Genomic DNA, 56788 nt, shown 5'->3' on the forward strand with positions numbered 1-56788 from the left:
GCAGTTTTAATGTCTGTCTTTAGATGACTGAAGAAAGTTTTGGTTATGTTAGTTTTTCTGCAATCCTGTAAACATCAATATTAGGCAGAATCTACCCTGGGCTGTTTCTGTAAAGCTTCAGGCAGTTCCACTAATATGCAAGTATTGATTAATGTGTTGGTTTGGGTTTTGGAAGTTCATCTTGGCATTTAATGTAAAAACCTGTAGCTTCTTTTTATCTAATTCTAAGTGTCACCGTTTAAGGCTGGGCCGGCACTTAAAACGGGCGGCAGACGCTCTCTGTTAACATATATATATACATATACGTATATACAGATACTAGCTTATGATGCATGTTTCTATGCATAAAGGTTCACTGAATTCATTTAGTTCATATTTGTGGGTTTTCACATCCAGCGTGTGTGTCCAAAAGCCCTTGGAGGACTTTACAGCGGACATAAAAAGCTTCCTGGAGATGTTCGCTTTTAGGGCAATGACATACAGTTCACTGCAAAATGTCTCTTTGTTTAGAGCCTTTTGCCCTCTGACAAGGGATCCTGGAACCGGCATGAAAGGCTCGTTAACTGATTGCAATTTGTCTGTTGGTAAAAAAGTCACGCTTAATTCTCTGAAGTTAACATAGTATTTTCTCCTGCAGTAGTAATAGTGGTTTGCAACTGAAGTGAATTTGTTTACTGAAAACATTGTAGTTGAAATGTGCAATTGCACCTGTCTTGTATACTTTAAAACCACTTAGTTTTAAAGGTTTGAGATCTCTTTTATTTCATCTGTTTATATAAGTGGTATTGCATCTATTTTTGTATGTGGCAAAGCAGAACTTGTTTTGTTCTGTGAAGTTTTATTTGCGTAGCAAATCTTGGTTTGCTCATGCTGGGAGGCAATGCTCTAGCTAAAATGGGGCGGTTGTACTGGTACACAAGATTAAATATTCAGTCCAGAAATGTATAAACATTCTTCTTATCAAACCAGTGCACAGTAGGTCAGAAGTTTAAATCGGTGCAGTGCATGTGATTTAATTTTTCTTCCTTTACTGTTCCCCTTTGTAGACTCTGTCTTATCAGGAGCATCCTTCTTTTCCACTCCTCGTTCATTTTGGGTTTTAGCACAAGCCACTGTATCTTTGCCTTATCTTGGCTCTAGTTGTTGCTAGATATAAGTCATCTTTTAGTTTAAATGTGTCTGCTTATTTTATTTATTGATAGAGGAAGCTTGTGAGATACTAAGAGATGGCCTATGATGGGTGTGGTGGCAAAACAATTGAGACAGGCCATTCCCAGGCTCCACTGCCTCTAACTTGAGACTTCTGTCTCCGTCATTTTCCTTCCTCTGGCTGGAGCCCGCTTGCTCGTTGCTCTACTTTTAGGGCATTTTTCTTGCTTATTTTGTTTTCATAGCCTCATCTCTCACCACTTGGGGTTATCTGAGGTAATGTGGGTGTATCCACAGCAAATGCTACCTTTTGTGCAGTTTGTGCAAAATTAACGTGTTTATAGTAGTTTAGGGATTTACATTTGCTCTTTAACATATTTATTGAGAAATAAATGTCTGAATTCCTTCAGTAAAAACATTAAGCCCACACCCTTGTTTAAGCACATAATTAATCTCTTCACTTGTTTTCTTAAGTTGCTTGGAGCAAGAACACCTTTGTATTCCCTGCACAGCCAAATAGTGTTACTTAGCATGAATGTTACTTAGCATTGCTCTCCTTTGCCGCTAGCACAAAGCTAGTTCTTATGGAGCCTTGGGATCTGTGTGAATCGGCTCAACTAGCTCCAGAAGGAGTTAAGTCAGCTCTGGGAAAGGCATTCTGTCTCCTCTCCTGTGAAAAGTCAGTGAGAGGAACGGGTGAAGACTGACAGCCTAGGAAAGCTGGCACAAACCACAGGTGTTGGGTCCTAGCACAGAGGGTGTAGTTGAGATTTGATTCCCCCTTCTTTTATTTTAAGTAACCTATGGGTTCCTTGCAAGGAAAAGACTTGTCTCATGCTCAAGACATGGACAGAGCTGAAGTAGACCACTGTCGGCTGAAGTAAAACAGACGCAAACCGGCTTAAATGATTGAATTCTCTGTCCCCAGAGTACTTGTGGTAGGTCCTGCTAAATATCCCTAAAGACAGTCATCTGGTTATGCTGCCTACAAGGTAGCACATTTTATGATAAGCCCTGTGAGAAAGTACAGTAGTGATTCTTAAGTGCAGTTTCACATTCTGATTTATAGAGAGGCTGATGACTTGAAATCTGGTCAACTCTTTGTGCTAAAACTCAATGGAAAGCTGTCAGCTGCAAAGGATGTCACAGTCAGCAGGCAGGGATCTTGAATTAAATTACATAACCTGCCAGCTCAACCCTAAACCACGACATTCAGTGTATTAAAACAGGCGAGAAGATTATTCTAGGCTTTTGAAAAGAAGCAAAGGCCCGTCTTTGAAATCCAAATGAGCATACAGGAAAAAGGGATTAGTACAGGGGAAACACTGGGATAAAATGCTTTGCTGTATGCATGTTAGGAGGGCTGGTTTGTCTCTGCGTGGGGCAAACCGCCTGGTGGACCAGGCGATGCCGAATGCTTAAACCTTTCTAGAATCAGTTTGATAAAGTTTCTCTTGCACTGGGAAAGTATCTCGGAGGAGCTTCAGAATTACTTATGAAATGTTGGAATGAGACTGGGCAGTGTATTGGCTTTTGCTTTTGGCTGCCACGTTCCTAGGATAACCTGGAATTTATATGTTCAGCCTTAAGCGTCTGTTTTGCCTGATGGTCTACCTGAGAATGTAGAGTGTGAGAATGGAGACAGATTCTGTTAATTTTCCTGTGGCCTTTCAGATTGCTTTTGAACTGTTGAAACACCTACGTTTCCAGAGCTGAATGCAAGTAATTCACATGTGTACATTTATTCATGTTCTTCAAAGGTGGCCGTTAAGATTGCATTTCTCCAGCTGGTTCTCACATGGAGAAATCCAGTCATCAATGGCATTGCTGTGGTAGGAGAGGCAGACCTGCATGTTTCAGCAAGTTCACAGCTGTTTGCTTCTCTGGGCAGGTATTCAGAATAGTGAGTACATGCCTGGGCAGCCCTCCGGAGACCTTCTGCTGGGAGTTCCGGGATAAGGAGAAGAACTATCACAAATACGGCCCTGTGACACCGGTGCAGTTCTACAATGAGCATGTGAAGCCTTACTTCAACATGGAGGACAAGGTTGGGGGTGCTGAAAGGCAGTAGCTTCCTAAGACCTTTTCTTTGCTGCTAAGCCACTTATTTCCACTGTTGCAAGTGTACTGTCCACCCCTGTAACTGCACCGTATGGGATGGGTACTGCTCCCACAAGTTGAAGATGGCCCTATGTTTGTCCTCCCCATTCTCCTGTTTGTGCTCTACCCTTCAATTAGCTGTGATCTCACATTGCACTTCCCTGATGATTTTGTAATAAAATATGTAATGATCTAACCAGCCATAAAATGCCATAAGACAGCCATTAGAGAGCACGAATAACACACAAAGCTGCTCTGCCACAGGTATGAGGTGAACTTACGAAACAAAAACAAACAAACAAAACCTTAAAAAACCTGGTATTTCAGCCAAGTGGCTTGTTTGCTAGTGGGACAGACAGCTAGCTGGGACAAAAGCAATTATCTGCAAACTATCTCAATTCACTTCTCAAAGATTTCAGTTAAGTTGCACCTTAATTTGACATCTTGGTTTTTGGCAGATCTGTCTAGTGAATGATCCTCGACCTCAGAATCCATACTACAGGCTGTATACAGTGGAGTACCTGGGCAACATGGTAGGAGGGAGGAGAACGCTCTATAACAACCAGCCTGTTGATGTCTTGAAAAAATTAGCTGCAGCATCTATTAAGGATGGAGAGGTTGGTTTGGTTTCTTTTCATGGATGGCATGCCGCAACTCTTGTAATGTAAAACTCACTGGGATATGGCCTAGACTTGACTCATCTTTCTATTTGTAGGCTGTGTGGTTTGGCTGTGATGTTGCGAAGCACTTCTATGGCAAGTTGGGAATCAATGACATGAATATGTAAGTAGAGAATCAAAACAGAATACCATTTGGGATGCTTGGCTAGAACATAAACAGTGCTTTGGCTGCTTTAGAAACTAACTTGCCCATACTTTGGATTATATACCAAAAAAATGTATTTAATTCGGCAGCAGTAGAAATTTTTTTCACTTGTTAGCTAAAATCTGAATTCTTTAAAGACACTACAAGTGATTGCTAAATTTTGAGTCACTTGGATTGTCTAGTATCTGGTGAGAGAAACTACTAAAGGGATCAGTCTTTGCACTTATTCTGACACTAAAAATAGTTGAACTTGTATGCCTCTGCACTGGCTCTTGGGACAGATCAGTCTACTGATTCTGTTTTACTAGTGAGGATCCTCCCTGCATCCTTTTTGATACTGCTTATGTGGCTTTCTAATAGATTTAATCATGAGCTGGTGTTTGGTGTCTCCGTCAAGAACATGAACAAAGCAGAACGATTAATCTTTGGAGAATCAATGATGACCCATGCCATGGTCCTGACGGCTGTCACTGAGAAGGTAGAGTTTCCTTTCAGAAGTTCTGATGCTTGCACAGATGTATTTGAATATTCTGGCAGCTTGTTTGTGTTCTGGGCATGTTCACAGTGTGTAAGCTGTTCTGCTAGAGCTCAGCATGTGTGCCTCAACACCCTGGTGCACAAGGCCTAAGTTGTCTATTCTCCCTGTGTTGTTTGTGTCTGTTCAGAACTATAAATATTTAACAAGGAGGGAAGAATTTTAGACAAGTCAAGGACTTCTTTCTTTCTGCCCGCAGACTTTTATTGGAGAAAGGGAAAATAAAGTCAGCTTCTATTTTTAAGATACCAGAAAACCTATGTTAACTGATTTTTAAATACAGATTCTGATCTATCTTGCTGAGCAAGTATTTCTTACCCATTGCATGGGTTAGTCCAAGTTACCTTTTACAGCATGAAGCTCCTTCTGTTAAAATGCCAGTAGGAGGAATCTTGCAACAGTCAATCTCCTGCAGCTCACTGGCATGTGACCTGTCTGACCTACTCATAATTAGGGGAGGAAAATGGTGTCCAAAATAGCTGTGTGGCAGACAGTAGGCTGAGATGAATCCACAACTGAATCTGCTCCTGGCAGTATAACAAAGCACATATGAAGTAAAAGGAACCATGTGAAAATTTACAACTCGGGGTTATCTGCAATGTTGATGTTTTCCACTTATTTCCAGAAGTTGTCATTATTAAAGTTTCTTTGAAGTGCTCTCTTCCTGTCCAACATGACCTTGGCTTGAGAAATAACAGCTTGCATATAACTGGAAAAGTTTGTTTGAGCTCTGGGGTTTGAGGACTTGAGATGGGACTGCTGAGTCACAAGAATTTGAATTACTTTTTACAACTTTTTACAATTTTTCCTGTTGTGTTCCGAACTCTTGATGCTTCTATTTTGCGTATCAGATTGCACGAACACATCTTTAAAAAATTTTCATTGTTTTTCAGTTAGATATATAAAATGATACTTTTCTAATATTTAAAACCTATATATCTATTCATGACTGAAGTGTGTATGTTTGTACTGATTGTAGCCAGTTACTGGCTGCACTTCATTGGCACCTATAGTCTATGGTCTATATTTTTAAATTCATTCTTTTGCATGCCTAAATGTATAGTGGCATAAAATGTGGTCAAATGTGACCTGATTTCTTAATGAAAAGGATGTGTATAAGATCAGTACATGATGGGTGGTATCTGTAAAATTTAAAGATCATTTAAAAGAAATTATCCTAGAACAAGTTCAGCATTTAGAGGCTTTTCCACATTCAAAATGGACTAAGTTGTTTTGGCTTTCTGTTCAAACATGTCTTATATTAAACCTTAACTTAATCTAAAGGAGCTTTGATAAACTGAGTTGTAAAATGTAATACTTTGGATTTACCTACTTTATAAACAGGCTTTGAAGATTTAAAAAAAATCCTATTACAATTTTACAACATAAATTGATGTGGATTAAATGCACCTTTTGGTTAAAAACTTAAATGTACGTAAATGTGTTTATCCCAGTTTCTGTCTGATAGCATCAAGAGTTGCCTTATCCTTAGTCTGGTAGCTCTTGAGTGTCTCGTTTTAAGGACTGTGCTATATTTTTTTAAGTGAGAAGAGAAACAATACAACAATATTCCACTGAATATTAAAAATGGATTTATGGGGTGTTTTGCAGGCTAGCTTTTGTATTTAAAAAAATATTTTAGTAGTGAAAGAATAACTATTCTTTGGTTCCTCAAGGAACTGTGTCCTCATGAGGGGCTGCTTGAAGGAAGCAACAGTTCACTTTGTGGCACAGCAAGCCTATGAAGTTGTTTTCGGTCCTTTTATGTGCTTGGTGGATTTCAACCAGGCTTCAGATACACACAATGCAGGCTAGAATACTGCATGCTTCTGAATGTGAAGTCAAATGTACTTCATGCTCGTCAGAAGCCTTGTATATCTTTCAAAGCACCTGACTTGGACCTGCATCCTTCAGCTAGATTCTTCAAGTGTTTTGTACTTGCTCTTACTAATACTGCTCTAAATTATTACAGTTGCTTCATTGCCCTTGTTCCTTTCCTCCGATTGTTAGTTCAAGCAAGTTGTGCATTTTGCATTTCAGAAGGCCCTCATGCCCTGATAGGTCATAGGGAAGGCTGCTTAAATTCTGTCAATTAAGTCCTAACTTGAATTTAGTTAAATTTAAGTTTTCTGGTTAAAACAAGTATTTATTGCAGGTTCTTTTCTTGACCACATTTCCTCATATTTTATGTAAGCGGGTAGACAAGTATTTTAGAAAATTACATTTCTTCAACCATTAGCAAGAAACCATTGTCTGAAACTCGCCAATGCCTGTAGACTTTTGGGAGTGGAGCTCTGCGGTTTGCTGGTGCTGGATTTAGACTTGGAAGGATTGGCTGCTGTAAACTTGCATGGTCCTTCCCTACTGAATAGCCATCCACTTGTTTTGTCACAGGATGGGCAAGAAGAGGCATTTGAAAAATGGAGAGTGGAAAACTCCTGGGGTGAAGACCGTGGTAATAAAGGTAAAGTAATTTATAGTCATGGGAACAGAAAGCTAAACTTAGTGTTTGGAAATAAGGAGGTAGAAGGGGGGAAAGGGGATGTGCTGTGTGTTCTTCTCCAGGACATGCATGAAACAAGCATGCAAACAGCATGGGGATCACTGAGTTATGGCACTGTGTTCCTGGAAGACAAACATTCTTCACTTAAATGTGATTTACATCTAAGTAAATCAAATGTAAACATTGAACGGAGAAGCAGGAAATGTCACTGAATAAATGTGACACTGTGGTTGCAGGTTCAACTATAGAGGCAATTGCATTTTTGGGAGGTGGCCATAAGTGATTGATGCTGACACTTCTTGACAGACAGGGCATCTTGGTCCCAAGGGCAGGAAGACAAAGTTGACAGAAGGACCTATGTTGGAGGCTAGGACTGGAACTCTGAATATAGCTCGATGGTATGGGGCATATATTGTCTTTACTGGATTGGCAAAAGCTGTAGTGTAATGAAGCTGTTTATTTTGTCTGTGGAAGGTATGGGAAGCTACTGGTAGACTTTAGATGAAGTTCATATTTTATCAAAGTTTAAATACTTCATTATAACTTTTTAAAGGTTGATTAGTTTATTGTTGTAATGCTGCTTATTTTCTGAAGCATTGTATATGAGTTTGCTGTTGATCACAAGTAAATTGCCAGCCATTATCCCTGCCAAAAAAAACCCCAGCAGCTGTAAGAGTTTGACAGGTGTGGCAGGGAGAGCAGAACCTTTGCTATTCTGTTGCTCATAATCCTTTGCTGCAGAACACAAGTCTGAAAAATCTGGTAGTTTTAGTCTGAAAATATGGTAGTACTTCTGTTCTGAGATACCAAGAATTCCTGTGGGCATGTAAATCGATCTTTTAATAAAGGGACATGCTTAATAAAGAAGAAATGCTTTGCAGTATCAAATAAGATAGGATCACTTCCAAGAGCTGCACTATATAGAAGTGCTTTCTTCTAGTATGAAAGGAGAAATAAGACTTTGCTGCAATACTTTTAAATGTACTGAAGTTTTTGGTAACAGAGATAAGCTTGAATCTGTACGCTACAGCTATTTCATCTTTGGCACCTCACGCTGGCTGTGGCTGATATTACTTAAATAATCTTCTGAGTCATGTGTGAAACCTAAGTGGTTTATATTTTCTTTTAAAGCACTGTTTATCAATCACTGCAAGCTCTTACTTACTGATTTTGTAGATGGGAAATGAGGATGTGGCTGGTTCCAGCTTGAGCTGTGAACAGCTTCAGTGTAAACTTTTCTATCTGCAACACCTGCCTGTAAAAAAGAAAAAGAACAACTTTAAAAATAGTAATTCTGGTTGCCTTTCTGAAGCCATGCAACATCCTTGCAGTGTTCCTCTCTGGTACGACAAACACTAGCAACAAGAAAATCCACAGTTAAGGTGCATTTCTGCTCCTGCCAAGTTTTCTGCATGAACTTGCTTTCCTGTTGATGACTGTCTCAGCCTGCACTATTCTTCCTTTAGAAAGGATCTATAAGGGCTGTAGGGCTGTAGCAGGGTGGATGGGCCAGCCTGGCATGGCCAGCGGGCAGGCAGTGTGGACAGAACAGTGAGTCACAGCTGAGTGGTGGTTTAGGAAATTGCTTCCAGTTGTTTCCCTGCTTAGCCTGGGAATGACCGGAGGGTGTGTCTCTGCCCGGTTTGGGGGGGCCAGCTCTGACCTCCCTGGCCCAAGGTGAGCAGGGCTGATGGTGTGAGAGCATTCCTACTTTGCTCTGCCAAGGCTTGCACTCAGTCAGCTTTTCCTAAATGGAATGGAGGGGGAACTCCATGATTTTTTTTGTCATCTCCTATCTAAGACAGGCTGGATGTGGACTCAGCCATGGTATAAGCTTGCTGATAAGCATGCCGAGCCAGACTTCAGTGTGTCCCAGGGCATAACACAATAGTCATTGCGGACTACATTTTTCTGTTACACATTAATCCCAACTGTGCTCACAAGATTTGGTATGGCTGAAATTTCCCAGGATATCTGGGTTTTCTTCTGGGAATGGACTATTTCTGGAAAACTGTTTTAGGATGTTGCCTTTATGAATAAGGTTTTGATATCTTATACATGAACAGCTAACTAAAATTTAGAATATTCTTGGAACAGTGTCTTACCTTAGGTTCTGGCCCCTTGGTATTGCAGTAGGGTCTGTTCTGAGTTAGCTGTATACATTCACAGCAAAGTATTACCACAAGCATCTTTAGTCTTGACAAAACAATGAAATTATGTTGATATTCAGCCTTCAAGGCTCATCAAAGTGACAGTAGTAAAACGTACTTTGGAATTTTGGATTAAGGAAAGAAGCCAAATCAATACTAAAAAGAAGTAACATCAAAACTTTTTTGTCTCCAAATACAAACTAATAACTACTTTGTTAAGCACCTGTATGTATAAAGAGAATGTAAAATATAAAAATGCCTGGTTAGTTGTGCTTTTTTTTGTCAGAACACTTTTTGAGACACTCCAGATACTTGGTTTGTGATGTTAGATGCTATTAGTGTTAGAGGAATGCTTCCAGGAAGGAAGTGCCTTACTCAGCTTGCTTTACAACTGCTCAGCGTGGACTTAGGTTAGTACTGCAAACATTCTGAAATCAATAGGTGTCTGTCAGCAACTTTGATTGTGCTAGCCGTATATGCTTCTTGGCCAAGGTTCAGAGTTGTTCTTTGTTAGAACTGGAGAAAGACTGGGCTCGATTTCAGGATATTGGCTGTTACTCCCAAACCACAGTGCAGTAGACTGAAGCCTGACACTGCAAGTAAAAGTTGTACCCATTGAGCTGTGACTGAACCGCGGCAGTTCTGTGCTAGTGTTATGGGGCTGGAGCATCAGTGAATGCTCCAACAGAGCTGCAGAGGCTGTGATTGATACGTGTGGAGAGCTGCATGCATTTTTGGCTTTCTGCACTTTAAGCTTGGAATCCAAAGTAAAAAAAAAACAAAACCTACAGCAACTAGAAAAGTATAGTGCCTCAGGCTTTAAGGTAGAAATAACACTAAATTAACCCAGTTACCTAGTCGTCTTTGAGTATTACTTTGAACTTGTTTGGCAGCTTTGTAAGCTTAATTTGCTACTGGGTTTGCAGTAACAGTTTATTGCCCTTAGACATTATCTCTTCTCCAAATATGGATTCACTTTTCAAGAATGAGTTCTAGAGCCATTTAAGAGGAGCTCGTTGTTCCTTTGAAATATAATAGGACCCCAGAATGACTTGAATAAACCCTGCCTGTACCTTGTATGCATGTATGGTGTGTATGCCATCTACATGAACTTTTCTGGGTGACTCACTGTCATTTATCTGTTTTGTACTGGTAGAGACCATGGTCTCTGGAAAGTCTTGCTCACTGTCTATGTTTTGTTTTGGTTAGGGAGTTGCCTGGAAAAGTGCCTTTACAGAAAATCCCATCAGAACTAGAAGCTTGACTCTATTTCAGACAATTTTTTCAGGGAGGTAAATCCCTGAATGATTTTCTTAGGTATGACCAAAAAACCCGCTGTTGAGCTGAAGGCAATTGGACATATCTGTCAGAGCTCATTCTCAAACATTAGAAGAGGTATCTTGACAGGGTTTCCTCCCCTTCTTCCTGCCCTGCTCTTTCACTCTTCAGTGTCCAGTACTAGCTGGTGTAGGAGGTTTGTAGTCTGTCCTAGCTCTCTTGCTATGCAGTGAGTCAGGCAGTGATTTTTTTTTTTAATCTTATCTGCCTTGTTTAGGAACTGGGAAGCTGTGCTTAGATAAGTCCAGTCCAGAGAACCAGAATCCACATCAGTAAGGAGGCAGCCAAGAATGATGTTAAACTTGGCATATCCCAGTTGAGGCCCAGTTGGGTGTGGGGGATACAAGTAAGCCCAGACTCCATTATTTCTTGGACAGGGTGATAAAGGGTACAGCCTGCAACAAAACACCAGAGACTGGACTTTTGAGTCATTAAAAACCAAGCAAACAAATGACTTATCGTTGGTAGGAAATGGAAGGTTTTTTTCACATAGGGTGCCTCTTGCTTTGCTCTGAGGTGCCAGGTAGCACCTCTTTCTGCAGACTTGCATGGTGCAGGACAGGAAAGACTGTGACTCCTGGTTTGGGTATCATGGGATGAAGTTTGTTACACGCTCACACTCCGCAGAGTGGGCAGAACTGAATTCTTGTGGTAGTGCTTGTCCTGGAGAAAGGGAAGCTCTGGGAACAGCCTAGGATTGCCTTTCCTAAATATTTAGTAATTACATTCATATCTTCTGTAAAAGTGTTTCTTGGAATCCTGTCTGTTTTTTCTCAAGGAATGAACACAGCTGCTGACAAACACTGCTTGTTTTTTGAGGTAAAAAGAGTTGCTTCCCAGTCAAGTATTTCCCTTCTGTGTTTTACTGGCACTTTGTCAGCCGTACAGGCAAGTTTAATTATTCTGCTTACTCTTTTGTTCTGGGGAGACAGTACATTATTACCTAACTTTGAACCCAGCTTATCCCATTAGATGTCTTTTTTAAAAGCAAGCAAGAGGGGAACACTAAATCACATTATCACATCCATTTGATTGGGGTCCATCTGCTTGTTTTGGCATGAAAAGAGCTTTCTTGTGATACATCTCCAGCCAGAAGTCAGCTCCCTTTTGACTTTTTTTAATCTCTTGTACTGGCTGTTGCATGCATACTCTTCTGTGTGATGACATTTTAAGGATTTAACTGTAGCCGTTTAGCATCTGTATTCGTATATGTGTATATCATCCCATAAGTACACTATGACAGAAAGGCTCTGTTAATTTGTTCTCCCTGTGGAGGAGTTACAGCACAAGCACGAAGTGGCTTGTACTGGGTCCTCTGGGAACTTTTCAAGGGCTTTATTTTCAGGTGCCCAAATCCTAGCTTATGCAATAACTTGCAGACCATTCATCCTCAGCTGCCCTCTCCCTGGCCAGCAGCTTGTCAGTTTTAAAATGCTGCATGTTCAGGTTTTCCTTTGGGTATATTAGAGAAATGTGGACTAGCCCCATATGGAGGAATACGCTTTTGTAGTTAGGTGTTGTGTTCTGTTACAAGAAGATGATGCTGTTCCAAGTTCTCTTTTGTATTCTGCCCTTAACATACAAATGGTTGGAGTAGAAGCAATAGGCTAATTGCCTGAGGTAAAGCTCTGTTGTGTACCTTACCCAGACATGCAGTAAACTTTTCTGTTTCTTTTTCACTTCTGCCTGTTACCTGGATGGAATGCAGAGCTCAGGGTTGCCTTAGGCAGGCTCTTAGGTGTATGTACTGCTGCGTATAAAGTATGTGTCTCCTTTTAATGAAGAAATTGATAATGGCTTTCATTGTGACACTGGGCACAGGCCTTCTCAAAAAGCGACCTTACTTATTTGCGTGTTCTGAAGTTCTGCTTGATGCTTCCTTCTTGTTCAGACACTGCGATCCTAATCAGCACTGTCAAGCTTTGAGATACAGGATGTCAGAAGCAGAGTTCATTATCCTCTCAGGGTGCAATTACTTGTTGGCTCTTGGGAGTGAGAGGTTTTTGTGTGTCCCAAGAACTCATATCCTGAAGAGAAAATAATCAAGGCAGCTCCCTTTGGCAGTGTTTCCAAAATGGCTTCTAGCTTGGATTACAATTGATAGGGTTTTTAATTTATGGGAATTATCTGATCTCTTGCTTTAGAAACCAGATGGTGTAGATAGATGCATTTATTGTCCATATTCTTTGGACATTTTCTTTCATTTGATTGTGTGATGATACTGTATAAGGACATGAGGAACTTTATTACATAAAGCCTTCTCATCTGTCTTCTAAATGCTTTTTTTCTACCAGCCACTCTTATTTTCAGTTCACCTTGAATAGTTTGTTTCCAGTGATAGCTTTCTGCTAAAACCTGTGATACTCTAAATGTGGCATCTTTTTCCCCCAGTTCAAAGGCTGTTCACTGAAATTCTCAGCAAGAACTACGTTAAGGGAGAAAACTAAGATTTAGTTGAGCAAGAATGTGATTTGGATGGCTTTGAGGAAAGCAGATGGCCTCCTCTTAATGCAAGAACTAAAACAGTGAAGTTTTCTTAAGCCAGAGGTGGTATGGATATTCACCTGGAAAACTTCCCTTTTCTTAATAAATTCCTGAAACTTCTAAAGCCAGAGACTGGGATACCTTTACATTCTGCCTTAAATGCCTTTTTTTTAGGCATTGTAATTCTCTTGAGTATTCTCAATGCTTATTTTAACAGAGGAAGCATAAATGCTGAATATTGTGGGTCTTGTCTTTCCTAGCAGGCTTTTTGCTTGGTCTTTCAGTGTACAGGAAGTACATCTGGTTAGCCTGTATGTTAATTTCTTTGTGATTTTTTTTCATTTGTCTTGAGAGATACGAAGTATGACTAGGTCTTCCTTGTAATGCATCATTCATAGCTGAAACTTGTATCTGTGACTGCTTCACTGTATTGGTAATAGTTCTCTGTTGTAATGAACTGTTTTCATCTCCAGGTTACCTGATCATGACTGATGACTGGTTTTCTGAGTACGTGTATGAAGTTGTGGTGGATAAGAAGCATGTACCAGAAGACATCTTGGCAGTGATGCAGCAGGATCCAATTGTTTTGCCAGCTTGGGACCCTATGGGGGCTTTAGCCAAGTGAACTACAGAATATTTGCCTCTTAATGGTCAACCAGAAGTAGATGCAATAGAGAATTCCAGTGGTTGGAAGCCATAGCCAAATGATAATGTGACCAAGCACTCAGCATGGTCCATATTCTTGAAATGTAAGTTAAGGATCTTTGGGAAATAGTGCTTTACTGACTTGGTTGAATAAAGCTCTCAGACAGGCTACTCTGCAAAACTAAAAAGGGAAAAGGGAAAAAAAACTCATAATGAAAATGTATTACAAGTGCTGTCAATGGCAGTTTGATTTTACCTTAAATTTTTAATAAAAATCAGCCTAGTAACTTAGAAATATTTTGATCAGTGTTTTCCCTAGAGATGGTGGCCATAAAAGGCCCTTTAGAATTAACAGCTAGGTGCTTGTTAGAACAAATACATCGAGATACTTATAAATTAACCATCCATGGTTTGACTTGTACCATAAAAGAATGCCCAAAATGTTTTATATATTTACATTTTTGGTTTTGCTGAAGTTTTGGAGGGGACATAAGAATTGAAACTGCTAAAAATTACCTTTAGAAAATTTTCTCTTCCAGCAGAACTTGGGAGGGGGTGGGGGGGACAACTGTTTCCTTGAGGGTTTCTGGTTTCACTTGTTTTTATTCTTCCATTATTGAGCTAGGATTGGATAACCCATATCAAGGCCCAGTGCTATGTCTGTGTGCACAGAAGCGCTATTTTTCAGTTATATTGCGAGAACAACTGTAAGTATGTTCACAGGTGGAGTTTGTCATGCTCAACAGAAAAAACCCTGATGTTTTAATTGCTGCATTTTATTTGGATGTTTTAAAAAAAAACAAGATGGTGCTATGAAGCTTTTGAATAAACACTTTCTAAAGTGACTGTTACAGTTCTGTTTTCTTTTTTTAAATGAGCCCCATGTAACTAATGAAATGGTAAGATATTACTAAGCTACAAACAAATCGAAGTGAGCCAGAATGTGAACGTATCAGGAAAACGTGCTGCTTTATGTTCTCAGTAGTGAAAGATGCTCCTCTCACTGGTCAAAGATAAACACAAACATAGTATCTCATGTACTACAGGCACTCAGTTTGAGCACAGTACTAATCCTTTGATTTAAATCATGCCAAAATAGCGGGCTGTCTTTGTGCGTACCCTGACAGTTTTCCTGTTCGATACTGGGTTTACTCACAGGCCAATAAGAGGGTAAGTAAGGGTAAAGAACCACACTGAAACACAACTGTCAGCTGCCATGGGTAGCAAATAGATGTTGCTTAAGTCAAGTGCAAGAAAAAAAGGATGTTTGGTATGGCAATGGTACTCTACAATTTTTTTTACTTCCATTTGGACAACAGAGGCAGAAAGTTATTAAACGATTACGAAAGTGTATCTTATGCTGGTTATACAAATGTGTGTGTATATGTATGTACATGTATTAAAAATGCCAAGATGAATCATGTCTGCATGTTGCCTGCTAAACTAAATCCAGATTAGGGTTTGTGTCGGAGTCATCAAAGATTATTTAACCTGCTGTGATTAACATTTCCTGAAGTGGGCAGGAGTGCTGGTTAGATAAGAGAATTGGTGTGGAACAGCAGCAGGAGGTTATGGTTACTGTCCTCGAGTGATGGGTTTTAAGAGTCTGTGCCCTTTGCAGTATTTTCTGCAGAGGTAACAAAGCTCTTCTGGAGATGTACAGACTGTCTCTTGACAGTACAGTGATACAATCATTTGATTCCTTTTTAGTAAAATTCAGCTCATGTTATCCTGGGCTTATGTCAAAAGGTTTTCTGTCATCTCGAGACCTATGAGGTTACAGGAGCAAATGGCTATTGCTCTCAGCTTGCCTTTTCTAGTAGCTACAGTCACGAGCGATAACATTAAGCTATAGCTTTGCAGTACATTTTCCTAATCTAGAAGACTCCACGTTCAATGCTCAGACTTTGTTCTGCGTCTCGGGACCTTTCTTGCTTTCTACAGTGTTGACTGGCAGAAGTGTGCACCACGTGCAGTTACCTTTGTAACTTTTGGCATATACCTTTGGGCATACCTTTTAATTATGAGGATATTGTTGAACAGTTGATTTGCCAAATATATTTAATTATCAGGTTATTGCCAAATATCTTGCCACCATTTCTGATTTATAATCTTTGCTCAGCAAAATGTGATCTCTATCAAACCATACAAATGTATATTGTATAAGGAACAGTGCCAGCCAGCAGGAACTGGGTATGCAAATAGAGCATGCAGAAGAAGTGTGAGCTAAGTCTGAGTGGTGTGGAAAGAAGAATATAAAAATGTCATAGTTGATCATATACTCTTGTAGAAAAAAATAATGTAATATTGGGGTGTATAAACAGAGAAATAGCCTCCAATATGTAAAGTTCCCCAGCTCTGCCTAAGACTGGTGGGGAGTGAGCTGGAGTGCAGTATCTAGTTTAGGGTACTGCACCTCAGGGAAGATGCAGACCAAAACGAGTGTAGAGAAGAGTGGTAAGAATTCATCAGAGGACTTGAACTGTGACTAGTAAAAGGCTGGAAGAACCATGGTTGAGAGAGAAGGGGAGACATGGTCTTTTAGTTCATAAATGGATGGTTTAAAGAAGGGAATTTACTTCCCACTACTCATGATAAATTGATCAAAAAAGTCATGGGCTTCCACTGTGTCAAGATTTAATGAGACTAGGAAAAGCTTTCTGGTGATAAAAATAGCAAAGAACTGGAACAGATTGCCTGAGGATGCGTGCTGCTTCCATCGCTAGAGAGTTTTAAGAACAGGTTACAGAAAAACGTGTCAGAAATGGCATTGGTAGAGTTGATCCTTCTTACGGCAAAGGGAGGGACCAGATGATCTTTTGAGGTCCCTTCTGGCTTTATGGGTCTGTGGTGCACAGTCTCTGCCTCACGCTGTGTTACTTGCATCAAGGCGAGTAAACAGTCTTGTACTTGATGCTGAACCCTGGTGGCTCTGAAACAAAGCCAGATCTCTTAGGAAGCTGTATTATGCACAATATTTTGATTGTGACTAATGCATGTGTTGTTTTGGATGCTTTTTTCCTTCCAAAAGGTCAGTATTTTAGTCTTTCAAAATCTTTCTGCTTATGACATTATACCAGTTCGTCTATTTCCTTTATGCTATCTATGTGAGGGGGATAGCAGCCAGAGAGATTTAACTTTTTCTCTGGAGTTTAACTGACTAACATTTTTGTTGCCTATGGCAGCCCTGATGAGGATTGAGTTTGACAAATTAAAAACAGTTTCCAAGCCAGTTTTTGTTAATTTGAGTATTTAAAAGTATTGTCCAGTGTGTGCTTATCTCCGCTGCTCTTGCCCAGATATTTCCCTGTGCAGCTTATACAATAGCATGGTCTTTTCCTTTCCTTCAAATAAGCACAGAAAATCCACACGGCTAAAACACGTTATAAGAAACAAAGCCAATTTGGCAGAAACAGTTTTGCCTTTATGCCCAGGAATTTTATGAGTTCTTTGTAAGAAGGAATGGGAAAGAGGAGGGGAAATACATATGCCGAAGCAAGAGCTGTATTTCTTCTACTTCGAGGACTGTAAGGGCAGTTGAACGAACTGTTCTAAGGTTCATGCTAATGACGCTCTCTTATTCAAGGCTGGCATAATATTAAGTAGGATATTCTCCGTTTTGGTACCTGTGTGATAACAGCCCAGAAAAACCAGTCCTGTGCCTTTGCTATGGATCAATAGCTGCGTGCTCTCGCTAGGCAGCTGTCTTTGTTATCCACAAACCAGACCGTCGCATCTTACAGGCAAGTGGGCTTGTTTTCAAACAGTAGTTTGAAATGTGAATAAAATCAGTATGTATAAAATTATTTCCCATTAACAGCTCCTGTTGATGCGATGTTCACTGGATCACTCTGCCCTTTTGTCCTAAAGGAAAATCACCGATGTGATCAGCAGCCCTCACCTGGAGGATTAAGAATTGAGACAGCTGAGCAGATGATCGAGAGGCTGTGTGCTCCGTACAGAGGCTGAGGAAGCTCCTGGTGTCCTGCACAGCCTAAGGCATGGCTGCATCCAGAAGAACCTTGGTCTGTTCTCAGGTGCATGGAAATCAGAGTACAGCCCAGAGGTGACAGGGAATTGGCCCAGCACCTCTCCAGCAGAGCAGTATGGGACACGTAAATGAGGAACAGACCACTTCACTCCTGTCAGTTTGCAGGACATGGTTCAGAGATGATCAAAACTTAAACTCTTTCCAACTGATGGGATGGAAATAATGTGGGAATAAGCCTACCTTGCTACAGTTTAGTCTCTCAAAGAAAGCTCTGCTTTATGAAATGTAAACCCAAATTACAAAAGAAATCAACATCTAACTGTTGTAAAGCTGCTTAGGTTAGAACAAAAAACCAAAACTAATTCATGCCCATTGTGTTTCAGTGCTGCTTCTTCCCTTAGTTTATATGCTTTGCAAATCCTTAAAAAGACCTTTGGATTGTTGAGGAACCAGCCAACTAACAGATAGTTTCCTTTCCAGTTTGTCAACAAAACCATGTAGTTGTCATGTGATAATTCAAAGACAGTTCCTCTGACAGGTGGAAAACGTTGACAGATAATGTTATAAGTGTCAACTATCTCAGGTTCAATCAAAAGTCAGAAAATAACAACTACTGCTAACCAAGGAAAGGAAGAGGCAGGAGGAGAGGTGATGTGTAGTGGCGGTTTGTAGGGATTTCTCCACCCGAATGCTCTCTCAAAACAGTTGTAATGGAAATAGCAAAACCTCTCCAAAACCCATCTAACTCCCAGATGTATATCCCAGCACAGTCAGCTTAGAAAATAGCAGGGAAGGACAATTGTAATAGCTTCTAAATGTAGTCTGATTCCCAACTAAGCAAAAGATGGGAACAAATAAATATTTTAGGATTTGTTTGTTTTGTGGTATTTGGAAGATTGTTCCTATCTTCTTATTGGCAGTGAATCAGAGACATCCTTGCAGAATTATTATTAATCTCTTCTTAGTACAGCTGGTACTGCTGTTATTAGGTAATTTGATTGATGCTTCCCATTCTTGTGCTGGCAGTGGTAACTGGAATCTACAGCTGCTTTATCTGTGAAGAACTGTGGAAGCGTTTGAAGTTACATGTCCTGTAAAGTCCATTTTCTTCCTCTTGTTTTTTCAGACTTTCCCTAAATCATTTTGCCCACTGATGCACAGAAGATTTCATGAAATTCTGGAACTGACTCAGTACAGCACCGAAGTTTTTCACATATAAGATAAAATAAGTGTCATACAGTTGAAGGGTCTGCCTGACATCTCCAGTCTGTTAATTATATTATGCCCTGAAGGCTCCAGACTGTTTGGCAAGAAGCTAAAAAAGTCCCATGCTGCTGCAGAAGACATTAATGAAAAAAAAAAAAATCAACTAAAAAAAAAAAAAGGCCAGGATAAGTCATGAAAGGTGGTTTTGTGTTCTTCATATGCTGTTTTTCACATCACAGCTTTGTATGCCTTGCAAAAATAACTGACTAGTGGCACTGGGGACCACTGATGTGAGCAGATGAAAGTGATTTAACTGCAAGTGTTGACCAAGATGAATGGTATGCAATAGTGTTTCAGAACTTGTTTAAAGAACCTTAAGCAGAGACTAAGATGGAGAAAAATCTCAGAAGAAGGTCCTGATGCCCCTAAAACTTAAAAAAACCCCTATATGATTGTGTAAAGAGCAGAGGGTCCCAAAGTAGAGAGAAATTATTTCTTGTAAGAGGGTAGAAAAAGTGAGTTTGGAAAATCCATTCCAGTCTCCCAGCAGTAGTCAGCTGGAAATCTGTATGAACGGGAAGGCACAGACTCCTCACCCCATCTGTCCTCCCAAAAAGAAAAAGCCTGCTGTCCGAAGCGTGAGGTCTAATCCACAGATGGATACTTACTCATTAAAACATTGTATTTTGACCTTCGTAAAGGTTTAGTGAGCGGGGCACCATAGTATCTGTCCTTGCAAACCCTTCAGAATAGGACAAAACAGGGCGAAGGCTGTGAACGAATGTAATATGCAAGGGTGCTAACTGTGGGGTTTTTTTCCTGTCTGCAGCTAAGCGGAGATTAATGCGACCAAAACTGTTTATTTTGGAAAGAAGAGTACAGGAGGAGAATTCAGCATAGCAGAGAAAAGATATGTTAGATATTCTGATTTTCCCTGAATCGATGCGTTCAATGAATGTCTAATACAACTGCAGGCAACAAGCTTAATTTCACAGAACGTTTTTAATGTACTGCCCACAAGAATTAACAGGTAAACAACAATTATTTTAATCCATGTCTCCCTATGTTTGTAATTGCAATTGCAATACCTGAGCTACCCTTGAGATGGTGCAAATGACATGCTGCTGACTGACTGCTGCTATCATTAAGGGACCAGAGGACAGAAAAAGGAAAGTGCTAATTATACCCCTGTGCTTTGCAGTTTTGGGAGTTTGTTTTCTTTTCAATTGTTTGGAACAAGTTTCTGAAAACTGCCAGCCACTTACAGCAAAACTACTGTTGCTCTAACAATTAGCTATTCTTATTTGTCCCCATTCGGGTTTTCCACTACTTTTGTTTTTTCTTTTTTTAAATCTGCCACCTAAACTATGGCACTATTTCATTGACCTGTGATTTATGACTTTTTATAAACAAATTGCAAAGTCTAGGAATGAAGAAATCCTAGATGAAAAAAGCTAGAGAAAAAGCATGTCAGAGGTTGAGTGAGATATTTTGAGTAGTAGTAGGAAGAAAGGAAATTACTTGTTGAGCTTACTGAAGCAGCAAAACGCTTTTAAAGAATGTGTCCTTAATGCTTTAAAATAAACCTTATTTCTTTATTAAAATAAGGTAAATATTCAGCAATAGAAATTATTCTTTCCAAGCCTTTTTTATTGTGATAATATCCTAGTCCTTTGTATCTTTCTGTAATCTACAGACCCACCTGCAAACTTGTAATTACTCCCTCAAAACTTCCGTCCCATTTGTTGTCTCCATCACCATCACCATCCTGTTATTTTTAGCTGTAAGAACAGCCAGCAAAACTGTCCCTTACCAGAAAAGCTTCCCTCCTTCTCCCTCTGCCTTCATTGGAGCCTGCTCCTTTGAACTGATCAGAACAGAGAAATGCAGCCACCCACCTCTAGGAGGAAAATTGAGCTGCAGCCCTGGTGAAACATAAAGTTTATTTGACTAAAGTGACGCAAAAATTCTTAAAGAGCTCTTTGGCAGCAGATTATCTGGAAATCAGACCATGTGAGGGGGACTGGTGTACAAAAACCTCCCCAAGATGCTGAGTTGCCCACAGGCTGAGTTCCTGAGACTCTGAAGTAAATGTGGATGAAGGTTACTCGAGCTTGGATAACTCCAAGGAGAGCACTTCAAACCCATCTGAAAGACAGGTACTTTATAATTTTGTTTTTAACACACTGCTATCTAAAGTACTTTATGAAATTTTCCTAGAGTTTACCTTCTGAAGCAAGCATACTGGAGGTTCATTAACTTTCACTCCTCATTGCCTCTTTCAACTTTGGTTATAAAATCTGAAATACTAATGACAGTCTAAAATATGTATACTATATTTTGTTTCATTTTAAATTAACTTTTAAGGTCTTAGAGTAATTTCTAAAACATTGGGAAAATGTACATGTAACAAGGCTTTGGGGGCAAAAAAAGACACATTGATTTTTTGTGAAAGTTTGCTTTGATTTTTTTTTTAAAACTTTGCATGTTTTTTCTTGCTTTTCTGATGTTACATGCTCTACTCTGTCTTGTTCAGGCACTTGTCCAGCAGTTATGAATGTTGGCAGTCAAATGCCTGTAGCAGAACATGTTATGACAATCTGAAATTAGAGTTTTGTCAGTCCACATAATTGCATTACGAACTTAAAATTTATTTAAAATCTACAAAAAAGCATTAAACTAGAAGAAAAAATAAAGGAAAGCAGCAGAATCTGAAGTGAAAAAAACCCCAATGCATGCTGTTATTTATTTCAAAAGGGTAAAGTAAGCTTTATGAACCGTATTAAGTTATATTTTAAAAGGTAAACTGTTCCAGCACAGTAAATTATCAAACTCAATGCGACAGATTTATTGTAAGTAATAAATCCGAAGAGTATGTCATATATATATTTATAGTCAATCATGTTTACTGCTGAAACCAACTGGCTTGCTGGGTTAGTTTGCTAAGGAATATGGAAGTTTAAGTGAAGAATGCAATGTAACTAAATATATAAATAGTCATGGAAAACATGTTTTGATGTGTTAAGAAAGCCTGGGAGAAAAGGATCGTGCATTTAATGGATTTGGATTCTCGGAAATGTTGTGGAATGTTTTTAATGTGGGTTGTTAGCTGTCAGGCATTTTACCAGGGAAGGTCTCGTATACTCAGGCTTCATCTTCTAGTGCTTTTGATGAGTGAATTGACCATAATTTTCTTGGTACTTTGTAAACTTAGCAAATGAGGGTTGTGGGGTCATTTTCTAATTGGACAGGGTGTGATGAATTTCAAATGGTTCTATAAATTAAGCAAAACTGCCCCAAAACTGGAATTTAATAAATCCCCCAAATTATTCCCACACATAGAAATGTGCGGTGTATTTAATCTCTTTCCTGCTTTCCTCTATGGAAATACCAACCACCGACTTTTCATTAGGAACAGTATTAAGAGCCGAAAGAAATGTTCATTCTGTATCCTGGCGTCCTTTCTGATGCTAATGTTTTAACTCCTTTCCAAAACTGTACATTTGCAGCTCTGTTGATCTGGCAATCCGTATCTCATAGAACTTATACAACATAATGAAGCCCGTCTATGGGATAAGTGTTTCATAAAGAACTTACGTAGAATTTGGAGCCTGAATAAAGGGGCTGTAATTTGGAGACAGCCATTAACAAGTCTCTTTCAAAGAAAAAACATCTGGAAACAATGGTGACTGTTTCTTTACTTTCTTTAGGTAAAAAAATCACAAACATAAGTATGTGCATATGTATCTGCAGCCAGTCTTTGACTTGAGCCTGCAAACAGGTCTTTTACTTGAAACACCGTGCCCATTAATTTGCCTGTGCAGAGTTATATTAAGGAAGAGCGCTCTATTTATTTGGCGATATTTGCTGTGTTATGACTCTTCCTTCAAGTTTATATAAATAATTTGAGGAAGAATACAAAAGGAATATCATTCCCTCTAAGCTTATCTGTTTCCTTGCATTACATACGGACACTCTCGAACCATAAAATGCGTTTTCTTCCCCCTCCTCCACCGCCCTGTTCTTTAAATGACTGTCATCAATTTGGCAGCATTCCCACTGCAATACAATGTCTGTCTTTTCAACAAATTTTTAAAGGTAAAATCTCTCTTTCCTACTGACTTTTTAATTTCGCACTGAAACACGGACAAGATTATGACATAAAACTCCCAGTACAGGTTTATATTCCCCCAATACTATTGCTTTCAGAAGTACTATTCTCACATTTTACCTATATTTAGCCTTATCTGGGAACACACGAGTTAACTGGAGAGAGCTCACTACTTCTGCCATTCTTTACTTTGGTAAGTAGCCTTTTCTTCTCCCAGAAGGGCCATTGTCTCAGTGGGACTACTTGTTGAGTACAGTTGTACTCTGTTTTAGTAAGAATGTGAGCAAACCCTTGGAGAACTGCACATATTCATATACAGGATCCATTTTGTCATCTACATACTGCAATTTTCTCATAAAATGCTCTCATATTACAGTGATGTGCAGAATACCCAGTCCAGTTACATTTTAGATCAGTGGCACTGGGATCAGACCTGCTATGTATGGAATTAATTCACTGGACCCATTAATTTCAGTGGGTTTTAATCACTCTTTATCAAAAGTCAGTTTTGAGTCTTTTTAACTAGACTAGAGAAGCATAGCTGAAAAACAATCCTGAAGAAATCAATTTTCAGTTGTTGAGGGGTGGTCTAGATATCAGCTTATATCTGCTTTCACCTAATACCTCTGATTCTGTGCTTACCAGCAGCCCTTCCAAAGCTGGGGTTCTGTGTCTTCTTACTATGTATTTATGAATATCAGTTTTTGAAATCTGAAATACAATCTGTCACGCTTGCTATCAGCTCATCCAACGGAAACAAGCTGATAGAAAAGGATATTCTAGGTACTCATTTTAAAATGAAATCAGTATATGTAAACCCAGTCAAAAGCGAAAGGAATTAATTTTTTGTGTTATGAACTCTAAATATGACTCATGTATTACAAACAGCAGGTAAAATTCAGCATAATCTAGTGCAGTCTAGTTTCAAGATTTAATTGGCTGAAGGTTTTATTTTCTAACAACTCCTTGCAGTACGGGACCATCTGAGCTATCCTGTAATAACTTCGATTAAAGGGTTACTCTTGGCCTGTGCAAAATCAGAGGAGAAATAAGAAGCCTCTATACTCCTTCACACCACACATGCAGCAAACCAGGAACACACTAGCCCATAAAAGCCTGGCAAAAGGAATAATCTTTACAAGGTTCTCACTGTCATCTAGGTCATGTACCTCCCCTCCTGTGCAAAAAGACAGATTCGGGCTGTATGAGGAGATATGGGTGAAGACCAGAAATGTTTACTGCTATATTTATTGGAGTCCAGTACCTGGAAACTCCCAGGTACGTGGCTGTTGGAGGTTATGGTTGATATTGTGACTCAGAGGTGAGAACGGTACCTACAGATAAACAACACGGCCTTCTCCTGTGTGGGATACGTGGTTTCTGTCTTGTCATACAAACACCTTGCTTGATTTTCTAAATAAAAGTGATTACCTTGGACTCTTTCCATTTACATACAATGGCCTGCGTGAACTGCATTTTTATTGCAAGGTGTAATATGCAGTCAAGCAGCTACATAATTTTAACAATCTTAAATACTTTGTGCTAAAAGTGAGATTTAGGTCAAGTTAACAGAAATCATCTTAATATTTGATTCTGTTTGCCAACGCTGTAGGCTAACTTTTTGTCTTAGAGTTCAAAGTACTCATGATTCTTTGCAACTGCTAGCATGTAAACGGACCGAAGTAAGGCAGATGGAGGAGCAGTGTGAGGGATGGTGGTAACCAGAGCTTTGCTACAGGAGTGCAGCTGTAACCCAGTGAGTACAGCTTGCTGGTATGCCAGCAAGCATTGCTTTATAAAATTAGCATGTGAAAAAAGAACATAATTTGTATGAAGTGAAATACATGCAAATATAAAAATTTGGCAACTGTGCGAGTTAAAATTATTTGATCATTTGGAGATGAGTAATGACTCCTGTAGTCATGTGCGGTGAGGCTGAACAAGCCTTGTGCTGCGGAATTCAGGAAGTCAGTGCTGCCCCACCTCAAATAAAGTATTCTCCAGGTGACTTCAGGCATTAAGATTTGCCTCCCTTGAAGCATCTAGTATTTGCTGTACCTCAACCTAATTGTCTTAATCTCCTAGACACATTAAAAGTCAATTTGCTCCTTTAAAAAAAAATACAGAGAACAGGAAAATAATTTTGTTTTAAAGTGCTGTAAAGATTCATTTCATTACATGCCAGAGCATTAAAGGAAAGGGATTCCCACACTGCTACGAGAGGTCACTGCATGCCTTAAAAAATAAACGGGGCGATGGTATTTCAGCTGTGCAGCTCCACGCTTGGGAAGAAAGCGGACCCCTGGACAGGGATGCTCCTTGAGGATTGCTTCGATAGAAGCAAAGGAGTTGGTTTTGTGCATCAAGGGACGTAAAGGGCTTTTACATCTACAGTGCTGGGTCAAGTTTAGCTCTGTGTGGGAGTAATCAAAAATTATAACTTAATTAATATTTGGCTGATGTGAACTGCGTTGGTGGCTTCAGCCAAGCTCGTAGAAACATCTGTCTTCAATTATCCATCCTAGTGTTTTCAACAAACAAGCAAAGCAGGGAATAGCTGTGGAGGACACGCTGCTTGTTACAGGGTGCTTCTCTGGAGCAGAGCTGAGGGTCACTCCTCTGGAGGCACTCCTTGCGTGAGGAGGGGTACCAGGGGGGGTACCATTTACAGGGCTGGCAGCGTGGCACCTTTCACATGCTCCCGGATAGTACAGCATTACAGAGATGAAAACTGCCCTTTTAGAATAATTGCCGTTCAGAGCTACCGGAGAGAGAAAAGGTACGGATGCTTAGGGCCTCTCAAAGGAGCAAAGTCATGTCTACAAAACACAGGTCAAAAGGAAATGAAAGCACAGCTATATTTCTTTTTTATTTTTTCTTTTTCTTCTGTAGCTAATTATGTTGGTGATAAGACACCAATGTGCATTTATGTAAGAGCAACCTTTGCAACTGCTCAGATTGAAAATAGGTAATAAACTGCCATTTCTTCTGTTATTTACTATCATCATTCTAGCACCTGTAACTACTGAGAGATTGTTGCACAGAGGTGAAGGGCAGGCTGAGGTGGGCAAAATCCTTCAATATTAGCATCATTTTCCCCTGGATAGCTTCCCAACCCCAAGAGCTCTAGTTCTGCAGCTGTTTACACTGTTTGTGGCAGTTACAATTCCTCCAGATATTTTTTTCCTTGAATTGTAACAAGAAAGGGGTAAAGTACATTCTCCCACGTTTTTTTACAGCGTAGTGAAATCTTCTGATTCTGTAACTGTTCTGTTTTCACGTGCCAACTATCCACTGCAAACACCACTGCATAGCTGTAGAGTCCGTCACTCCCAGGGTAGCTAACAAGCCGTAATTCTCTTTCAGAAAGGAATAGTTCAAATTCCAGCTGAAGCCCCTGAAGTTCACACATCATTTTGCATGTTTGAGACTCTAACTACTAAACATTCTAGAAAACTATTTCAAATAATGTGATATTTCTTTCCTGTGGTCTGCAGAAGACCAGAAGGAGTTTAGATCTGGATAAGACACTATCGTGATTGCCACAGATCTGGGCAATCAACAATACATTCAACGACCTCTCCTCAGTAAAGAAAGCGCTGAGAAGTATCTATGTGCAGAAATAAAGTGTTTTAAAAATACAGTAAGTCTCAGGTATGGAAAATTCAGTCTCATGAGATAATGTGGTTAAATCAACATCCTTTACGGCTTTCCCATTTATGAGTAAGAGGTGTAAAGTCCAGAAGGGCTCAGGTTACTTTTCCATATTCCTACCTTACATCAACATGCTCATACAAGGGGAGGATTGGCTGTGGCCTTTCCTAGGATTTTTATGTTGCCACCACTGGTGGTAGGACTGTTTTCATCTATATAAGCTCTTTTGGGACATTTGGAAGCTTTCGGACTCCAAAGACATTCAGGTTTTATAGTCTTGCAGGTAAAACAGAAACTCCTGTTCTTTGCCGTAGTACAAACTCTGAAGATGTTTCAGTCTTTGTGGATGATTAACTAATGGTAGCAAAGTACTGCTCTTGTGCATCATTAATGCTGAATTCTTACTGCTTGCTATATGATGAAATGAACATTATCTGGGTAAAGACAGAATGTAAGCCTGAAGAACTAGAGATTTACGAAAGTTATAAACAACACCTTCAAGAGACTTTTATCTCGAGAACATCGTCCTGTTTGCTCTGTAGCTCGATAAACTTTCCTTCTCTTTCTGCTTGCACTGATAAATGGTTAGGAAGAGGTTTGACAAATTTTGCACAAGGCTGAAAGCTGGGAAACACTTGAGTTTTAATAGCTCTGGCAATGAGCAACTTCTAGCAAGGAGCAAATAACAGCCCCTCTCTGCTTTGGTTATTCCAACAGTTAAAAGTGAAATAATGCTTATTCTTCTGCTAGGATGTGACAATGATATTTACTGTGGTAAAATGCTTTGAAAAGGAAAAATTAGATGTAATTATAATAATTGAATCTGTGGTGGCATAATGTAGATTGTGTAACACTTTGTTAGCTATAAAGCGAGGTCACTACTCCAGGGAATTTACAGCACGAGAGGATCAGCTCCTATTTCAAGATTTCATTGAGTAAAGGCTGAGGGGCATTTACATTACCTGAACAAATGAGCAGAAAACAAAACATGACCCACTGAATCACAAATATTTTTCGGTTCTTTTTGTTCTGAAGGAAAAGTTAATTGTTTTAGACTTTTTTCTTTATTTTGGGATGGTTTATCTCCCCTGGATTATGCTTCTAGCACATATGAAGAGGGTAGGTAAAGCCAGGGATTCTCCCAGTGCCTGTTTTTTTGTTGGTGGCAGAGAGCAGCACAGGAGTAGTGCCCACTACCCTTCCCGGGGCTGGAACCACACCGTTAGCAGATCCAAACAGAATGAAAGATGCCTTTATTTCCCCAAGGAGTTAGATAAAACTGGGGACAAGTTTTGTCCTTTAGACCCACGTGTTAGTTCTTACTTCAAACAACCAAACTGAAGTTTCCTGATCTTTTTTTCCTTGTTATTAGAGCCTCAAGTTAGTTGATGCAAAAGCACTGAGATTTAAACACTTTTCTAAACTTTCATTTAAGCCTTCTAAGTCTGCTGCTAAACATAGCAGACATTGTGGGATTTCTGAAGAAAGGTGGTCATGAAATGTGATTTGTATATCCACTGTTATCTCATATTTGTTTAATTATTTTCCCTTCATACCGGGTGAATCTAGAAACTGCTAGCAGAAGTCACAGGATGAAGTTATGACAATGAAAATACAAGCCACACTAAAGTCTGCCCTCATTTTTGCAAACTGGGAGTCCCACAACCTCCCTGGGTGTGAAAACAATGTTCAGAGGGGGAACGTGGTATCAAAAGATAGCAGGACTGTGACTGCCTCTGAATTGTCCAAGAATGCACAAAGTCCAGCAAATCTGCCCAAGAGGTTATAAACCAGGTACACCGACTTCTGCTGTAGAAAAGGATGATTTCTTCCTTCCTTCCTCTGTACAAAACCCTGAAAGGATTACCTGCTGAATGATTCACATTGCATGCTGTGATGGTTAATTACTTCCAAAAAATGTTTTAATCACAGAATCTGTCAGTTGTAACTTGACAGTTACCAGCATCAGTAAGCCCTGTAATGGATTTTTAACTATTTCTCATTTCTTAGATGGTGTTTTGTCTTCAATCTGATGGATTTAAATATGGAAGAGGAATTCTAAAAGTCCTGGGAATATCCTGGGAATAAACGTGTGGGAAGACAAGCCACAAGGGGACTCTGTGCTCCTGTCCATCTGCAAGTGATCACGACAAATCTCAGAAAAAATGGAAAAAAAGGCAATAAGCAATGAGACTGAGCCGCTGACTGCCAAGAAAGATGTCTCAGACTGTAACGAAGGAGAAGATTGTAAAGAGAACAGACTTCTGGTCAGGAACCCTAAATCTGCCCTACGGCTTGTGGAGGATGGCAATAAAGTCCATCCCAGCCAGGGAGATAAAGGGGAGGCAGCTCAGATCTCAAACGGTTATTCAGGGGTTCAGAGCTCCGTTCCCTGCAATGGAATGGGAGAGGTGGAAGATGCCCAGTGCACTGCCCCGGCAGCCACCACCACCACTACAACCACCACTTCTACCACCTGCGGAGCAGAAGGCCAGCAGCAGCTGATGGAGCTAGAAGACAGAGAGACATGGAGTAAAAAAATTGACTTTCTACTCTCTGTCATTGGATACGCGGTGGATCTGGGAAACGTATGGAGATTTCCTTATATATGCTATCAAAATGGAGGAGGTCAGTGACTAGCTCCGTATGCTGTTTCTTAATGCTGAACGTCCTTGCTTATAAATGGATGATTTAGAGGCTTCTTTTAATATCATATATAACAAATGACCAAGGGGAAATTAGTTACTTTTCAAGACTGGAAAACTGAAATACTGGGATAGGATAACTAGACACACTAAGATGGAAGAAAAACTATTTAGCAAGGTCTAAATAATCAGGACGACTAGAAGCCGAGAGTCAGATAGGTGCAGAACCACCTTCCAGGAGAACAGACTCAATCCCTGTCCCAAGGAGTATTTTAAAATCAGACAAACCAACATGTCAAAACCAACGCATCAGGAACACTAGGTCTTAGACTTACTGATGTACCAGCCAAAACAGAAATCTAATCAAGGAGATCTTGGAAAGGACTTTTGTCTCCCTCATGTAACAAAGGCATTTTACTGAAGTAATTAATTATTTTATCTGTAGCTCATCTCACAATTGTATCCATTGTAGCCAGTACAGTCTTGGTAAATCCTACCTATACTTGTTACAGAAAGGTAAGAAGTTTGGCCTGAGTCTTGCTTCTTAGTCACACTGCTAAGTAGTTACTCTTACGAGAAATCCCATAGTAATTCAGTGTGGCACACTGGCTAGGGAGAGGATCTGAGTTTTCCCTGTGGGATAAAAGGAACTCTTGTTTATGGAGTGCTGGTACTGTTGGAAGAGAAGTCCTATGAAGAGTTACAAGCATCTGCTTTCTTTCTTGCAGGAGCATTCCTCATTCCTTACACAATTATGGCCATCTTTGGAGGGATTCCTCTCTTCTATATGGAACTAGCACTAGGACAGTACCACAGGAACGGGTGTATTTCAATTTGGAGGAAAATATGTCCTATATTCAAAGGTAAAGAAGGGAAATGGAGAATTACTAGGAACTTTTGGAATAACTGGAAGATTTTCCTATAAGGTGAAATTTCTGAAAAAAAAAAATGAAAATCTCATAAACCAAAGTGTGCTGGTTTTGACTGTGGTAGAGTTAATTTTCTTCATAGTAGCTAATATGGGGCTAACCATGACACAGAGTAAGGCTTGTTTTATGCAAGATTTTGGCTTTTCAAAGAAAGCTTTCATAAAACTTTATGTACACCTGCAGATGTATGTGTGTACTCTGATATACATGTATGACATGCACCGCTTAAATAGATTAGATAGAGTCCAGTCTACTTTCTCTGACCCAAGCCTGAATATATTAAAAAAAAAAAAAAAGTAATCAATAACGTAAGTACAACATTACTGAATCCAAGGCAAAATTCAAACCGGGAAAGAATAAAGACCTACTATTTCTATTACGAAGATACTACAAAGAAATTTTCCCCATCTGCAGCCGGGTCTGTCAATTGTTATCCTACCACAAAGTCTTCTAGAGTAAAAGGACCTGTTCTATATGCTGGTTTACTCTTGCTCCATGTTATAGCTCTGCTCTTGTCTTTTTTATTTACTGAGAGTGCAAGATGCCTATTTCTAAATTCCAGGAATTTAGGAACAGATGAAAAAAACTATATAAGCATGTTCTGTCTTGATTAAGGATGCTTTTTTGGAATCGGAGCCCGAGTGTTTCCGAAGCCACAAGAAACTCCAGTGTTGTAAACACTTGAGAGGGTATGTGTACCTCCTGCAGAGCTGCTTTAGACAATTACTAATTGTAGTTCATGTGATAACCAATTCCTTCCTTTTTTTTTTTTGGCCTAAAACTTACACTCACTTCATGTAATTATTTCCTGCCTTACTAGGAATTGGCTTTGCCATCTGTATAATAGATCTTTACGTAGCCTCCTACTACAACACCATTATGGCTTGGGCCTTTTACTACCTCGTATCCTCCTTCACGGCGGAGCTGCCATGGACCAGCTGCACAAACGCCTGGAACACAGGCAACTGCACCAACTACTTCAGCAAGGACAATGTCAGCTGGTCCCTGCACTCCATCTCTCCCGCAGAAGAATTTTATACGTAAGTGCATGTAAGTGAGGACAGTAATATTAGACAGAATGGTGGAACACGTAGCAAGCTTTGCTTTGGAGGGGGAGCAGGGCTCTTTATTAATGGTACCCTTTTCTGAACTATTCAAATAACTGAATACTTGCAGGTGTATGTAAGCTTAGGCTGTATGGGAGGGTACTCTGTATTTCAGATCAGAGGCTCCCAACCACTGTCAGCTGTCATCACTTATCATTTATCATCACTGGTGTACCATTAATATCAAACTTATAATTAAAAAAAAATAAATCCAAAATGACATGTCTCTAAAGGCTACTTTTCAAGGCCTCAGGGCTACCTGTAACACTCAGACCACAGTATGGGGCTGTTCAAAGCACACTTAACATAAGCATTTATTAAAAAAAAAAATCTATACTGTGTTTTTCTTTCCTCTTTCAGCCGCCAAGTTCTACAGGTGCACAGGTCCAATGGGCTGGATGACCTGGGGGGCATTAGTTGGCAATTGACCCTCTGTTTATTGTTAATCTTCACCATTGTATACTTCAGCATCTGGAAAGGGGTCAAAACATCTGGCAAGGTGAATGCAAAAACAAGACAAATCAACGTGGTACAGTATATTCTAGCAGCAGTTCTAAATGAGCCAATTAACTTCACACAGAATTATCTCAGATGGTCTTCATGTCAGGGATTATAGGCTGATGTATTTGGGAAGCACTTACTGTAGAGTGACTGCCAAGAGAAAGTGTGGGTATAGATGTGCAAATTGCCTGTTTACAGACCTTCTGAGATGTTCACATGAAGATGTTACAAATGCTAAGAGCTGTAATGACTCATTCTTATTATCACCTGTTAACTTTCTACCCATGGCAAATGCTACCTTACTGTTTTCCCTCACAGGTGGTATGGGTGACTGCCACATTCCCTTACATCATACTCTTTATCCTGTTAGTGAGAGGTGCAACTTTGCCTGGGGCTTGGAGAGGTGTCCTCTACTACTTGAAACCTGACTGGCAGAAACTCCTGGCCACTGAGGTAAAAAACATTATAAAAGGGTAGAGATTTGCTTTTAGCCTATCAGCATGTATATACTTTAATGTCTATTTTCAGCTTAGAGCATGATTAAACAGATGTCATAACATGGACTTAAAAGCCTGGCTTCATGCTCTTTAAACAGTCATGCTATTCTTCCCATCATTATAAAGACTTTTTTAGAGTTCACCATCAATTTAACTTGAACTAATAGTAGAGTTCCCATACAGTGATTGAATAGAATTTGTGATACCATTAGAAAGAAAACAAGTGACCAAACAATTTTTCGCCAGGAAAATGGTGAACAGCCTGACATTGAGCTAGAAGCTACGATTGCTGCTACGCTGCAGCAAAAAAATCCTTTGCCTATGACAGTCATACTGAGCAAATTAAATTCACTAAGCCCTAACAACTGGTCTAGCTGCAGTTTTGTTGGCTGTGAGGGGATCATGACGCACTTGGGCAGGCTTTTCCACAGCCCAGCGGTGTCCACAGTTGCCCATATTTAAATAGTGCAGGTTACTAGAGGTGAAACTTCAGATCTCCGTCCTGTGGCAAGCCTTGGCAGATAAGCCCAAGGAGACTGTCTGTAGCCACCAACTAAAACCTGAGTCAGTAATGCATGCAAGTGCATGTGGAGAAGGAATAAATCAGTTGGGCCTGCATACACCACCAAGATTTGAAGAGAAAGGAGGAATGAGGACAAGACTGAGCTAACCAACAAACCCCAGGCATTCCAGTATCTGATTCAGCTCTGAACTCTGTGGATGACATGTCAGGCTCAAGGCTGCACTTACTTCACTGCCTATGAAAGTGTCTAGTGAGGAGGGTGATGGAAAAACCCCAAAGCAATAAATACTACACATACGAAGATTAAAAATTCTAATGTTTGCAAGTCTGCTGCTGCCCAGCTGATACGGAGAGTTTTGAATTAAAAGGAAATGAAAAGACACCAGTCTCTGATAAAGCAGCATCTTCAATAAGGGCCCACATCTTCTGAAAAAACAATAAAGGGCATTGATATTGTATTGGATGTATCTGAAGTGAGGACAGCAGATCGCAATCTGTGTGCTGGACGATGACAGAGCTCTGTCTGTGGATGATACAGGATGGCCTCACACGATGGAAGAGAATATTAGAAATGAGTTGTAATGAACTCCATGTTTCAATCAAAAGAGGATAAATGAATGAGGACTTTCACCTTCAGAAAGCGAACTGATATTGTACTTTAGAACACTACTCATTAAGGCTGTGGCCACATTTCAAGTACAACAGGCTTTTCATAACAAGATCATCAAACTTGCATCTGTCATGGCTACAACAAAGCCAAACTGAGTCCTAAGGACTAGAATTGCATCCATGCTGTCAAATGTATTTCCATAAATCTAGGAAAAATCTGGGTAGTGATCATCTACTACTTAGCCTGGAGGACACACAGCCAAACATAGGACTATTCCACAGCGCACAGAGTTTGGAGGAAAATGGGCCAAGCCCACTGCAAAATCATGGACAGAAAGTTCCCTACGCATTGCAAAACTTGTGTTAAACTGATTACAGGCAAATCACTATCAATTAATCTAAGATGCTGTCAGAAGTGAAACTGCCAGTGAGTACATACAACAGTGTAAAGAGATACAATAAGCACTGCATAGGCACTAAAATGATAATGGATGTTTAAAACTGTCACAGATCTACAATCAATATTCATATTTCAACATGCTCTCTTACAAAATGTTTGTTAGACCAGGACTAGGATATAGGCAAACTAGTGAAGCACAGTTTTGTAGGCCTAAGTGATATTCTGAATATGCCAAACCCATTCAATCTGTTTCATGTAATCTCTTCTTGATCTTCAATATTTTTCAGGTTTGGGTGGATGCAGCAGCTCAGATTTTTTTCTCCCTTGGTCCAGGTTTTGGGGTCCTATTGGCTTATGCCAGCTACAACAAATTCCATAACAACTGCTACCAGTGAGTTCTACCTTATTCTATAAATAAAATTGAGTTTTAAAAAATGTAACTGTGGGTATGTACAAAAAATAAACACAGTGCTGGTGAAAGGCACTGAATTGTCAGACCTTTGTACATACAAATCAGACAGAACCATAACAGCACAAAAGTCCTTACTGAAAGAACCTGCAATCTAAACCATTTCTTCTCTGCTGTGCCTACCCTGAAGAGAGGTAATTTCTACCAATTACAGCAAGGAGTCGAAGATGTAGAAACCTTCCATAACAAAATGAAGTAAACCCCTGCCAAACAATAGCATTATAATTATTTAATCTCAGCAGTCTGTTAGGAAATGACTGTAAAGTCTTGAGCTGAAAGGCAATTCATAGTTGTTTCCTTGCTATCTTAAACAATTCTATTTATAACTTGTGAAATAAAATTCTCAAGTAATATTCCTATAGTAATTCTTATTTTTTTAAAACACCAGTATACATCCAGCATTCAGTCCAGTGTCAGACTAATGTTACAGCATCTGTTTGAAGTTGAAGAAAAAAAAGTAGTCTTTTTTTTTCTTTCTTTCAAATCTGCTGCTTCTTTTTTTCACTGTATTCCCCTAGTTTTTCTAGGAGTCTATCCAGATCACTAATTCACCCCACCTGGTAGTAAGCTACCCTTTCTAGCAGATGCTGATTCCCTGACATGAGTTAGGTCTTCTGTTGCAGAGATGCTCTGATTACCAGTACCGTGAACTGTGTGACTAGTTTTGTGTCTGGATTTGTCATTTTCACTGTGCTGGGATACATGGCTGAGATGAGGAATGAAGATGTATCAGAGGTTGCCAAAGATACTGGTAGGCTAACTTTTTGTACACATCTCTCAAGCTGCTTCTAAGATGATAGAATATATTTGTATATTATCTTCCAGATTGAGCACAGCCCAAATTATGCAAAATATTTAGTATATCATTCAGGATACTGACTTACTTTATGATAAGGGCACTGTTATACTGTATGGATAAAAAATTATTCCACAAAGACAGTATATAGAAGTCATATTGCATGCAGCTTCACAGCCGTGGTGGTAACTGCACACTACAAAATAGCCTGGGGGGAGAAGTTTTGCCCTGGAAGACCAGACAGTACAGTGCAACAGCCTGTCCTCCTCGCAGCTAACAATGATCCCTAATTCTCTGTTCTCCTATCAGGACCCAGCCTTCTCTTCATTACATATGCTGAGGCCATTGCAAACATGCCTGCTTCCACTTTCTTTGCCATCATCTTTTTCCTGATGTTACTCACGCTGGGATTAGACAGCACGGTGAGTAGACAGCATGCGAGACAGCGGACCTCTGAGATTTGGTGTATGGCCTTACCCCTGCAAACTTCAGAAGAAACAGAATTACAAATATTGCGCTGTCACTAAAGGGTTTAAAGCAGGATTGGCATCTCCACGTGCCTTCTGTAACACAGCAGCTATTACTCCAATTTTGACCTAAATAGGCCTAAATAGAATTAAATGATTTGTCAGTGTCATACTGCAACAATTAGTAACAGACTTGGAAACACAACCAAAGCACTTGATTCATAAACTCCTGGTGGAATGCAGCCTTCCAGCCTCCTTCTCTCTTGTAAACTTACAAAGCAATTATTAAATTCTGGAATTTTTTCACACCAATTGGATTTAAAAGGTGAGAACTGGAGGCGGCCTTCTCAACAACTCTGCAAAAAGGAGATGCTCTAAAAACTTGCCACGTAAGCCTGTTTTTACAGATTGAGAATCAGCTCCTTCCAAGAAGGCTAAACTCAGCTGATTTCACAATCTTGGTTCTACTGAGCCACCTACCACTTATCGGCATCCTATTACTTGCAATACAGTACTTCCTCTGGATGACAGGCACGTCCTACATACGTGAAGACTAAATCCCCACCTTAGTTTAAAAGTTCTGAAGAAAAACTGTCTAAACAAGTCACACCAACTCTACAGAGAGAATAAAGCACCACTGTTTCAATGCTTTACAGCTCCTTTAAGCACTGAACCATACTTTAAAGCAGGTAAAACTGCCCTCTGTTTTCCAGTGATTTTTCCATGCTTTTCAGTTTGCAGGACTAGAGGGAGTGATTACTGGAGTACTGGATGAATTCCCGCAAGTCTGGAGCAAACGCAGGGAATTGTTTGTCCTTGGTCTCATCATCGTTTGCTTTTTGGGGTCATTAGCCACCCTGACATTTGTAAGTATTTTACCCACTTCTCAGTTTTCCTTACTGGCAGTTTCCTACAAATGACATCTTGGAGAGGGTAGTATTTTTTGAAGACAGTTTCAAGAAATCAGATTAAATCTCCAGCCTCTTTGCTTTATGGATTATAAATCTATATTTGGAATGAATGTGAACAGTGTTTCTCACTAGGCAATGTGTTGCAAAATGATCCTATTGCAATTCAGCAAAACTCCAATGCGCTACACATCATAAATGACACAGCTGCTGTCCCAACTGCTCAATCAGTAAGCAGACAACCTTCCACACTTTGCACGTGGTTTACTTCTTGTTCTCAAAAGCTCCGTGTTTAAAAATAATTGATATTTTGTTTTGTGCAATATTTGAAATGCATTTTGAAGTAAAAAAAGAACGATCAAAAAATTATCTGCTAGAAAATGCTGTAATTGACTGTTGCTGTTCTCTAGAAATTTCTAGCAATGAATTTCCTGGATCTTGGTCATCAAATCAGGCCAGAAATTGTGGTCAGTCACACCAAATTGTCCCTGTGGGTTTTCTGGGATTTCATTTTCACAACAAGCAACATTTTGAATAATGAGTGTAATGATCATAAGGGACAAGGAAAAAATACTTGTCTTTCCTGTCACGTTTCACTCCACTTGCTCGTTTATGTGCAACTTCCTTCTCATTTAAATCATTTGCTGTAAAAAGAGACTTAGTTCCTACCTGAGACACAATGCTCTCCTCCTTCATGATTCTAGATTCCAAATGGAAAGAAAGCAAAGTAACACCTTATTTATTTCCTGTTCAGTAACTATGACTCACGTAGGAGACAGAAGATGCCATCACAGAAAGCATGCAAAAAACCATCCTATCAACCGCCACCAAATCCCATTTGTTCATTAAAATCCAGCTAGAACTGCCAGCAGATTCAGTTTTAGCCTTTCTGCACGGCAGCCCCACTGGTGAAATATGTTCGCAGAGAGCAAGCAGATCAGCAGCACGGTTGAGGATTTCACTGGCAGGAAGAGCCACAAAGCAACAGAACTGACTGAAATACCCATCTGTGACTCCTCTGGTCCAGATGAAGGCAGTAACAAACAACAGTATTATAGGATTTCCGTCACTGGATCTTTGGTTCACTGATAATACGATCTCCTTTCTAGGGTGGCGCATATGTGGTAAAGCTGTTTGAAGAATATGCCACTGGTCCAGCTGTCCTAACCGTCGTGTTTCTGGAGGCAGTTGCTGTGGCCTGGTTCTATGGTACGTCCACTGGCACGCTGACAAACAATGCTAACCCAAACTCCTGAGCTTCTGCAGCGTAGCATTTCCTCTGTTTCTCCAGACAAGATCACTGATGTCTCCAGAAAAAGTTTACAAAAACTTTTTACAAACTCAATGATTACCCAATCCGTGAGAATTATTATTAATTGTTCTCTGACAGAAATACAGTGTCATCTAGAAGTAACAAAAGCTTTAATTCAGAATAATTAAGGATTTGATATAATTAAGAGTTATACATGAAAGACAGTCTTTCATGATGGATTCTGAATTTATTTGTTGTGCATACAAAATGCTGTGCCTCTGCTTATGAAAAAACTTGTATCTGCTGTGACCACTCTCCTCCCACTTGTCTCCACAGGCATCACCCAGTTTTGCAACGATGTGAAAGAAATGCTAGGCTTTACCCCAGGCTGGTACTGGCGAATTTGCTGGGTAGCAATTAGTCCCATCTTCCTTCTGGTGAGCTTTCTTTCCAGCTTTTTCTTTCCAGCACAAGAAAATTACCATTGAACAATGCAGTTCCTTAGACCTCTAAAATCTTAAGTACAGAATTTTCTTGTGAAGTTCTTTAGTAACAATTTTTGTTAAATCAAAAAGGCTCAATTAGTGAAGAATCCAATACAATGCTGCAAGGTCTTGTTACTAAATCACTATTTTAAGGATTTTTGTAGATGAGCTAGCTAAATAAGACTGGGTTCTGAATAACTCCTCTCCTTCCCTCTGCTGAACAAAGTTACTTTGTTTTGTTGCTTTATGTTTACCTCAGCCAAATGAAGCAATAAAAGATGATGATGAAACATACTGTCTGGGAAGTAAATACATCCTCTCAGCAACCGCTGACTGACAGCTTTAGAATATTCCACTTAAAATTTACAGCAGTTAATTGCAACCTTTTTAAATCTGTAATTCAGAATTGGAAATACTGTCCCAATGTTTAACTTGGCAGTATTACTGATAACACTTTAACATCAAGTGTTCATTTCCTGATCCAAAATTAGTTCATTCTATCTTTTATTGTTACTAGCCTTAGTGGGAGCAGAGCAGGTCAAGATGGAGTTTATGAAGCACAGAATGTAGATTTAAGACCTACAGAGTGAATTCAAAACACATGTAATGATTAATGCATAATTAACAGATTTTCATTTTATTACCCCTAGAAAAAGGGAAGAAAAGGCTATAAATAAAAGTGTGACACCACAAATAATTTTTATACTACTGTTCTTTTTGTGATCCTAAAACAGTAAAATAGAGAGGAACACAGCTCTGGTGATGTGGTTACTAGGCAGAGCTATTTGTATTCTCTGTGGAAACCAAACTAAAATAAGGAAAGCCCAGAAGGCAGTATGTTATTTCTGTACGGAAATGTTGCTGGTAATCCTGATCTTCTGACGATACTCTGGAAAAAATGGAGTCAGAGATCCTTTCAAGGACAGTCACAAATATTATTCCTGTAATACTCAACTAAAAGTAGCTGTTGTTTCACAAGACATTTGTTTTAGTCATGAAGGATGCACAGGAAAATGATCTAACAGCATTACTTGAGCTGATGCCAGAATACTATATCCAAACTAGTATTAACATTTGTAAAAGCTACTGAAGAACCGAAATGCTATGGAAAAGTATCACACAAAAGATGTGTAGAAAATAAGGAACAGTGAAAAAAATAGAATCTGTATAGCTTATCACAAAGAAAACTGAAAGCTGATGTGATTACCACAGCTAAGTACTTTAACAGTATTTAAAAGTATTAAAGGGTCTAAAACCAAATAAAGAACAGCATAAAACACCACCGCAGTGGCTGCGAGTTACATTCAGACAAAGCAGAATTGACGCTGATCATGATTAAATATGGGAGAAGTAGCTAAAGGAAACTGTACGCTTCCCATTTCTGGTGGCTTAAAATTAAGATGATGCCTTTCTGGAAGGGATGCTTTAGCTGGAATCAAGTTATAGGGCTCAATACAAAGGTAACTGGATGAAATCCTGCACACTGGTATCAATCTGATTTTGTCCACCTAATGTCTTTTTTCCCTTTAAATGTACAAGTGTGGTCCTGAATTTTCTCTCTAATGCTTCTTAGGCAAGAAACACCACCATGTGTATTTATGGAATAAGCAACCCATATGAGAATTTTTACTTAGTTCCTTTCAGTTACTGTCGGGCTATACCCTAAAGCACCTGAGCTCTTTTAAACTTCCTGAAGGAAAGTCTAGATATTCAAAAGTGGTTTGGGGTTTGTTTTGTTTTGTTTTTTTTTTTAAATCCATACTAATGTCATTTAGGATTTTTTCGGTGTCAACATATGTTTAATCCTTCTTGAGTCCCACTCATTTTTTCTTTTAGTTCAGTGCTACGCTGGGACACAGTTCCCTAAAGTAAGTGTGTGCCATCAAAATACATGTATTCATACTTTTCTCTTCTTCTTTTTCAGTTCATCACTTGCAGCTTTCTGTCCAACCCTCCTGAGCTACGGCTTTTTGATTATAATTATCCCTACTGGACAACAGTAGTGGGTTATTGCATAGGGACCTCTTCTATCATCTTCATTCCAATCTACATGGTTTATCGGTTGATCATCACTCCGGGAACACTTAAGGAGGTATCCATGATGCTCTGTTGCTTCTATTTGACTGTTAGGAAGGAGGCAATTCCTAGAAATATTACATGTAGATTTTTCTAGGGTCTCATGCCCTGGGACTTCAGGATTATTGCTGTTCTGTTCCTAGCCAGCTGACGGCCAATTGTCTTCTGCCCATTCTGAGCGATTCACAAATCTCCGCAGGTCTTACTGAGGCCGTTGACATATTCATATAAAATATTAAATCAAGTATTTTTTTTTTAAGCTCTGGTGAACTAGAGGCTCTTCTTAGAGATCACACAAGACACAGTATCATGTGAACGAGGCAGTGAAAGGCTGGTTCCCTTGGGTATGTCTGCAAGAACAGGCTTCTTTTTCTCTCCTACACTTAATAAGATTTCTCTGCCATAAATCTGTGGCAGCCTGAGATGACATTTTTGGGTATCTTCTAAGTTCATCTAAATACCAGTTCAGAAGGAACATGTTCAGTTGGCTCAGGGTATCCAAGTAAACTGCAAAGTCCTAAACCATTACTACAACACATCCGTCAAACTTTGATTCAAATTATGTGTTACAAATCATTAAAAAAACCCATCTTCATAGTGCTGAGATAACAGAAGCATGAAACATCCTTATGTGGTTCAAGAAGCATAACTCAAACGGGAGCAGTATTTTTATTATAAATCTCTTTCTAAATAGCTGTCATGTTATTTATTATCTCTAAAATTAATTGATTTCTAATAGCGATTTCTTTCCAACAGCGTATTCTGAAAAGCATTACTCCAGAAACAGCTACAGAAATTCCTTTTGGAGACATCCGCATGAACGCAGTATAAGCTAACCTGTTTTCTGGGGGGAAAGGAGGGGAGCATAAAATATAATTTTCCCCATACTCTCCCCCGGCGCCCCCAAAGAATTACACTTCCAGCTGAGACAAATGATAGAGGAGTCTTCTGTGGAGACTGTGTCACTGACAACGGGCATTTGGAAACACGATGCCTCCAGCACATTAATCCAAGCAATTCAATGACATCTGCTGTGCACTTCTAACCAGACTGAACTGACTGAGAACTAATTCATTCTGGAAACACGAGGATGTCTGTGTGCATGAGAATACCACTGCTCCATGGGTGGGCACTGGGGCTGTTTGAAAGTGTGCGTGATTGCATAAACCATGTTAGGACGAGTATCAGCGGGTAGGATTAGGTGTAGAATCCCAAGTCTGTGGCAGTACTCCTGTATCTTCCTCAATGTGATCGTTCGTACTGGGCAATGTCGTATTTGCTTCTAAGGTTCTAATTGCTTAAACTACATTGAAAAATGAAAAAATATTTCTGATAGCCATACATTACTCAAGTAACACAGGGTTTTATAAACTAGGAAAAAAAAAATAGTAAATTCCCTAGGTTTGTAGTGGAGTAAAGAGAGGAAGAGGAAACAATCCTGAGCAGCACTATATACAGCTCTGCATACATTAACACACACAGTTGATAGCATTATTCTCCTTTTCATTTCCTGCATTTTGTAGATGGTAACATCTATGGTTTCTATTGTTTCTTGCATAACAAATACTACAAAGGCATTTTTGTAATGCTGTAGGCTTCACTTTCCTTTAGACCCAATCAAGCCACAAAAACTCATCACGGGTTACTTGACAAGCACCTAAGTTGCTAGCACTTACTATACTGTTTTCATAACTAAGCTAGATATTCACAAAATCCTGACAGACCTCACGCTTACACCCAAAGAAACTACAGACCAACAATGAAGTTTTTTGAGTTCCGATGCCAAAAAGTGGAATCTTAAAGATCTGCTTCTCTGCTTTGCTTCCTTTTTTAAAAAATCTAATTTCACACCTAAAATTTGCTGGAGCTGGCGGCTTTTTCTATTCTCTCCTAGTACAGAACTAAAGTTTAGAATAATCCTTTTGGCTGGCTGACAAACGTACGTCTAACAAACTATACAAAACTACTTTGAAGATTTATTAGCTCATATGTGAAAGCGCTTGGTTTTCACACTGAAGAAGAAAAGGAGTGGAAATTATTTTTAACAAGAAGTTGAGCAGAGTAAAATTCTCATTAGAACTATTTATATTAAATTTCGAGGCACTGCTATACAGATTAACTTCCACGCACATACTAACCTCTTTATATTATATGCATACACATGCTCTCTAAATGTAACTGCCCTTCAGACTGACTGCAATTGCCAAGTCGGAGGACAATAGTTCTGCTGCAGTTACATGGAAGTTTAGATAAACCTAAGTAGGCATCATTTATGTGAAAACCACATAGATTATAACAAAAGTAAAATAAGAGAGAGGATAAAAGTCTCTTTTGTATCTCATGGTTTACTTAGGTAATGTACTGCTAAAATTAAGAAGGTTATATAGGCATTCATAGCAGCAGGCATTAAGAAACCTGCTGGAAGAGTTTACATCAAAGAACTTAACCACATTAGAGGAAAGCAGTGATGCTGTGTTTGCCTTTTGAAAACACTATCATCACTTCCACCAAGGTTTTTCTCCTTCGGTGTGCAGACATCTCCCGGAGGAAGGCCTCTTATACTTCAGCTACTGACCCAAGCTCACTTAACTTTAGGTCTCAAGCCCAACTTCCAATAAGGAAATAACTTAAAGGGACAAGGCCTGTTCTTTTGGAACTACAAACAGAAGACTCCTGAACTATTTTTTAAAAGGGAGTATGTTCTTTCATTGCCACCAGAAAAACATAAATCTGTCTTACTGAACAGTTACTCATAAGAAATAGTTTTGTAGCTTATCCCTCAAGTATATTTAAAAACTAGTTCCAAAACTGGCTTCATTGTAAGGAAAAGAGGAACAGTTTGGGAATTCTTTTAATATTAGAAAGTTATTTAGTTATTAAATTACCAATCAGAAAACTACTGATTTTTTTTTTTTTTTAAATAAATTTTTGTTATGAGTTCATTCACTGAAAAAATACATATGGAATGTCAATGGAAGATGAATGAGGTACACATATGTGTCCAATACCAAAGTGTGGGAAATAAAGGAGAAAACCCTACTCAGCTTCTTCACTCTTCAGACCAGTGTTCAGCTAACAGTAGATACGTTTCCTCCTAAATGGATAAGTATTTAAATAGATAAATCTCACAAATGGGATTGTTTTGCAAGACTTGATACTGTTTCATGCTAGGCTTATTAAACCAAACCAAACCACACCACACCCCCCACACCCCCCAACCCAACCCAAAACTTACTTACAGTTTTAATTTTTGGTCATTTACGTATAACCACTTGCAAAATAGACACAAAATACCCACTCTTTAAATAGACATTCTGCTGCCTTTTGTTAGGAAGGGTTAAAGGTGGGGACAGAAACGGTTGAGTTAAATATGAGCATTATCTGCATCAAAGCCAAAGTTTCTCTTTCAGCCCTTGCAAACAAACTGAAACTGAGAACATTATTTCTAACAGAATAATTCGCAGAGTAATAATTGCAGGAATCACTGCTATTTAGTGTGCAATACTGCTGATGTTAATCTTTTAGAACAACATCTGAAATGGCAAAAGATGGATCTTTAATTTGTACTTTTTAAGACACTAATGTACAACAGACATTGTACTTCCAGGTGGTTTTAGCACAGAATGCTGAGCAACTTCCCAAGAAATGCCACTCTCTTCTAGTAGATTAAAAGTCAGCCAAGAAGCCCCGATATAATACAAGCCCTGCAACAGTCACAGTGTAAAATAGGGCAAGTTCTCTCAGACTGAATTTCTCAGCTGAAACATGAGAATAATGCACTCTGAGTAAGGATGTACTGAGAGAGGGTGAAAGTTTTTAAAATTATTTGAAGATATGAAAAGCAATGTAGACACGCAAAGTCACAGGAAAAATATTTTAGAAACAGACAGTCCAGAAGATTTAGAACTTTCCTCTCTTCTCGCTAGGATAATCCAGTCTGAGGTCTTTATGGGAAGACGGGGTAAGGAAGCCCTCCAGAAGTGGATTAAAAAGGTTTTTCTTTTCCTGAATAATACAAAGATAAAATGCATCCATGTTTTCATTCTATAAAAGCTGAACTGGCAAAGCAGTTTTGTTTTTTTTTTATTATATGGCATACGGGTTTGAAGTTTTCTACATCTTCTTAGGATAAGATCATTTTTTAGTATCTCTATTTTGCTGAGTGGTTGAAATATTGAGAAATTGATTTCATTTATTTTTATCATTGATTCTTTTTTCTTCCTTTTACATATCCCTCCGAAAACATTTAGAGTAGCCAGCATTTATCAGGTTGCTCAACAAGGAGACAGACATTAAACAGTTTTTGTACAAAAACTAGTTATATTGATACCAAATGGGCTGCACTGCAATTGAAAGTGTTTTGAGGCAAACAAACAAGTTCCTTCTCTTCAGCTCACCTTCCGCTTATCTATCACACAAGTATATCCTACCCTCTATTCTGAACAGTGAAAAGGAATTTATGAGGCAAGGTATGAGGTAAATCAGGACCACGTTTGCCTTCTAAGCAAAGAGAATTTTAGCTGTACAGAACGAAGTATTCCCTCCAACTTGTACATGATGCACCTGTCTTAATTTATGCAGCTGTTTAGTTAAAAGTGTTGCAAGCTGATTGTAAGTCATCAATATGTGCCTTGTACCGTAAACTGTTATTGTAATAAATTTAATATTCATAATCCATCTGTAGACGTCTCTTGTGCCTCTCTCTTATGGGAAAAGCAAAGATAAAAGTAAATTCCAAGAAAAAGCAGAATATCTAGTCCAGTTTACTATACCAACAAGGCCTCTTTGACAAAAAGCAGAGGATTTCCTTTAGCGTTTGAACCTTGTCCCACTGCTAAATACTCTTTCATTCTATTCCAACAGAACCAATGCACATCACATTTGTTTAGACAGAACAGCAAAAACAAACTGATCCACACCTGGAGTAAGTGCTTAGGTACTCAATTAGCTTACATATAAAACTCATTCCATTTCAAGTCTTCGTAAACTGGCAGGCTTGGCAATTGATTTTACTCACATTCTGTCTCATTACTAGATCTGCTTAACAAAATATTAGAGAAACACCAATCTCAAATTTTTTTTTCACATTAATTCACCTTACTGTAGCATAAAAGTGTTAAATTTACTCCAAAACAAAGTGAAAGAAACCATTGTGAAAAGTGTTGAAAATGCATTCTAAAAACTACGACCATTGTCAGATATCCTACTTACCAAGTTATAGTTTGGAGATACCTTTATTCTTGATTATGAACCTTTGAACAGACAGACTAACAAATCTAAAATATTACCTCCAGTAGAACAAGCAGATATAACTGTACAACATGAAAAAAGACTCATATATCCTATTTCACACAAAAAAGATGCAGTAAAATAACACAGGCATTAAAAAAGACCCATGCATTATATCCAGTATGTATCTTACACTTTATTTAATTGTTTCTGTACATCAGGTCCCCAAAACCCACACATAAATACAAAATTCATATGTTAATATGCATTTAGCTTACAAAACACCATACTACATACAGAAGTCTCCTAGATTTTTATTCAAGCGGTTTTTCTTGCTTTTCCCCCCACTTCTAAAGGTCTGTTTCTCATTTTTGAGAGCATCACTGGGCGACAATGACTCCTGCTAAGGGCCTGCGAACACCTTTGTTTCAGCAGCACTCACTGTTTCTGCTCGTGAAAGGAGCAGAGGCTGCCAGGGGGAGGTATTGTCACCTTATGCTGTTTAACACTCCCAGGTCTGTCCCAGAATCTTCAAATACCAAGGAGAGGGTACCGGAGGCCAGGGTGGACAGTCAGCCAAATTTAGTATTTCAACTGTATAAGCAGACTACAGGTGTGTATCAAGTGATCGATTAATCCATTTCAAAAGTTGTTCTTCTATTATGGCAGACACAATCTCTTTAATTTAAGTCAGGAATAGCTAGCTCTTCTGTACAAGAGTCCATGCAGTAGTGGCTTTTTGTCTTGGTTGAAAGACCCAGCGTTTTTGGCCATCACAGGGACATTAATCTTCTTCCTTCTCAATGTAAGATTTAGTACTGACACGTGCCATTTGCCTTGCCAAATAGCGATCCCTTGCTGACATCACTGTCTCTTCATTGCTCCGCTTAGCAAATTTGCTCATGCTCTCAGATGGTTTCTGTGCTTGTTCTTTCTCCTCCTTTTCCCCTTCTTCTCCAGCTTTACGTTTCTGCTCAGACAAAATTCCAGAGCTGGATCTTCCCTTCTCATCCACCTCTCTCTCTTTTCCCTTTCTCTCTTTTTCCACATCAGTCCCTCCACCTTTTTCTAAAGATGCAGGGGTACTTTCCCTCCTCTCTCTGTATTTCTTTTCATGACTACCATATTTCTCTCTCCCCTCCTTCACAGGATCTTCCTTTTCTCTGCATCTCTCTCCTCTCTCATTCTCTCTGCCATTGTATCTATCTTTACCATTTCTTACTCTTTCTTTCTCTTGTTCCTTTTCCGAGCCCTTCTCTTCTCTCTCCTTCGCCTTCCTCCATTCTCTGCCATGTCCCTCCCTCTCTTTTCTTTCCTTCCCCCTCTGTTTATCATCCTGCTCTTCCCTCCTTCTGTAGTTATCTTTATTAGTGTGATCCCCGTACCTATGTCGCTCTTCCTTTTCCCTTTGGTGATCCTTTTCATAGGTCCTACTTCTCTCATAATCTTTTTCCCTGTACTGTTCATCATTTCCCCTTCTGCTCGGTCTGCTCTCTCCTCTCTTTGTAAGATGATTTGTTTGGGCTTTTGTGTGTGGCTCTTCCTCCACACTGGATGAGCTTGGTGACCTGGAATGCCTCTGGCTCTTGTGACATTTAGCCTCCTCTTCACTGCTTGCAGAGCTCTCTCTCCTTTTCTTCTTTTTCAAATTTACTTTACTATTTTTGTGTCTCTTATCATCATCACTACTATCAGTTCCTAAATCGGTATCTGCGTCTGGATTATTCTCTTTCTTAGCAGAGGACTTCAGGTTTTGTCTTTCATACAGGCATTTGTTCCTTTGGTTGGATTCATCATAACAACTGCCAGATTTTTCTTCCTTTATCCTACATTTTTTATGTTAAAAAAGAAAAAACAACATTACACAGCCTGAAATCTCAGACTTTTCTACAAACTGACTTCTGGTCAGGACTCAAGCAAAAGATGCTGCTGAAAAGTCTAAGAAAGCAAATCTGTGGCTCAGTTTCCAGGAATCCAGTGCAAAGGATTTCTATTAAGTATCTGTAACTGGTTCATTGGTGAGTGTGAACTGATGAATTTATCTAAAAGAATGACTACAGTTAAGTAGCTGTAGCCTCCATCTAAAGAAAAAGACATAGATTTGTATTCTTGTGTAAGCTTTTTGGCAAGCTACAAATTTTTTCCTATGTATTTATTCCTCTATTCAAGTCAAATAGTTATGCAGAGAAGCAGCAGGTTGTATGTTTTGTTGAAAGAGGTAGGAACATAGCTTCCACTAGTAGTAGTAGTAGATGATTCTGTTAATCCTGTGTTTCTGAAGATCTCACTCTTGTGGTAGATAGAAATTAGCATCTTTTAACAGCTCAGAGATTCTTAAATACAACAAGCTAACCCATGGAGGACCAACTTGGGCAATAGACAGAAAGGTTATGCTTTGTCATTCTTTTCTGACTGATAAGGAAACACATTTACTCACACAAGCCACATGTCTCTTCTTTTTAACCATTCAGCTACAGTAACTGGTAAATTCTTAGGAATCGGCATACCATCTAGTTAGACTGAATGTTAATGCATGCTTGAAAGCATGGTTAGTCTATGAACAATGACTAAAAGTTATGCTGAAAAATTTGATAATTTATTTAGTAATCCAATTAATTAAAATGACAAGTCAAAAGTGGATCACTTTAGGGACAAGTGATGCAAATTCGGAGATCTAAAAATTGAGCCATTTTCTCTCTGTATCCTATTGTACCAGCATAAGAGAGATTAAAATTAAACTAAACACCTCAGCTTATCTGAAAGCCTTGCTAGGAGCACCATCTACAGTACTACTTGTTTTTCCTTGAATTATTTTTATACACAACTCACAAAAGAAACATTTCCTTAATTTGCAAGATTAAGAAACCATCATTTCAAATGATCTCTATACAGTACAAAATGACATCATCCTGAAGACGCTCTGAAAGAAGAATTATTAAAGCAAATGGACAACCAAGTGGGCTGACCACTACTGCTACTGTTTTTATAAACAGATGCAACTGAGTAACTTAATTTTCATCAACTTAAATTTCATCAATAAAAACAAGACACCATAAAATGCAAAACTCATTTAACCAGCTCAGTAGCAATCTTTGTGCACCACTGAAACCAAGCAGGTATTTCTCTTTGGTGAAAGCCTGAGACAAGATGTTTTTCTAAACACACCGGTATACTAATACTTCTAAGTCTCAAATGACAAAAGTGTGGCCTCAAATTTCCCATTTTCTGCTTAAATTCAGGAAGCTGTTCTCCTTTTCTTCCAGTCAGTAATTCCTATTTCTTTTACACTACCTCCCTTTTAATTTCCAATAAGGTGGTATATCGTTATACTAAAGACATAATCGAGAATCCCCTTATTTCAGATAGCTGAGTAACTTCGCTGTGATCACGTTCATTTAAGCTAAGAATTTACTTTCTAATAATCCAAACTCAGATCTAGAAGATCTCTTGATGAAAGCTGGATTTTCTTCATGATAGCAAGCATTTAACTAGTGACATCCAGTATTAAATGGGGTTTAACCTGAATTAATTGTTTCAAATTATTAGAAAGAAACATATCCCCTTCACCATATTTATCCACAGGGCAGAACTTCACCATCTCACCTACATAAATAATTCAGCCTCATCTCATTACTTTGCTTTGCAATGTGCATATATTAAGATTTAAAAATATTCTCTACATATTGGATTAACTTCATTTTACCACAGCATCAACATTCAATTAATTTATTTTTTATCAACCTGTAAATCTGGAATAAGTACAAAGTTGGAGACTCACATTTTTTTCAGGAAATTCATATCACTATATCATTTCCTATGATTTACCTCTACGCTCATTACTTTACCTTTTGTCCCCCTCATGATTCAAAATATGTAACTTAATGCAGATCACCAATTATTATGTGAACCAAAGTAAACATACGTTAGAATGATACCAAGCAGGATTACAAGTATGACAGTCCTCTTGACACTTCTTAAACGGCATCCCTCTCCTGCTTGTTTCTGTCTTACAGTCTACACCACTGATGATCATTACACATTTTCCAAATAATTCAGTTAATTGGCTGTATAAAGTAATTAGCTTACCCTACCAGTGTTTTAGTACTCTCTGTCTAATTCTTAGTGTTCCAGTGAGCCTGGAATCACAAAGAGCCAGAAGCTGGTTTATATCTGAAAGCCTTCCGGAATTGCATCCTACCTGGCCTCCCGAAAGCTGCATTTAGGCATCTCTTCTTCCCCTACCCTCTGGTTTAAAAGATGTCTGTAAAATCCACTGAGATCCTTCTGTTTGGTCACATCCAGGTACGCTAAGAGAAAGAAAGTAAGGTTGGATTTACTGTGCCACAAATACTCATCCGACACTACTCACAATTGGTAGATACCACCAAGACTGCAATCTCCATCCTGGAGGTTTTCAAGCCCTGAGTTGAAAAGGCTCAGAGAAACCTGATTTGACCTCACAGCAGACCATGTTTTGAGCTGGAAGCTGGAACAGATGACCTTCAGAGGTCCACTCCAACCTGATTTATCTTATGATCCTATATCCTATTCTTTATACCTATTCCTGGGACACTGTACAGAATGCCTGAAGTAAGGAGTATAAGCATCATTGTACCCCAGACTTACAAGTCTGCCTTCAGCAACTGACCCCTCCTCAAAAATTAGAAGTAGCAACACACATAGTACTGATACATAAACAGCGGAGCTTCCTCTGTTCCTTCAGGAACATGTACAAAGGAAAATAACAGACAAAGTGGAACCTGATTCAGTATCTGCTATCTGGTTATCTTTGATTCTTATTATCTCAAGCCTCACAGAGAGACCAGATGACAATGTGGCAAACACTGTACAAGGCCATACTTCTTTTTAAGGGGAATTACTTCAGTGTGAATCTCACCCTCAAGAGCTGCCTCTCTTCTTTCTCTTTCCTCCTCCTCAGCCCTTTCTTGCAGCTTCTTCTTATAGGCTGAAGTCACAAAAGCCTCTTTGTGAGCAAACTCTCCTCCTTCCATTTCACGCTCCTTCTGAATTTTTCTTTCCATTCTTTTTTCTTGCTCCTTCTTTCTAATCTCAGCTGCTTTGAGGATATTTTGGATGTATCTGGGCTAAAATAAGAGGGGAAAAAAGGTATCATGCTGAGAGGCAATTGAGGTGGCTGACAAAACACAAACTGGGATTGATGGAGATATTGAAGAAAGTTGGTAATGGAAGAAAATTGACAGAAGCAACTCTAACATATTCTCACACTGTTTGATAGCTATCTGAAATAAACTGTCATTCCCTTTTACATCACTAACATGGCATGCTTCCCAATAAGAAAAGAGATTGCTGTATTCAACCAAAACATTCAGCCCATCTTTGACTAGGATGATTTTTGCTCTGAGTGAAATTAAGTGTTTTTTGATTTCTCACCCCTCCGTCTTCTGTCTTATAATAGTCTTGCTTTTCTATTGCTGTAAAGGAGTGGGAAGCTTCCTTTTATACCCACATAACCTGACAAGGGCTTTCACACGAAATAGAGTAAGTAACAAGGAAAATACCACTTGTCAGGATAATTCAGCAGTGCTTTGAAACAAGGCATTGGACTGTGGAAATTGGCTCACATTTGATGAAATGAAACTCATGAAAGTTCATTACTTTAGTCTTCCGACAGTCCTCCAGTAAGCACACTAGTGACTGAGGAGGGACAATTTATGTTCATTGGCTTAATAATAGAAGCAGTACTGTTGCAGGGCCCCTTGCCTCTAATCCTATTATCCCATTGAAACATTCTCTTCAGAAATACACAGAAAGATATGTATAGGTACATCATAAACTGAGTGGGAAACTTGTAGTCTGCTGCCCTCCAGAATACCACTGGATTAGGACTCTGAAGTATCTGATGAACTAACAGTTTTGCCAAAATTCTTCCAAATTACTACCTTATGTAGCAGGATTTGAGCACAATACTTGCATGCCCCATGAGAAAATGCATTTGGCAAAGCTTAAGTTAATCAATCATAGTTATTCCAACCATACAGAGATAAGACAGACAGCATACATTTTCTTGTATCGACCTTTTTGTCATCTTTTCCAGATAACACTCTGGCATTACTTTCTTTCTTCTGCTGCTGCATTTCATCATAAATACTGTCATATTCATACACTGTAGCATCTTCCTCCAAAGCCTTCTGAATCTCCAATTTAGTCTAAAAGAAAAAAAGCAGGGACGAGAAGATACCAAAACCTTAAGCATGAAATTTTTACTATTTTCAAACATTTCATTCCTATATTGTAATTTAAACAGATATATAGTATAACCTTTCCATTAGAGCATTGGGTGTAAATTAAAAACAGTCTGACCTACAAAGTTCTTGAACTGTTTACTAGGATTGAGAAGACGAACAACCAAATCACCATGAGTATTTGCAGTTATAGGAAATACAGGAAGCAAAGCACAACAGTCAAAATAATACTGGAAACTGCTTAATGAGCAAACTGTTGCATCAAATAACATAATTCATTTTTTTACTAAACAGTAAACATTTCAATAAATTTTACTGTCTGTTTTCATCTAGAGTTTATCCTCCTCCCCCCAAAGCTCAAAATAATAGCTATGTACCAATATAATTCAGGATGTGATTCCATATTTCACAGTTCTATCTTTTGTTATACAGTCAAGTTGGAAGTAAGAACTGTAAAATCGTTGAGTTTTTAAAAGCCCTATCAGGAAAAAACAACTAAGGGAGCCCTTAGATCAGATCTCCTGACAACACAAGGCAAATGCTGAACAGCAACCATACAAATTTCTCTCAAGCACATATTACCTCCATCAAAAACCAGCAGTGTGCCAATGTATGACGCATAAATATAATTTTCTTCCAGCTATGTCTTGTATTGGTCTGGAACTTTTTAAAATGTAAAATTCATGTTTCCTCTGTACAATTTACTCCTCGATTACAGTAAAAGGCTCACTCTTGGTATATATTTAAGTATTTAAAAACCCATTACTTTGAAATATTGCATTCTATAAATGAAACAAACTGTTTGAGAAATTCTGAAAACATCAGTGCATTCCATGCCACAAAATAAACTTTAACATCTTGTGCATTTAAGCGCTTGCACTGAGTAAACAGAAATTTTGTTTTAAATTATCACCAGCTCTGTTAAACCTCACTCTTGCAGCTTTCATTGGGGAGTTCTTCAGCTACTCTGATCGCAGCTAGAACTTCAAAAAGAACAATTTTGCCCAGAAAAGTGAAACAAACTGTTCGCTAGAGGAAAGGCTCTGAGAATTTCAAGTCAAGTTTTAAAGAAAGTCTTGTGCTACAAAGAGCAATGCACAAAATCATAAAATTACGTGGAATTTTTTTAAAGAGTAACTCTAACTCTGAAGTTGCACAATTATGTTTCTGCAATTATTTAATAAAAGGGAATGGATGCAGTAATTTCTTAATCTGCCATGGGAATGAAGAGTCCCTATCGCATCTTACCTGTTTCATCGCTTGTTTTTTCAATGCTTCTTTCTGAAGACTTTCACCAATGGATGGCTATAAGAAAGAAATATTGCAGAAACAAAATTAATTACATTGACACAGCTCATATTGTTTTTCTACCATTCCAACAAACAACTACATAATAGACCCATTACATAAGTCAGTCTCTCACTTCAATAGTATTTTTCTGTAAGCAAGAAAAACTAAGTTTCTTCACAAGCATACAATGAATCAGCCTTTTCCATGAGCAAAATACTGCAGTACCTCAACATGTATCTGCATATAAATATTTTTTATGAAAACGGTGATGAGTTTAAGAACACTATTTCAATGACATGTGTACCTCAAAAGCTGCATAACATTTCATGCCATTTCACAAAACAAGTAATCTCTGTCCAAGAAATGCTCAAAGACATAGAAGGTCTGTGAAAACTGTTTAGTTACAATGCCTTCCCCGAACCACTGCCAAAAAACTGGTAGAAGAGATAATATGCTTCCACTATGGCAAACCCCTCCCCTATGGCCAGGGTCAGTCTGTTGGTACAAGAAGCTAGCACAGCAGCAGGCAAAACATCTGGCAAAGGACAGCTAAAGCCAGTACTGAAACAAATTGCTAAGAGAAGGATGCTTGTAATACATCTACTACACCAAATCTTTCAGGTTTTGCCATGGGGAAAAAAAAAAGAAAAAAAAAAAAAAGGGAAAACACAGAGAACAAACTGCCAAAATCAACAGAAATTGGAATTATACCCTCCTACCAACTTACATACCAAAAATGTTTTAATGTTTTTGGGAATTACTTGTTTGTGAATAAAGAAGGATAGATATTCTCAATGATTTTTAATTATATTTCTAATAGTCTGTCAAATAGACAGGTGCTATTCAGAATATACATGCTTTTCTTCCAGCACATAAACATCATCAGAGATGCAGCAGTTACGAGCAGCCATTCTTACTGACAATTACATGAAAAATGGTATTCATAGTAAAAACCAAATACCCAAAAGGATTTGGTGCTTATTTCAAGTTTGATCGGTATCATTAGTTCTGTATTTTTATATACAAGAATACTGCTGATTTGAACAGCATGTACTTCAAATGTTAATGTCTAATTTCTCAAGATTAATATGATAGAAAATAGCAATACTAATTTTCCCTAAGAAAAAACATATCTACTACTGAAAACACGTTTTCTAATCATACTGTCTTTTAAAAAAAGCTTTGCATTTTATTTAGTTTTGTCTTTTAATTAGTGTTGAACTAAACTGCATATCTATCTTTTCTCAACCAATAGATAGTACTGTTTGTTGAACAGATTCACTGTAAATGACAGGACTCGTATCCTTATTTATGTCATTAAATATCTCAATCTCAAAAAGCAGATATAGGAAGGAAAAATCCTTTTGCATTTTGGCAGCTTCCCAATTTTTGCAACTTTGACTAATATGTGCTTTATATCACATTTTAAAAAGAAAAAGAGACTGTGTAATCAGCTTTTAATAAAATTAAAAAATGGAAACCAAATACTAGGGAGCTTGGCAGTGGGGATTAGGATCTTCTGAAATCAAACAGAATTAGCACCATGTAAATTCAAACAGATCCTCTGAACAAGAAGGCTTTTGAATTTATTTGGTGCTTAAAATAAAATAATAACGTGTTGTGACCCTTCTTTCTTATGCTATTAAAATTTTAACAGATGTGTCAACAAGGAAAAAAAAACAAGTGCTTTTCCACAATTTTCTACTGACAGACTGTAAACACTCCAAATATTTTTTCACTGGTTAATTTCAGAAACAGGGAACAAGTTATGCCATGAGCAGCAGAATTAATAGAATTTCATTCTATGTGACGCTGGGCCCTCCGACTCTTTATTTCCCCATCACCTCCTCAGACACCCTGCCTGCTTGATTTGGCAGGTGGACAATCCTGTGACCAAAAGCTAGCCCCGTGCTGAGCAGTCAACACTTCCTCCTCAACACTGAGAAAGATTAAAATCACAAATTCTCATCTATGTCTGTCTGTCCCTTTGCCCAGCTGCCAATTCTCATGAAGACGACCGGAACACAGTACCTTTGGGACCTCTGCCACCCACCAAGGATGGTTAAGATTGTTACTGAGTTCACAAGTTGTATGGGACTAACAGGTATGCACAGTGATCACCTCCAAGGGATTTTTTTCTGCTATGCAAGCCGTAAGTAGTAAAAAGACTTGCAAGATTCTCCGTAGCTTTAAAAAAAAAGCCAGAAAGGTAGCATCTCAGAGGAGTACCAAGGTACCAAGTAATTCTAAACTCAGCAAGAGAAGGTGCTAAGGCAACAATGTCAATATTTGGAGAAGTACATATGGTATCACGTAATAGCATCCACTGAATTCTAGACACTCAGACCTTTGCTCACTTCCCATAAACACGCTAGTACTTACTTTTGTAAGTAATATGACAATCAGAAAAACCTGAGACACAGAATATTTAAAATATTCCTTCCCAGCCCACTCCAAGTGAGGGACTTGCAGATGAGGAAAAATGGCAATTTGAAAGGCCACATATTCCAGCTTTTTCTGATGTTTTGATTGCTACATGCAGACTTAGATAAAATCCATCTCTGCTTTTAAAATGCTAAACCTTGTGGTTAAACTACAGTAATAAATGGAAAGCGTGATGTGCACTTTCATGGAAGAAAAACGCTGCACTGATTCAGTGATGCTGATCATTAGAAAGCAGTCTCTCTCTCTTACCCAGCTGCGGATAACCAGGTAAGGAAGCAGACCACGCTTCAGGCTTTAGGGAGCTGAGCTTGGCATACATTAGCAACTTACTCACAGAGTCCACTGTGGTACCTGGGACTACACCCTGAATACCGTAGCTTGCTCATTATTCGGACTAGAACTGGGTATAGTCTCTTATTTATTTATGTAGTTGGTTGGCTGGGGGAAGTAGATAGTGGATTATTTAGTTTAAAACCATCTACAAGAATCCTGGCTTCACTCATCTAGCATTTACCTCTGGCTTTCAAGATCAATCAGCTGATGTTGAGAAATATTTAAAATACTGTACTGGACTTTTATGTCATATGCTCTCTTCTAAAAAAAATGCCATAAATGAGTCAGTATAAATTTCTTAATATAAACAAATACTTTAAATTGACAGTGGAACACACACCAGCACTACACAGAAGACCTAGACTTCCTCCTGGCTCTCGGGGAAGAAGATGGTCCTCTGCTTGACATGTTAGGATCATCACTGAAGGATTCCTTTATCAGACACTCTTACATCGGTTTTACTGAAAGGTACCTAAACAGTAAGGAATCTGCCCTGCATTATGCCAGAAAGTAAGGGCTCAGTAAAAAACAAAATAGATTCTGCAGCTGTATTTACAGAATAAGGTTTATTCCACCAAAATATCTGAAACACCGCTTCGAATGTTTTCATTGTCTGCCTACATGAAATAAATGTGTTGATCTACAAAGATTACATAAACACAAATGTAATATATAATCCTTATTATTGTACATATAATTGTAAAGAAGTCCACCTGCAATTTGTTTGCCTAGAGTGGCAGTAAGTTTACAAAAAATAAATATCTTCCGTAATGGTTTATGGTGGACAATTTCCTGTTGTGCTATGAGCTCTGATAGATGAGAACTTCCTGTTCTTTTGTATTGTTTTTACTTATCAACTGCCCATTTATTAAAGGCCCTATAAGCTCAGCAATCTGTCTCATACTTTCTCTTT

The 56788-nt window shown here is 38.8% G+C and overlaps 3 protein-coding genes across 3 annotated transcripts in view; 2 read left to right on the plus strand and 1 right to left on the minus strand.

Moving 5' to 3' along the window:
* Positions 1 to 2909: 2909 nt before the first annotated feature.
* On the plus strand, positions 2910 to 14153 carry BLMH (bleomycin hydrolase; the record flags this gene model as incomplete). Its single annotated transcript, XM_009707002.1, has 7 exons — positions 2910 to 2981; positions 3041 to 3196; positions 3708 to 3866; positions 3965 to 4032; positions 4435 to 4552; positions 7004 to 7073; positions 13558 to 14153. Coding segments are annotated over 7 exons (795 nt in total), but the record flags the coding sequence as incomplete, so codon positions are not given.
* A 14689-nt stretch (positions 14154 to 28842) lies between these two features.
* Positions 28843 to 41337, plus strand: SLC6A4 (solute carrier family 6 (neurotransmitter transporter), member 4). The gene is made up of 13 exons (XM_009707000.1): positions 28843 to 29319; positions 30065 to 30199; positions 31086 to 31305; positions 31732 to 31870; positions 32191 to 32325; positions 34189 to 34292; positions 34994 to 35121; positions 35476 to 35588; positions 36368 to 36499; positions 37651 to 37750; positions 38130 to 38230; positions 40203 to 40370; positions 41111 to 41337. Exons 1-13 carry the CDS (start codon positions 28857 to 28859, stop codon positions 41183 to 41185), a joined length of 2013 nt encoding a protein of 670 aa, XP_009705302.1. The 5' UTR covers positions 28843 to 28856; the 3' UTR covers positions 41186 to 41337.
* A 5030-nt stretch (positions 41338 to 46367) lies between these two features.
* NSRP1 (nuclear speckle splicing regulatory protein 1) overlaps positions 46368 to 56788 on the minus strand; it is a 16501-nt gene continuing 6080 nt past the window's right edge. The window contains exons 3-7 of the mRNA XM_009707001.1: positions 53056 to 53112; positions 51640 to 51771; positions 50481 to 50688; positions 49782 to 49890; positions 46368 to 47409 (exon numbers count right to left, since the gene is read on the minus strand). Of these exons, the coding sequence (XP_009705303.1) occupies positions 46368 to 47409; positions 49782 to 49890; positions 50481 to 50688; positions 51640 to 51771; positions 53056 to 53112 (1548 nt within the window). The remainder of the gene's footprint in view (positions 47410 to 49781; positions 49891 to 50480; positions 50689 to 51639; positions 51772 to 53055; positions 53113 to 56788) is intronic.

Source organism: Cariama cristata, unplaced genomic scaffold (genome assembly GCF_000690535.1).
Source record: "Cariama cristata isolate BGI_N322 unplaced genomic scaffold, ASM69053v1 scaffold8769, whole genome shotgun sequence".
Lineage (NCBI taxonomy): Eukaryota > Metazoa > Chordata > Aves > Cariamiformes > Cariamidae > Cariama > Cariama cristata.

Bases quoted from the DNA above. Each gene is read 5' to 3' on its own strand.
- SLC6A4 (XM_009707000.1), top strand. From the start codon at position 28,857: ATGGAAAAAAAGGCAATAAGCAATGAGACTGAGCCGCTGACTGCCAAG. The intron at 31,306-31,731 runs GTAAGTGCATGT...TTCCTCTTTCAG, and splicing joins CCCGCAGAAGAATTTTATAC to CCGCCAAGTTCTACAGGTGC. The intron at 38,231-40,202 runs GTGAGCTTTCTT...CTTCTTTTTCAG, and splicing joins TTAGTCCCATCTTCCTTCTG to TTCATCACTTGCAGCTTTCT.